The 70485-nt window shown below is 34.0% G+C and overlaps 7 protein-coding genes across 7 annotated transcripts; 5 read left to right on the top strand and 2 right to left on the bottom strand.

Moving 5' to 3' along the window:
* Nucleotides 1–3042: 3042 nt before the first annotated feature.
* On the top strand, nt 3043–9774 carry TRIADDRAFT_62008 (uncharacterized protein; the record flags this gene model as incomplete). The annotated part of the gene is made up of 5 exons (XM_002117951.1): nt 3043–7774; nt 7856–7918; nt 8599–8694; nt 8773–8877; nt 9512–9774. 5 exons carry the CDS (start codon nt 3043–3045, stop codon nt 9772–9774), a joined length of 5259 nt encoding a protein of 1752 aa, XP_002117987.1.
* Nucleotides 9775–13685: 3911 nt separating this feature from the next.
* TRIADDRAFT_62007 (uncharacterized protein) lies at nt 13686–18945 on the top strand (the record flags this gene model as incomplete). Its single annotated transcript, XM_002117950.1, has 6 exons — nt 13686–13696; nt 14331–16890; nt 17152–17223; nt 17481–17664; nt 18111–18502; nt 18913–18945. The coding sequence occupies 6 exons, from the start codon at nt 13686–13688 to the stop codon at nt 18943–18945; spliced, it is 3252 nt and encodes a 1083-aa protein (XP_002117986.1).
* A 3320-nt stretch (nt 18946–22265) lies between these two features.
* TRIADDRAFT_62006 (uncharacterized protein) lies at nt 22266–29116 on the top strand (the record flags this gene model as incomplete). The annotated part of the gene is made up of 4 exons (XM_002117949.1): nt 22266–22377; nt 24740–27264; nt 27604–27787; nt 27981–29116. The coding sequence occupies 4 exons, from the start codon at nt 22266–22268 to the stop codon at nt 29114–29116; spliced, it is 3957 nt and encodes a 1318-aa protein (XP_002117985.1).
* An 11104-nt stretch (nt 29117–40220) lies between these two features.
* TRIADDRAFT_33351 (uncharacterized protein) lies at nt 40221–41123 on the top strand (the record flags this gene model as incomplete). The annotated part of the gene is made up of 4 exons (XM_002117948.1): nt 40221–40307; nt 40472–40576; nt 40661–40842; nt 40946–41123. Coding segments are annotated over 4 exons (552 nt in total), but the record flags the coding sequence as incomplete, so codon positions are not given.
* A 4781-nt stretch (nt 41124–45904) lies between these two features.
* On the top strand, nt 45905–49703 carry TRIADDRAFT_62004 (uncharacterized protein; the record flags this gene model as incomplete). The annotated part of the gene is made up of 19 exons (XM_002117947.1): nt 45905–45929; nt 46031–46098; nt 46192–46281; nt 46373–46482; nt 46582–46708; nt 46828–46944; nt 47035–47147; nt 47239–47362; nt 47465–47627; nt 47701–47789; nt 47889–47936; nt 48024–48154; nt 48220–48391; nt 48516–48551; nt 48628–48708; nt 48943–49016; nt 49242–49263; nt 49425–49511; nt 49611–49703. 19 exons carry the CDS (start codon nt 45905–45907, stop codon nt 49701–49703), a joined length of 1770 nt encoding a protein of 589 aa, XP_002117983.1.
* Nucleotides 49704–52045: 2342 nt separating this feature from the next.
* On the bottom strand, nt 52046–56912 carry TRIADDRAFT_64400 (uncharacterized protein; the record flags this gene model as incomplete). The annotated part of the gene is made up of 8 exons (XM_002117928.1): nt 52046–52186; nt 52326–52478; nt 52562–52642; nt 52723–52833; nt 53063–53254; nt 53362–53417; nt 53608–53779; nt 56859–56912. The coding sequence occupies 8 exons, from the start codon at nt 56910–56912 to the stop codon at nt 52046–52048; spliced, it is 960 nt and encodes a 319-aa protein (XP_002117964.1).
* A 10406-nt stretch (nt 56913–67318) lies between these two features.
* On the bottom strand, nt 67319–68878 carry TRIADDRAFT_49530 (uncharacterized protein; the record flags this gene model as incomplete). Its single annotated transcript, XM_002117927.1, has 2 exons — nt 67319–67826; nt 68440–68878. 2 exons carry the CDS (start codon nt 68876–68878, stop codon nt 67381–67383), a joined length of 885 nt encoding a protein of 294 aa, XP_002117963.1. The 3' UTR covers nt 67319–67380.
* Between the last annotated feature and the right edge of the window lie 1607 nt (nt 68879–70485).

Genomic DNA, 70485 nt, shown 5'->3' with positions numbered 1-70485 from the left:
TCACTGAAAGTGTTTACTATACGGTAAATTAAGATTTTAAGCACAGCACGTGTACAAGTGCTGCTAGTATAATTATAAATGTACGTGTATTGTAAATGTAGACATTTCGCATGACACAGTGTGTGAATACATCTACTCTTTATTGACTTGCATTAAGATCTTTCGCACAGTATGGTGTACAAGCAAAGCTAATAGAATTTTGGGTGTTCACTATAGATAGATAAAGACTTGCACACAGCACAGTATGACAGTACAAAGACTTTAAGTATTTATTCGCGTATTTGCTAACGTCACAAATTTCGATCGTGCGAGATTATATAAGTTTCAGAGCTAGCATAGGTTAATAAATGCTGCATCGATGAATAATTAATCAGGACCCACAATACCGACAGCATTTAAGTTTATACCCCTACTGGTAATGAACTATTTCTAAAGAAGACTGTGTCGTTTTATTACGTCATATATTCTTAATAATAATTTAATAAGTTTGTCGATACGTTGTTTTAACGTCATTAAGATAGAATGGCCCATTATTTTGGTGTTCATTGCTATGAATATTATCATTAACAGGGCATTCCTATGCGTACTACGATTAGATGGATCCAATGTCTATAAAGATAGATGATAATTTAATTATGTTTATGAAAATTTGTTATTAATTAATTATTGAGTAATACATTCTGTTATAAGTCATGCCAATTACTAGTGTACAAGTAATATTTTGCTGATAGTATTTGCACCAGTTCTTTCAGATCTTAAAGTAGCTGGCTTGATGATAAAACGACATGACGATATTATTATAGAAGTAGTTGTAGCCATATGTAAGACAGATATAACCGCTATAAATCAAATCGAAGCAAAAATTGAAGAATGCAAATATTCACAAGAGAGATCTGAGGGAATTTGTGCCAATCACAGAAATTCTATAAATCATAATAGCTTAATTACCTGCCTGTCACCTAAACGATCAACAAATCGTCATACTGTATGCTGTAGTTAATATACCGTAAACGATACACATATTGCATAGCTATTTTGATTAAATCACTATTAATGACTACGATGCAAATTTGTAACCAAATACAATCAATCAAGAAAGTTAAATGCTTAGCTATTGTAGGATGATAAGATCATTACATTCTAATTTGGTTCAATATTGTTGGCTATGGTTCCAGCTGCATGATCTTACTTCATAGATCGCTATTCATGAACGAGATATACTGAACAGTAATCAAGGCTGGCTTATTTACAGACTTGGCTGCTGATGTAATAGTGACTATTTTGAAGGAATGATGTATCACGGACTTACGCAAGTTAGAGAAAAACAGCATAAAAATAAACATGTTTTGATAAATTACCACAAGTTTTAAGCTACTAAAGTGAAATGCTCCATCCTGTATAGTGGGATGCGTCTCATATAATCAAGGTTAGACTTTGATGCAATCTCGGTGTCGAAAAAACTTTTAGACACTATCACGCTGCTAATAAATATAATAAATAGACGAGTATCATCCGAAATAATGTCAAATAATTATTAAAAGCAATTTAAAGACATTCCGTAGATATGGTTGTTCTTGATGTCAAGTTATCCATACATATGCATTAAAATATCTTTTAATATTTGCAAGAGAAGTATTAAAGCCCAACGAACACAATTTATAATAAAATAGCAATTTATTGCTATTTTACTCTTTACTTAATTTATGCTTTTCGGCGCGTTTAATGGTGGGCTACTATATTTTCATACTACCCAGAAATGTTCTCGCGATAGAAGGTCCCTTGAACTTTTCGATTAGTCATCAGCGCTTTAGTTTCGGTTATAAATGTTTTTTATCGTGAAATCTTTCTATAGTAGAAATTCTGTAATTGTTCATCGATACTATCTAATCAAAGTCATAAACTGCCTCAAGCTAATTTGCCCTACTAGAAGCTGATGTCTGATGATCTTCTTTGCTATCATCAAGCCTTAAGATCTTTTCCGACGCATATCAAATCTCTAATTGCCTTCAACTACGCTTAAAGTAACGTACTTGGTAATTGATTGGATCAAGTTAGTATTATAGTTTATCGTCCCCAAAGTAAGCTAGAAAAGGGAAGGAAAAAGTTAAGTAAATACGAGATTGAATCGGCTATGTTTGCATTAACGATTCCATGGAAATGGATTCGTGCGATTCTATGATCTATAGTTTATCGTCTCCAAAGTAGACTGGGAAAGGGAAGGGGAAAGTTAAGTAAATACGAGATTTAATCGGCTATGACGGTATTAACGATTCTATGGAAATGGATTTGTGAGATTATATGATCTATCAATCTATGAAAATGATGGATGTTTTTTTAAATATGAAAAGTTGGTATAAAAATGGCGAACAGAGATTTATATCCTGTTTTCATCTTGTAAACTTGTGTGCTTTTATTTGTTGTACTTTATTACAGTGGCCCGACTCTACTCCGTTGTTTTCGCTCGTATAATCTTAGGCGAGTTTTCCACGATAATAATTACCGTACAATTAAGACTAGATAATAATTCTCCAGTAGCATTAATTACTCTTGGCAGTTCTTTGATAATGTGATGAACACATGATCTTTACGATTACCACTTCAAGAAAACTATTATTTTTCTACTTGGATAATACGTAGACTTATCAAACTTTATGCAGCAGTTAGCATTTAAATAGGTTATAGAGAAAGAAATCTTGACTTCTATTCTACAGCGTCATAAATTGTTTATTTATTTAAGTGCATGTTGTGTACTAGGAACTACTGAATAATTTAGGATTACAAAACTTAAAAAAATAGATAATCTTTCCATTATCATGCTTTACTATTGTAACTATATTGTCTCAGTATTAGTGTTGCCTAGATCATATTGCGATAAGTTAGATTGATGTTACCGGATGATATATCGACAATGAAACAACTTTAAACGAACTATCGAGTTGATCGTTCGTACAGTTAATAGAGTTGTAATCTCCATCGAATACTGTAGATTGTTGGTAATTTTTTCTCGAACTCCATGCCTTCAGTCTTGTTATGTATTGAAACATGGCGAATGAGTCAACTGAATTGACTGTCATCGACGATATCCAATCTATCTACAAAAAAGGTCTAACACTTCAGCAGGAAGGGAGTTATGAAAAAGCGCTATTCTATTACAAAGAAGCTGTTACTCAAATCCAATCGATATCCAAGAATGATGATAAGCATCAGCTTGAATACGATGTTATTCTCGACATTACTGATTGCTATTTAAAGCAGTACAAATCGAATGAAGCCGATGAATGGAATTCAAAAGCAGAGAAACTAGCCGAGCAATCACAAGACGAAGTGAAAATTTCAAAGTGCTTAGATAGGCAGGGGTGCAATAAACGATTGCAAGGCGATTTGAAAGGAGCTTTAGATGATTTTAAGAAATCGCTTGAAATGAAATTAAAATGCTTAGAAAGTGAAGATATCAATATTAGTCAGTCATACCTTAATATTGGCAATGTCTATGATGATCAAGGTATGTATAATGACGCCCTATCAATGTATAACAAATCACTCCAGATTCAACAAGTGCAACTTGGTGAAAATCATCCAAGCATTGCTACAACGTATAACAGTATTGGAAAAGTCTATTATCATCAAGGCAAGTATGATGACGCTCTATTAATATTAGATAAATCATCAAAGATTCAATTAGTACAACTTGGTGACAATCATCCCGATGTTGCTATAACTTATAGCAGCATTGGACAAGTCTATCATTATCAAGGCAAGTATGAAGATGCTCTCTTAATGTTGAATAAATCGCTGAGTATTCGACAAACACAATTTGGTGACAATCATCCAAGTATTGCAATAACATATAACAGCATTGCAGCTGTCTATCATCATCAAGGCAAGTATAATGATGCTCTATCAATGTGTAACAAATCACTCAAGATTAGACGAGCACAAGTTGGTAATAATCATCCTTACATTGCTGCAACATATAACTGCATTGGACAAATCTATAATCATCAAAGCAAGTATGATGATGCTATTTCAATGTTAAATAAATCGCTGAGCATCCAACTAGTACAACTTGGTGATAATCATCCAAGTATTGCTACAACATATAACAACATTGCAAGTGCCTATTATCATCAAGGTAAATATGGTAAGAGTCTATCAACATTGCATAAATCGCAGAAGATTATACAAGCTTATCTTGATGACGATCATCCTGATATTGCTGTAATCAATAACAATGTGGCGCTTATCTATAATCAGCAGGGCAAGTATAAGGATGCTCTATTAATATTAAACAAATCACTCAAGATTCAACTAGCACAACTTGGTAACAATCATCCTGATGTTGCTGCATCATATAACAACATTGCAAGTGTCTATTGGAATCAAGGCAAGTACGATGATGCTCTATCAACGTATAACAAATCACTCGCAACTCAACAGGTACAACTTGGTGACGATCATCCCGATGTTGCTGTAACAAGTAGTAACATTGGACAAGTCTATAGTAGTCAAGGCAAATATGATGAAGCTCATTCAATATTGACCAAATCACTCAAAATTCAACAAGCACAGCTTGATGACGACCATCCAAGTATTGCAATAACACGCAACAATATTGCAAGTGTCTATCAGCATGAAGGCAAGTATGATAATGCTCTATCGATATTAAACAAATCATTGAAGATTCAACGAGCAAAACTTGGTGATAATCATCCTGATGTTGCTAAAACCTATAGCAGCATTGGACAAATCTACGATTATCAAGGCAAATATGAAGATGCTCTGTCAGCATTGAATAAATCGCTGGATATTCGAATAGCCCAATTCGGTGACAATCATCCGAGTATTGCTACAACATATACCAGCATCGCAAGTGTCTATTATCATCAAGGTAAATATGATGATGCTCTATCGATGCATAACATATCACTTAAGATTCAGGAAACACAACTTGGTGACAACCATCCTGATATTGCTGCTACATATAATAATATTGCTCGTGTCTATGATCATCAAGGCAATTATAAAGATGCTCTATCAATATATAACAAATCGCTAAAGATTAGACTAGCACAACTTGGTGAAAATCATCCAAGTATTGCTACAACCTATAACACTATTGCACGTGTCTATGATCATCAAGGCAAGTATCATGACGCTCTATCAATGTTTAATAAATCACTGAAGATTCAACAAGTACAACTTAGTGACAATCATCCAAGTATTGCTAAAACATGCAACGCCATTGCGCTTGTCTATGATCGTCAAGGCAATTATGACGATGCTGTATCAATGTATAATAAATCATTAAAGATCCAACTACCACTACTTAGTGATAATCATCCTGATGTTGCTGCAACATACAGCAATATTGCAAGTGTCTATGATCATCAAGGCAAGTATGATGACGCTCAATCAATGTATAATAAATCACTTAAGATTCAGCCAGTACAACCTGATGAAAATCGCCCAAGTATTGCCACAACATATAACAACCTTGCAAGCTTCTATATCCATCAAGGAAAGTATGAGGATGCTCTATCCATGTATAATAAATCACTTAATATAAGGCTAGCACAACTTGGTGACAAGCATCCCGATGTTGCTATAACATATAGCAACATCGGACAAGTCTATAGTCATCAAGGCAAGTATGATGACGCTCTCTCAATATTGAATAAATCGCTCGATATTGAACTAACAAAACTAGGTGAAAATCACCCTAGTGTTGCTGCAACATATTACTACATTGGAGTTGTCTATGATCATCAAGGCAAGTATGATGATGCTCAATCCATGCATAATAAATCGCTCAAGATTAGACAAGCACAACTTGGTGAAAATCATCCCGATGTTGCTACAACATATGGCAGCATTGGACTAATCTATAATCATCAAGGCAAGTATAATGAGGCCCTGGCAATGTATAACAAATCGCTGAAGATTCAATTGGAACAACTTGGTGACAATCATCCAAGTATTGCTACAACATATATTAATATTGCAAATGTCTATCATCATCAAGGCAAGTATGATGATGCTTTGTCAATGTGCACTAAATCACAGAAGAACCGACCAGCAGCAATTGATGACAATTATCCTGATAATGCTATGATATATTTTAACATTGGGCAAATCTATTATAGTCAAGGTAAGTATGATGATGCTCTTCCTATGTATAATAAATCGCTAAATATTCAACGTACACTACTTGGTGACATTCATGCAAATATTGCTACAACGTATAACAACATTGCCAGTGTCTATTATCATCAAGGCAAGTATAATGATGCTCTATCAATATTGAATAAATCGCTTAAGATTCAAATAGTACAAATTGGTGACAATCATCCTGATGTTGCTTTAACATATAGCAGCATCGGAAAAGTTTATGATTATCAAGGCAAGTATGATGATGCTCTGTCAATATTGAACAAATCGCTGACTATTCAACTGGCACAACTTGGTGAAAATCATCCTAGTACTGCTACAATATATAACAACATAGCGCTTGTCAATGATCATCAAGGCAAGTATGATGAGGCCATATCAATGTATAATAAATCGCTCAAGATTCAACTAGCTCAACTTGGTGACAACCATCCAGGTATTGCTATAACACATAACAACATTGGGCAAGTCTATATCAATCAAGGCAAGTATAACGACGCTCTATCAACATTGAGCGGATCGTTAAAAATTGCACTAGCACAACTTGATGACAACCATCCAAATATTGCTACAATCTATAACAATATTGCAAGTGCCTATAATCATCTAGGCAACTATGAAGAAGCTCTAAGCATGTTGAGCAAATCGCTTAAGATTGAGCCAGCACAACCTGGTGACGATCATCCAAATAATGCAGCAACATATAGCAATATGGCTAGTATCTATCATCATCAAGGCAAGTATGACGACGCTCTTTCAATGTATAACAAATCACTCAAAATTCAACTAGCACAACTTGATGACGATCATCCAAGTATTGCAAAAATACGCAACAAGATTGCAAGTATTTATTATCATCAAGGTGAGTATGATGAGGCTCTATTAATATTGAACAAATCATTGAAGATTCAATTAGTAAAACTTAAGCACAATCATCCCGATGTTGCTATAACTTATAACACCATGGGACAAATCTACCATTATCAAGGCAAGCATGATGATGCTCTGTCCTCGTTAAATAAATCGCTGAATATTCGACTAGAACAATTTGGCAACAATCATCCAAGCATTGCAACAACATATAACAATATTGCAAGCGTTTATGATTATCAACGCAAATATGATGATGCTCTATCAATGTGTAACAAAGCACTCAAGATTCAACAAGCACACTTTGTTAACAATCATCCTGATATTGCTACAACCTATAGTAACATTGGGCATGTTTATCATGGGCAAGAGAAATACACGGATGCTCTATCGATGTATAAGAAGTCATTGACGGTTTTCTTAGCAACATTAGGTGAGAATCATCCTAATACTGCGCAATGCTATCGAAATCAAGCCGTAGTCAATCATCACCAGTCGAATTATCCTCAAGCAATTTCATTCTATCAAAAGTCTATCAAAATTCTACGCAATCGCTATGGAGAAAATTACCCTCAAATTGCAGAAGATGAAAAACAAATTACCCAATGCCGCGATCAATTACAAGAAAAAGAGAGGGAGACTAATCGATCAGAAATAGCTAACATCATCCATCGAACTTTGCAACAAGATATAGTCAATCAACCAGTCATTCACTCCCATTTCACATCGTCTTCAGGTGACTTGTATATTTTAACTCTATTCTAGCCCATTTTTGATCCATTTTGCCTCATTCTGATCGGTTTATTTTGGTCATTAGCAATAGAAAATGGACAAGAAAGTCAAAGTAGAAAACAAAATAATAGCAGCAAACAACGTTATGGTAAGTCTAAACACAGTATTGAATCAGGTCACTAAATACTGAAGGATAATCCTGTATGCTGACTTATTGACCCAAATTCGTGAATGCATCTAAATTAAAAAGAACAATTCAATTCATTTCAAGAATTTTATTCATAATGTTCATATAAGGTAAAGGATAGTAGCTTAAGCTAATGCTATATGGTGCAGCTTAAGGGCAAGTTGGTGATATAATTGAACAGCGACAGCTTTAGGTTACTATCTTTGTTTTACGATAAAAATGTTGAAAAAAATTTGTCAAAATAGGACATCATTTTAAATCCGTTCAACCGTACGATTATTAGATCGATAATATATCACTCAATACTACAAATCTGCGTCTTTGCAGAACATCATTGACAAAAAAATAAATTATTTCGAATGGCTTTTATTGTTTGCGTTGTAACGCCTCTTTTTCAAATAAAATGCAGCATTAGCATTAACGTAGCGCTATTTGATTAAAACTCTCCTACCAACAGGATGGCTACATGATTTTAAATTATTGTACTAATTTAGAAAAGAAAACTTACCGTAACAACTATACTATTATTTTTAACCTGTCAATTTACGTTTTAAAATGATTGAATCGACAAAGCCGAGCAAATTACGCTTTAAAAGAATATAGCGGAATAAATAATATAAAACTGCCATTATACTATCTAGTAGATCTTAGTCTAAATGACTATGAATCTGAATCTGAAGATAAATCGACTAACAAAGATATCAATAAAGGAAAAGGGGCAATTGAAAATTTTAATGGTTGGTAATAAGTAGAAAAATTGATTGAGTGATTTAAGTAAAACAAGATGATACAGTGTGTCTATAATTATTTTGCAGAAGCACCTGATAACATTCATTTTGACAAACGTAAAGGGCCGATTGAATCAAATTCGTTACATGATTGCACTTCTCGTAAAAAGAAAAGAATAGCAAATGCATGCGGTGAGTGGAAGATATAGGCAGTATAAGGGGTGTTGCTGCTATGCATCCAGTTTTTGTTAACTAAATACGAGGACCAAATATGCAATATTTAATGCAAATGCTGCTGAACTGCATATATACAAAAATATATATCATGAAGTAGCGCTCTATAAAAATGTCTTACTACCAATGTTATACCCCCTATATACAAGTACATACAGTATAATCATTGTTGGATTTTGTTAAACATCAGCAAAGATACACTCACGAATAATATCTAGTTCTTAATTCTCATTATACACTCACTACCTTTAATAAAAGGATATGATCTCGTAAATAGCATTGGAAAGCAGGAGTACTTTAATGTTTGCATGGTTTACAATATTACTTATGAAGTTAGCCAACCAACCCATATGTATTTTATTTTATTGTGCTTTTGTATCCGACCACTTCCTCATACTCAACGCATAGACAGCTCAATTTGGTTTTATGCTATATTTCGCAGTCTATAAATGTAGCAACGTCCTTGTATGGACAAGCCATCATTTAAAATCACGACGGGCCTCATGAAAGAGTAGGAGTGCACCTATATCAGGAATGCCTTGTTTCTTTATTTTCATTTCAATTTATTTGCAATATTAATGTTATATTATAGATGCCAAGGAACACTTTTTCGAAGTTGCAGATAAAATTGGTACTGATTGGACAAGATTAGCTACAATTTTAGATCCATCCATTGATGTTGATGTTATCAGAAGTCAAGAGCATCAAATTTTCGATCGAGCAAAGAAAGTTCTCGATAAGTGGTATCGAAAAACTTGTATAAATAAGACCAATACCTATGATCAACTGACGGCAGCTTTGCAACGGATAGATCGGAATGATATTATTTCGGTTATTAGCTCTACTTTAAGATAAAAAGGATTTTATTTTATGATATATTCTACATTATAATTATTATTTTTAAATAAGAAGTATTTAGAGATTGAAAAATTAATTGCGATCTGTTCATTCTATTCTAGCGAAACTGTAATCGTTGATATAAAGGGTATTTCGTATTGTATATTATTAAACAATTACTTGGAATCGATTTATCTGCGCTTATTTATATATGTTATATACTGTACATGAAATAAAAAAATCGAAGAAATTTGCATATTTAAGGCCACTACGCTGTAATTTTTCACTCTAACATGACTAAATGTTATTTATCAATATTTTCAGCGGTATAATATGATTTTATAAGCCGCTGATAAATATCCTTCACTCGTACTATGCACCAGTGTACACTTCCACAGTCCATATTGATCGCTTAATAGAGGCCTGCCTAATCGTTGATGCAGCCATGACTATCTTGAAGTAATGACAAATAATTAACCTTACAAAAGCAAGTTAGAAATGTGTAGTCTAGAAATGAATATACTTTGACAAATTACCACAAATTTTCAGTTGCTAAAGTAGAGTGCATCCAATTTATTTAATGAAATATCTATCCTGTATTATCATGAGTAGACTAGTATCCTCCAAAGGATATTGATCACTATAGGTGCATTTATAATTACTTTAATCACCTTTAAAAGAAGCAAAAAAAGGACTATAACACTATGAATACAATATTACTACAACATCAAATGTTAATTTATTTTGCCATCATTATCTTTATTTGTAATTTACGCTTATACAGTATGTCTACTTGCAGGGATATTGTATTTTTGCACGATAATTTTATAATCTTTTGATAGGATGTCCCTTGAATTTTCAATTGAACAGTCTGTGTTTCAGTCTCTTTCAGAAATATTGTCATCGTAGAGCCTGGGATCTAATCGTAATAATAAGATTGTACGTATATCACGCTGCCAATCAATAGGATAAACAACCGTAAGGACGAAGAGAAATGGTCAACAGTTACCAGATTTAAACAAATAGCGTCTCTTCAGTATCTATACAGCATGAACAAACTGCATACTTAGCACCGAGAGATTTGAGATTGATTATTAAATACTATACGAGTTCGCAAAGGAGAGCAATCACTGTTTTAATACAGTGCGTAAACATTTCTCTCTTGACCAAACACTTAAAATCGCTCCACTGGTGCTAGTAAAGTTAGTATCAGGTGTCGCTGATACATTACCATTATATTAGCAAACTCGGAGATGCCAGAAATTTCGCACCTGTAAATCATACCATTCAGTATGGATATAGTGGTATTTCATTTGGAATTGGCTTTTGATTCGTTCTTTTATTAACAGTTTAAATTTGTCAACGATGAATCGAACAGTGCGCTTCTCCCGCGGTGAGACAATCATAAAACTAACTAACGATTCCCAGATCCTATCCTTACCTACTCCAAGTAATCCTCGCCTACATGACCATTAATCATGCCATCCAGTATGGATATAGTAGCCATTTATTTGAAACGAGCTTTCTACTCAATCTTTGATATATAACTATAATTTCGATTTTTTAACAACGAATCGAACAGTACGCCTTCCTCGAGGTAAAACAATCGTAAAACTATTCAACGATTTCCTGATCCGGTCCTTACCTACTGGATCATTAATCATGTCATCCGGTTGGGCATAGCGGTAGATCATTTGGAACGGGCTTTCGACTCGTTCTTTTATTATTAGAAATAGCTGCAATTTGCTGACGATGAATCGAACAGTATACGTTTCTCTAGACCAAACCTAGTCTAAACCAATCGCAAAACTAACTAACGGTTCCTCGGTTCTCGGCCATTAATCATGTCATCTAGTACGGATATAGTATCAGTTTATTTGAAACGAGCTGTCGACTCGCTCTTTAATTAATAATTTAGATTTGTCAACGATGAGTCAAATAGTACGCTTTTCTCGAGGTAAGGCAATAATAAAGCTAACTAACGATTCCCTGGCCCTGTCCTTACCTACTGAATCATTAATCATATCATCGAGTACGGATATAGCAGTTGTTCATTTGAAACAGTCTTTCGACTCGTTCTTTTAATAACAGCTTCAATTTATCAACGGCGACTCGAGCAGTGAACCTTTCTCAAGGTGAAGCAATCGTAAAACTAACTAATATTTTCCTGGTCCTGTCCTATCCTACTTGTCCATGAAGATCAGTGACTTAACCACTACTTTAATTTATCACAATGCGACTCTCCATGATTCAGGTACAATTGTATGTTTAGCCACGACCAGTTTACTTAACGGTGCTTCTACAACTCAATCATCGTCGGCTTTATTAACAGTTTATGATATACAAGATTCTCCAATAAATTTTACATTCATCAAATTAATGCCATTTTTTCTATCTATTTTCATGGTTTCCTAGTCAAGTTCAAGTTTTACATACATGATTTATTTCCGCCGATGTAAGTTTCATACTGGACTTACGATAAATCCATCCCTTTAACGCGTACTTTTGTCAATGTTAGCGAAGCCACTATCCCTGGCTTGAAGAGTTATATTACTTACCGATTTCGGATTAATGCGATTACGGAAGGAGATGGCCCTTTCTCATCGACTATGTACTAAAGCATTTGCCCTTAAATTGAAGTTCTGATGCAGTTAAATATGATAATTCGTGTAAACTTTCTTATTTTCGGTTGAAGATAACGATTTGAAAGTAGAAGGCGTTCGAAATAAATTTCCTCTTATGATATGAAAATTGTCTTTTTTAAGGTATCGAAGAACTCATTAAGTATTTCCAATATATTATACAATAATAAAATTACTTATTACATTAATTGATCGAACAAATGACCAAGAACTATTTACCTTTAGTTGAAAACTGTCTATAGTACAATCCACCATTGTCAGTACATTAAGATACTTGCACATAATCATACAACCAAAGTACCCTTTGAACCATTCCCGTAGAATCTTATTACTTGATCTTAAGCTAAATTTGCGTACTATGCGACACTATTCAAATCATTCTGAATTCATACCATAGAAATCTAGTATAGAACAAAAGTATGATCAATTTCATTTAACTATGATTTGATTTTTCTTAATTCAAAATCCAACCTATCTTAAACATTTATAGGCACACTCTAACACCTCTATGAGCTCGAGCAATAAATACAATTGAGAAATAAATACTATTAAGGTGGGTAATGTCTTAATCTCCATAATTATAGCGAATTAGCCCTAATCGACGATGCAGTTATAACAGAATTACAGTAATTGGATAACAAATTTTAAGCTATCAAGAGGGCAAAAATCTCAAGATTGATAGATATCCTATGCGAAAAAGACAGACTTATCTGTACTTTTACTTAATATTGATTTAAGTGCGATTTTAATACGATTAGTTATTTTGGAAGATAGTTTCGCAGACATAACTCTAAGAAATTATTACATTGAATACTTCTGTACTGTAATAGCAAAGGTGAATAAAGAAATAGATGATAAAAACAAAGATCCCTGCAGTTTACTTTAATCGTAAATAAAGAACTAATTGTTACATTTACTGAAATTTCAAAATGGCTTCAACGGATTTATACCCCTAGGCTAGCAATGGCACTATTCAATTCTAAAAATCAAACGGCTGAAATTTACTGCAATATGAATTCAATTTTCGGTTTGTATTGGATAAAGGAGCAACTTTTACATATGCATATAGCATTGCTGTACCTGTACATACGCGGAAACTAGAAGTAATAACAACTTTATTGAATCGTAAAACAATAGTGATTATTTTAATTAAGAAAGTAGTAGATTGTAGAAAGAAGGTACCATTCACGTGGAAGAAAACAGCATTTTATAATTTACATAAATCTTAGGCATGTTGCACTGAAATTTTAAATTTATACGTATTTATTAATTGGGTCAACACGATCAATGCGAATTCGGTTAGTTAAGGCATTGAAGAAGGACGGTTGTTGAATGCATCTTCAAGATTGGTTTTATGCTACCTTAACAGGTGGTTACTAACAATTGCTTTCGCTGTAGTTCTGGTAGGCAACAATAATCGCCTTCAATTGTTAAATTGAGAACTGTCTTAGACTAAACTATAGGAAGTTTAAAGAGTAAATGATTTTGTATCTTTAAAATCAGCTCTTATAGGTATTAGCTCGAGTTCCATCAATCTAATCCTTAATTGCCATTAGTAACTGAAAACCGCCAATAACTGATCTTGATCCACTACTTTCTGTCAGCCTGGGATCGATACGGCCTACAAAAAATCGATCATCGATCATTTTTAGAACTGACAAGATATTCTTATGCTCGCGTTAATCTAATTACATAAAAGAATATCATCATCATCTAGCTTTTCTATATCTGCTTGTGTCTTCTAATAAATAATATTGGCACCATTTTTAAAACTACAGTTTTTACTTCGAAATGAATTAAGGAAAAATGTAAAGAATCCAAGTTTCTTCATTATCGCGTAATCTTCTAGGTTGATTGAGTGCCAATATTGCTGGAAAGCGTGGCATACCTTCTGCGGTTACCTTCTCTGTATACGCGTATTTTCCTTTACAGAAGAGAAAATCAAATGATGAAGCGATCTCTGCTTGCCTTCGTTCTGGCTACTAGTACCCTTGCTCTTGCATTGCACTCTCCTACTATAACTATACAACCAATTGATTTTATGAACGAGCACGCAATTTATTCCACCGGTAGTGGCAAAGTAGTTATCCCTTGTCAAACTACTGGAAGTGGCAATATTACCTACGCCTGGCGACATAACGGTAATCCTATTCAATTAGATGACCGTATTAAAATTCTTGATGGAAATTTAAGCGTGGCGAATATTACTGCAAGTGATGATGGTAAATACATCTGTTTGGCTAGCAACCTCTACGGCACAAGTATCAGTCGTGAAGTTACTCTTCAGGTTAGCGTTGTACATTCTCTTCGCAATATTTCTGAAAATATCATCCAATCTAGTTATGGCAGTGCTCGTTTAAGGTGCCAAATTTCCAATCAAACTACGCGTATGCCCAAACCGAGTCAAATTTATTGGACTGCAAGTGATGACAGTAGAGTACCAGAAACAACTTCTATCGCCATAAATGAATACGATGGCGATCTAATCTTTATTGCAGGTTGGCAAAACAACACTGGATCGTATAAATGTAATGTAATTTTCAAATTATTCGATCCAACTACGGGATCTTCAACAAAAATTAAACTTACTGGTGCTGCTCAACATGTTTATTTCAAAATCCCCACGTCTGCTACGCCTAGTTTTGCCCCTAAAATTGAAGAAGGACCGACTGATATTATAGCCATACTTGGCCAGGTTCGAGTTATATTAGAATGTATATCGACAGGTTATCCTATTCCAACAATTCTGTGGCAAAAGAAATTGGGTCCTTTACCTAATAACCGCTACTCGATTGAAAAATTCGGTCGACATCTTGTACTCAAATACATCCAAGAAGCCGATGCAGGAGAATATCAATGTATAGCATTTTCGGGCTTCAAACAAGTTAGTGCTAGCGCTAAACTTAGGGTTGCAATCGATTCTCGATGGAAAGCTTCCATTACAAATACAAATCAACCGATTGGATCGGATTTTATTTGGCCTTGCTCAGTGAGTGGATTCGACATTAAGTATAAATGGTACCGTAACGGTCAACGTATTAGTGGTAGTCCGCAATATAACCTTCATGCCAACGGATCCTTAACGATACGCCACCTTTCTCCTTCAGATGCTGCAGTTTACTCTTGCCAAGGCTACAATAACCATTCCAATATTGTTTCATCGGGCTATCTTAACGTCATAGTAGCAGCACCTACTTTTATTAAGAGTCCATACACGCAAGCAACCTTTTTTCGAGGACAAAATGCCACTCTTCGTTGTACAGTGACTGGTGGTCCTCGCCCGACTGTAGAGTACACTAAAAATGGAAGAACCATAGATAGACAATTACATAATAAGTATACGGCCCAACTAAATGGCAATTTAATCATCCATCATGTGCAAGATAGCGATGCTGGAGTATACAAGTGCATCGCCAGCAATCGTTATGGAACTGCTGAAGTATCGGGTAGTGCTGTGATCAAGATTGCAACAACATTTACAAAATCTCTCACCAAGACTTTTGTACGTCGGCCACAAGGATTTATTTTATCATGCCAAATTCAAAAGGATCCCAGCCTGAATGTAGTATTTTATTGGCAAAAAGAAGGTAAAAACATTACAACACAGAAAGCTGTATTAAATGTTCACGGTTTAACCACAACATTAACTTATTCCAGCAGTTCGCTGGGTGATTCGGGACGATTTTCATGTTTCGTTGCTACTCACGTGCCTTTCGCTGGCTATGAAACGCAATCATCATCAGCTATGTTAACGGTTCATGATATACCAGATAGTCCAAGCGATTTTAGATATAACCAGGTGAATGCATCATCGGCAGTGTTATCATGGCTGCCTGGTAATTCTAATAACAGTCCATTATTAAGATATGGCTTAACCTATCGAGTCAATTCGAATCGCTTGAGCAATGATCCATGGAGAGTAGCAATAAATGATGTACCACCTTGGGCTACATTTCATCGAGTAAATCTATCGCCATATAATTATTATCATTTTAAACTAATTGCTATCAATGGCGTAGGTTCTAGCAAAATTACACCTAGTCTCACATTTCATACTGATGTGGATATTCCTTATCATTCCCCAGGCGAATTTCGAGCTAGCAGTGGAACAGCAGATGGAGCTATTATCGAAATTCGCTATAAGCCATTATCACGAGACGAAATGAACGGTCCACATATTTATAACCTACTTGAATTTAAGCCACAAGCAATTTCATCATCATGGTCTTTTATTAATATTGGCAATAATGGCTCTTATCGTCTAACGGGTGTATTGGAGAATACTGTTTACAAGCTGCGATTGCGGCCATTTAATGATATTGGATTGGGGAAAGAATGGACGCACACTGTTACTGTTAAGACAGGTGTTGCAGCACCTACCTTAATACCTGAACACTTTCAGGTCTATGTTATTGGTAACGATAGCGTAAAGTTAGTTTGGTCAACGGATGCCTTAGGAAACTCGATGGGCACGAAAATTATAGGATATCGAGTAAGCGATATAATATTCTCTCTTATTCATAGAAATGGTAAATCTTGACTATCATTTGTAAATCATGATTTCGTTTCTAATTGCAAATTTTGTATCTAAGGCTATGATACATGCTTAGCACCTTGCAAAAATGTTGTCATCTTTAGTCACATTCAAGAATTATAGATATTTCACCTATAACATATACAAGTATAGATGCCGTAAATAGGATTGCTAATAAAATTGATATTAATATCTACCCAATTACTATAATTTCTATAGATCTGCACATTCGAGATCATTGAATACGTTCACATCACAGTCTTAAATAGCAATTCTGATGAACTAGCAATAGTAATTAAGTAATAACCGTAATATCATACTTGCTTTGTCCGTAGCAAAAATATTATTGCCTTTGCATATTCAAGGTTACCGCATTTAATGATTTATACTACCTGTACCCTTTGCGAAGATGTTATTAAGTGGTAGCGCATTCAAGACTATTTAATAGATGTATATCAAGGTCTTTAATGACGATATCGATTAAGTTTATAGTTGTCACTGACTAATTAGTTGATAGTCATTTTTATTCTACTACCGAATCCTTTTAGATCTCATATTGGACGTATGATCAATCCATTGCCAAGACCCAAACTTTAGGCGATGTCAACGTAGCAACTATGAATCATTTAAAGCATAACTTTAGCTATCATTTTCGAATAAATGCATTTAACTGTGGTGGTGATGGCTTGCTTTCGCAAACAGTTAGCCAATACATTAGTCGGTCAGTCCCAGGTAAAATAATATTAATACAGTTAAAAGAAGTTATAATTAATAATCCATCATCTGATGAAATAGGGCAATTTAATAGGTGGAATGGATATTCTCTAAAATAAAATTAATATAAGTAGCTTCATGATATCTGTTGTAAAAGGATACAATTAAAGTTCAGCAGTAGAATCAGAGATTAGGTTGCATTTCCTTATTCCATACAGAGATATAAAAAGAATTAAAATTATGATTTGAGAGAGTGAGATAAATAATAATCTATGATATCTGTTGGAACCGACTAACACTGCAAGTTAGAATGATATTCTCTAGAAATTGCGTGAATAACAAGAGCTATTAAATTGAATAGTATAATAAGTTACTCAATTATGCTAATTAAATATATTCTATCAAATAGATATCGTGACTAATTACTGCATTAAAAGCTACAACTTTATTCCTAAATATTGAAGAGCATCATCCTGTTTTTACAGATTCAATATCCAACTTTACATCTTCCCAGATGTTATCACATCAGCTAATTCTGCAGTGGCTGGCACCCGCTATTACTAATGGCATCATTCAATCTTATCAAATTAATTATAAATTAATTGGTAACCAAAGCAACTCAAGAAAAACTATCGCCAAGAATACTACAGGAAACGAGACCTCAGCCATTTTAAATAACATGAAATTAGGCATTTACCAATTTACTATTGCTGCACGCAATATCCATGGTTACGGTGTTCCAGTAACTATTCGGCATAAAGTTGCTAATATCTTAGCACCGATCAGGCTAGCAGCGACTGCTATTGAACGAACTTTTATTCATTTATCTTGGACTGTTGGAGACATTATCGGTCAAGTATTGTTGTTCAATATAAACTCTCCTCTTATTTGTTTAAAAATGTGAGCGGAATGTTAGGGCCAGAAGTGCGCTATTATACAGTAACTGGCTTAGCACCATCAACAACATATACATTTCGTATTTTCGCTTTAAGTGCAAGTCATTTAGATTTATACAGTAACGAAATTAATGTTATAACAAAGCCTTCAGAAAGCATGGGACCGATACTTCATCACCAAACTTGGTTCATAGCTTTATTAATTTCATTTGGCGGATTAATAGTTATATCAGTGATTTACTTTGCTTATATTCGTGTCGTTCAGATAAACCAAAATCGAAAAGAGCGCCACCTAATCTGATATATAGTAGGATATTCTTGCAATAAGGAATTGAGCACTACGAAAAACTTTTTCACATCAATGAAATAGGAAGAAACCCAATGCCTTGACGATAAATTTTAATCGCAGTCGATGATATGACTACAACTAGACAACTTAGGAATAACTCAAAGCCATTTAATCCACTTTTAGACCCAAAATTGACTTTTTTTATGTTACTGAAAATTTAACTGTACGAAAAAGTCCAGAATCCTTATTAAAGGATTGTGAATGTATAAAAATTCAATAGTCTTGTTTCAATAAATGATCAGATTACAGAAATGCGTAATTGTTTATTATTACCTTGCTTTGATCTATTGCAACTAACAAATGTGACTCTGAGATTATGTATTAGACCTATACATTTAATTTTGAAAGTGAACTGATTGACTGGATTTCTATATATAGAATAGAGAGATTAGCTGTGTACTATTGTTAATTCTAGAGAGCGAAGAGTTCTAAACTAGGATACAAAATTTGCTTTAGTAAATGCTTAGATTACTGAATAGACTGAAGCTATATGCAAAATATGATGAGTTTACGGGTTTTTGATTTAGAGATTAGACTAGTTGAATAAGTTAATCCTATAGTCTTTTATCAGTCCAGAAGCATAATTTATTTTATATTTTAATGCCCGGCTACCTGTAGAGTTCAACGATTAATCTAAGGCAAGTCTATCAGAATGCTCGTAGATCGAACTTATCTCGTATGCAATACATAAATGCTACGGAACGTATAGGATAAGTCCTACTATTGTATGATGAATTGTGTTTAGGCATAAATATTAGGCCAGCCATTTAATAGTTTCATGTTATAGTGCAGAAGAGTGTAGAATAGAAGTGATGATCAGCTGACAATAGAATTAATTTGTTGGTATACTATAATTAAATCTACAGTACATTTCCATCTTGTCGTATTACATGTTATTCAGAACTGAGTTTCTTGCAAAGTATGAATAATCGAGTAACTTTCAAGTTTTTCCTCGGTATTAATTTTCTCAACTCATACTACGTGATTAAATATGCCTACATATCTGGCACAGGAAAAGATGAAAGCTGACATCATTAAAACCTGCAACAACTAGATTTACCCATATAAGGTAATGGTACAAATTACTTTACGCGTAAGCTATCGAAGTGATGACTGGCCTTTCTACTTATATAGCACTAGCGATATATAGCAGTATGAAAGTAAGATGATCTAAAGCAAGCATAGAGGGATAAATGTAAGCGCCCTCCCATGCGATCATGGTCATCAGGGTCATTGGAAAGGATAAGAGTGTTCTATACATTTCAAAAGTAAAGGTAACTGAGCAATCTAAATAATATAATAGTATCATAACACAACATAGGGTACAACTAAAATAGAGAAATAAACTTTATTAAAATTAATAGACCTTCAATAAGAATGGATTCTTTGATACACCGAATATTAGATATGATTCATCAACCGTCGGTGATTTTTATTGGATAACATTGTTCAACACTTTATCATGAACAATACTCTTTATCAATCAGCAATAAATTAAAAAAATTACACATAAAATATTCATTAGTTGATTGAGCAATGCAACCATGGTCTACCAGGTACTATTGTACCAGAGACTACTAAAGAATTCATGACAACTTGACCCATTGCCCGTTTGTTAATAATAATAAGTAAACTCTTCAACAAAAGAAATATAACCAATCTAGAATTAAATTGAATTCTCTTGATCACGGACACTATATGCTTTGTCTCCATTTCTGAGAAAGAGTAAGTTTGATACAGTTCTAAATCAATATTATTTATCGCCACGTTTAGTCATAACATTAATGCACCATTCCTAGGTAGAATTATAATTGAAAAAAACTCTTTATCGTCGCAATGATATTGATGATGCAATTTTCTACACACAGTTGCTATAAGCAATGCAGAGAGTTTGAGCACTCTATCGTCCCCCTTAGCAGATATTGGTTATTGCGTCCTCGATGATTGGATCAATCTTAGGATCAATCTTTAAATCAAACGGAACATATAGAATTACGACTGTCGTCCATACTGTTCGCTAGTTAATCTAATCATCAAACTTTGTTTTATCTTACTCGGATCTAAGATCAGCATCGAATTGATGGCCACGATGATAGTGACTTCTCTTATTATTAACTCTCACTATCCATTTTTATCGTATTGATCAGGTAGATATAGGCGGAACCATCACTCCAACTGTCTTTTGAGTATCCGCCTTCAACTTATTGACTGAATGAGAACAGGCGGAGCCATCATCATTTTCTTGACGTATTATTAAATCATAATTACTCTCTCATCACGTATCAATTCCAGATTATCATCATAAAAAAGCAACTTGATTGCTGCAACTCTTTTATATTGCAATCAATGTTGAACGAGAGTAATGTTGACTCTTTAAAGGTCATGCATGTTAGTCTTGGCTTTAATCGTCATTGCTACTCGATCTTAGTGAGATAGGTGTTACTTCATCTAATGTTTTCATCACTATTTAAAGGCTGTATTTATGACTACTAGTATTGAAAACTGTTGTAGTTATTCAATTACAGCAGCGAATGATTCGATAATGCTGGTTAACTCAATCGCGGAAAGCTATCCTAAAGCTAGTCATGAGTGGCCTCAATCATCGTGATAGAACTCTAACAGTAAAACTTAGGGCTAGATAGTACAAATTAATTAATAATAAATTAGCGATGAAATCGCAGCAATCTTGTCATTCATTATTGTACAGTCTAATCCAAGGAGTCGTTACTATCTATCAATTGTTATAGTGACAATAAAAAGTTCTTATCGATGGAGGTCTAATTCTGGCAGCTTTTAGTCATTATCTGGTCAATTCTGAATGTAATGTGCAAATCGTTAAGCTATTATCATAGTAAATCAGATTATCTGTGGGAAATTACTTCCAAATCGGTCAGTAATCGCCTACAGAATGGATTAGATATAGTAGCATATTCTCTATGAAAGAGACGCTTTTCCGGCTATAAATCTCGACGATTCTTCTATTTAGCATCGCTGTATTGATTACTCGTATATCTGCTCATTGAGTTTGAAAACTGCCAATCAATCTGCAGATACGCTACGCTATCAAACATTTCGAGTTTAGCTATCGCGGATCCATTTTGATACCATCGATGGAGCTTAATTTATCAATTCATCCGAATGTATTCATTATCTAAATTCAATATCTAATGCTGTCATTTAGTGGCATTAATTACCCCATAAAGATATTTTATTGAAATGAATATCCCGGAATTTCGTCGGATGTTTTGACCATTAATTTCAATTTACTGTTAATTTGTTCTTCCTGATTAATCTAATTATAACAGCGATTTAGAGTAATCCATTAAGGACAATGAACCTTTATGTTCTAATCGGATTGCACAAGTAGGAAGCTAATGGATAGAATTGTGGGGACATGTAAGCGCCCATCATTCATTCATTGTCAAGCAAAAGTCTTGCTAGTTCTATTGGCAATGATCCCGATTGGTAATGAAGATCCATGGAATCGTACGACTAAAATTTTTTAGGAGAAGAACAATAATGTCAAGCGAAATTAATGTTGATAATACAGTATACATATAATTAGTCGGAAGATGAGAATTTAGAAAATGCCTGCACTAGTATCGCCCTGACTGTCATTTCTTGAGTTGTTGCTAATTTACCATAAATTAAAAAGGATTCTTGTTAATTATAAAACAAGTTAAAATACGATAGGTATCATAAGACGATAGCCATATTTCCTTATATCTCTATTAGCAAATAAAACTTTATTACTACAGTCTAATATTTGGATCAAAAAGTCTTACTTCCAATCTGATGAATGACTACCGTAGTAATCAAAATTGATCATGTAGCTGCATACAATAGTAAGGAGATAGATACAGCAATCGGGCCATTATAGCTATTATAAATATTAAAATAATGAAAAAAAATGTTATGAAAACAATAAGAAGCAGTAATATATCGCTGATGCAGATAATAATGATGGAGCTCAATTACATTATAGTAAAATTACGACTAACAATTTTTAAATTACATTTAATCCTTCCAAGTATTTATTTTATACGAAGGTAACTATCCAACTTGGAGAATGAATGAGCGTTTGTTACATATATCTTTTAAAATTCGTCTTTCATTAGTATTTTCTTTTCTATTCCTAATTTGATATAGAAAAATAGGTAAACACTTCCAGTATTCACTAGGGCAGAGTTAACTGCTTTGAGCATAGCCGAAAAATTTATGTTATAATAATACACCCAAGAAAGTATATTGTATTCTTAGCTGGGTGAACTTTATTTCTTTTGACTAACAAATGTGGCCATGGAGTTAAAAGAATACTTCAAATCATTAATCAACTCCAACTTTATTGAAATATTAGCAGGAGGACCAAGATGCATGACTAGCCAATCAATTGAAGATGATCCCTTTCTTTTATTTACCGTCATTAGCACCAACAATATCAACATTAAGTGATGGTAACAAAGAATCCACTTTTACGTATACAAGAGCTATTATGATTTTTTTTTGCTTTAGCAATGACTCAAAAAATGGGTGGAGAGAGATCGAACGCAATAAAAAGAATGACAGTTGAAAATGCCTTAATATAAGAGGGTTAGTAGTGAAAGCTAACGAGTAGTGCAGTGAGCTAGTTCTGTTAGTCAGTTTCTAATGAATTTAAGTACCTTCCTTTAATTACGAAGATCTTCTGATATTTTTCAAGGTTGCATGGTTAAGGAAGAGTTATCATAACATCATGTAACGGAATCGAATCATATAGCAAATAGCATATACTTCCGGGGTAATCTTGATATCTTGGCACTTTGTAGTGTAATAAATGATAAATAAAACTCTCTTTAGCATGGTTTAAAGACGAGTCATCGCTTCTCAGTACTACAGTACTTTGCATAACTGATAGAAGGTGTGAAAAATTTGACGTCAAATGGAGTAGCATTGACGGGTTAAGAATTAGGAGCTGTGCATCATTTGAGTCATTACTCTCGTCATTCTTTTGACCCAACTAATTACTCCATTTGTTTTTTTAAGTATTCTGTGTCACCTGCCGCATACCATACTTATGAATAATAGACTTTTAGATTTCATCAGAATAAACGAAATTGAAGTGAAGGCGGTCAATCAACAATTGAACAATTTTGTTGTTGTCAAATAAATAATTAATTATAATTCATTAATATCCATCAATCAAATTTCAATGGAGATGCGTTATTAGCAACCATACAAAACGATTAGTATGCAGTGAAGAGCCTATCCCTATTAATATACCCTGCAGTTATTTTCTTATCTAGAAAAAAAGCCTATTCTTCTCAACCTCTACACAAGTAACCTTTCTCATGGTCCATTTTCACTAATCCAAGAAAATATCATTTCAGCAAAAGCAACTTCAAAAAAAGAGTCTTAACGACATTCATCAGCTTTGGTGTTTCATCTTTGGATAGTCCAATCGTTATAACAAGCTATCCAAAAAAAGGAGAATTTTAATTGAAGCTAACGATTACCATCAAGAACGGGAAAAATAGACACAATTGATCAAAATTGCAATTGTCCTAAATTACAGATTACGGCCATTTTTTTCTTTTTGCGGACAAACAATTAATACTGTGGCTTTACCGCCCTGTCGAAATCGATCCATCTTGCTACATTGTCATCTTGAAAACTGTAACAATATGTCCGCACATTGACAACTTTCTCACTTAATATCTAAAGTTTAATAAGAGAAATTTCAACTGTGTATCTTATCCGATATTCTTTTTATAACTGGATCCTGACCCGACACCCCCTCATTTTTTTTCTCGCTGCTTGAAAAATTTTTATTCTATTTTTTCCGATCCAATCTCTAATTTTACCTAAATAGAAATGAATCGATCTTTCATCTTTCTCATGTTAACTAGCATTATCGCTACAGCCTTGGGACTAAAAGCTCCTGAAATTACTGTTCAACCGATCGATTATGTTGATGCACTCGCAATATCACGCACACATGATGAAGGAGTAATTGTACCTTGTGCCGCTACTGGTGATGGAACAATTACCTATGCATGGAGACATAATGATCAAAATCTCCAATTCGACAACCGTATTAAATTATCTGGTGGTAATTTAACATTTTCCGGAATTGTGTTAGCGGATGCGGGCCAGTATGTCTGCTTAGCTACCAATGCCTTTGGTACCAGTATCAGCCGTGAAGCCACTTTACAAATTCGATTTTTACCTTTTATGCCTGGTGTTTCTGAAAAATTTTATCGCAAAATTAACCAAAATGCTAGATTGCATTGTCAAATCCCATCTGAAACATCACCAAGACCCGATCTAATTTATTGGACTATGGCTGATAATTCTGTTATTGCTCAAAGTGAACGTGTTGCACTAAGTATATATGCAGGAGATTTAATATTTATATCAGGTTGGAAGAATAATACTGGGACTTATCGTTGCAATACCATATTTAATGTATTCGATCCTAAGAGTAGCTCGTCATCAGAAACTCGAAACACGGGTGGTGAACAATACTTGAATTTTACTATTAATGCTGTTCCAGCGGTTGCTCCTTCAATCATAGTCCCACCGAATGATACTATAGCTAATCTTAACCAAAAACGAGTTATATTAGAATGCATTGCAGTCGGTTATCCTATACCAACAATCATATGGCAAAAAAGTACAGGCACACTCCCTATTAATCGTTATTCATTTGAACAATATGGTCGCCATCTCGTCCTAAAAGACATTGCAGAAGTCGATGATGGTGTCTATCAGTGCACAGCCATTTCTGGTGGTAGTCAAGTAACAGCAAGTGCTCGACTTAAGGTTCATGTTGATCCTAAATGGATAACCGCTATAAGTGATACGGATCAACCTGTCGAATCAGATTTTAATTGGCCTTGCGTCGCTAGTGGATCTACCGTTGGTTATAGGTGGTATATGAATGGTCAACGCATTGTCCAAAGTACCAAATACATTCTCAATGCGAATGGCTCATTGACCATACGTAGTCTTGTTAGAGGAGATACCAAAGTCTATTCTTGTCTAGCTTATAATGAGCATTCCAATATAGTATCATCGGGCTGGCTGAATGTTACCGTAGCAGCGCCCAAATTTGTTGAAGTCCCATATACACAAACGACATTATTTCGAGGACAAAGTTCTACCATCCGTTGTACTGTTACCGGAGGTCCGAGGCCTGACATGACTTATACTAAAGACGGAGGATTTGTTGATAAATTATTGTACAACAAATATACCGTTAAACCGAATGGAAATTTAGTGATACACAATGTAGTAGATAGTGATGCTGGAGAATATAAGTGTACAGCTACCAATCGGTATGGAACAACCGACGCTACTGGTACAGCCGTTGTGCTTAGTGCGACCGTCTTTACTAAGCCATTAGCTGCGACTTTTATACGCCGACCTAAAAACTTTACTATTTCTTGTACCGTTCAGAAGGCTGATAGCTTGAATGTCGTACTTTATTGGCAAAGGGAAGGCAAAAATATCACTACTAGTAGAGCTACTGTAAGAACCAACGGTTTGACTTCAACATTAAGTTATTACAATAGTACGTTAAGTGATTCGGGCCAATTTGCCTGTGTAGCGGCAACTAACGTACCTTATGTTGGCTACGTAGCTAATCCATCGTTAGCAACATTAACAGTCAATGACGTACCCAATCCACCATTTAATTTTACTTATAGCGAATTGACACGATCGTCAGTTCTATTTTCATGGCTACCTGGTAATCCTAATAATAGCCCATTGCTAAGATTTGCAATTCATTATCGCGTCAATAATGTTAATTCATGGAGAATAGCAGAAGATTACATTCCGGTTTCGGCTACATTCCGTCGAATTGCTCTTTCACCGTTTAATACCTATCGCTTTAGGATAGTCGCTGTTAATGCTGTAGGAGCAAGTCAAGATAGCACGTATCAGATCTTTTCCACACTTGGAGACGTACCTTATAACGCACCGGGCGAATTTCGGGTTAGTGGTGTAACCGGCAATTCTGGGGCCTTGGATATCCGCTTTGTACCCTTATCGCGAGAAGAACAAAATGACGCAGGTATTAATTATAGGTTATCTTTTAGACAACAAGGACCCACACAATCTTGGTCGAATGTCAATACTGGTACTACTGGTACATATCGTCTAGCAGGTTTAGCTCAAAACACTCGCTATGAGCTACGATTGCAACCGTTTAATAACGCCGGATTTGGGCGAGCAGCAACCGAGATTATCACTGCTACCACAGGTAGCACAGCACCTACGGCGGCTCCTAAAGATGTTACGGCTTATCTTACCAGTATTACTTCAGTTAAGTTAAGATGGTCTAAAATTGCAGTAGCAAAATCGGCGAGAGCAACAGCGGTCGGATACCGAGTGAGTTTTGTTAATCTCTCAATATTTTGACTGTATAATATATGTTTTATATAAAAATCAAAGAAACGTTTGATGAACCGGGTGCAAAATATGTAGCTAATGGTTAATTCTTTGGAATGTAATTGATTTATCTTGAAATTGAAAAAAACTACCGTACTACTTCGTTTAATCGTCTACTTAACCTCAGTAAATGTTAATAAGGCTATAATAAGTTAATATTTATTTATAGGGTTATAGTGTAGTTAGTAATGTGTAGGTGACAATAATAGTTTTAACAATTTTCCCATTTGTTAAGTACATTGACTAAAATAATGTATTGGTTTCGCATTTGCCTTACAGATTTCTTTTTGGACATATGATAATTCTGTCGCTACTACCCGTACTTTCGGTGATGTTGCGGAAGCTTCAATAAATGATTTAAGACGTTATATGACCTATAACTTCAGGATAAATGCATTTACTGAAGGTGGAGACGGTCCTTTCTCACCGACAGTTTCTAAATACATCCATTTACCAGTACCAGGTAATACTTAAAATAAAATACAAAATTGTATCCAAGTTACTTTTTTATACAATCTATCATTCTACTTGATGGTGACATATTCAGTGGTATACCGGCTTATTCAGTCAAGAGTAGATTCTTTCCTATTTGAAACTTTTCGCTATCCTAGTTTAGAAATTAGTGACTGAAATGCGATTATTATCATTAATTTTAGATGAAGTTACCAATTTAGTTGCATCGGAACCGGTCAGAAGCCAAGTGGTAGTGCAATGGATCGCACCTAGTGCCTCTAATGGTGCTATTACACATTATAAAGTGAATTATACCGTCTTAACTGTCGAGGGTCTCCCTGGTTCATATACTGCTAACACAACTGCTGGAAGCGAGACTCTATTTACCTTTTACAATATGAAGACTGGTGTTTATCGATTCACGGTGACACCACAAAATGCTAACGGGTATGGAGTTCCAACAACAGTTCAGTTCCAGGTTAATGGGATTGGTCCAGAGCAACCACAAAATTTAAAAGCAACGGAAGTGACACAAACTACTGTTAGCTTTCAATGGGAAGCCACTGAGAATCCAACCGAAGGATTTGTCGTTCAACACAAGCTGTTAGCTTCGAATGATCCTCATCAAAATACTTCCTCTTTACTTAGTCCAACAGTTCGTGCCTTTACAGCAAGTGATTTGAAAGCATCGACAACTTATGCATTCCACATTGTTGCTGTAGGTGGAAATATAATCAGTGTGCCAAGTAATCAGGTTAACGTGACGACAAGGTCAGTGGTAGCAGAGCAAAAGCCGTTTTATGAAGAAATTTGGTTTATCGCTTTAGTTAGTTCAGTAGGTGGACTGCTAGTGATCTTAATTCTGGTATGCTTTGTTCGATCTGGTCGAAAGAGGAATACAATGAAGTCTACTGGCCGCTACGTAACTCCTCATGAGCAAGAAAAGAAGCCTGATGTTCCTCCACTGCCAGCTGATGAACCTGAGGAAGAAGTCAAGAGACCACCTTTGCCTGAAGAAAGTCATTATGCAGACGATCATTTTCGACATAGCGATGTCGACATGGACAGTCTGGATAGTATGGATCAATACGCAGACTTACCTCAGTTATCCAAATTTAATGAAGATGGTTCTTTCATTGGTGAATATGGTGAATTGAAAGCTGCAAGAAGTAACGTCGATGTTAACTCGTTTATGGGTGATTATAGCGATGTACGGTATGACGGAGCAGCTTCTTATCATGGTAACAACAGCTATGCTCCTACATTACGAAGTAGCCGTCCTGGAAGTCCGGCTAGTACTATTAACCCCAATAATTCTGCATTTTCCACCTTTGTTTAAAAAGCAACCCATGATTCAGTTGTATGGGTTAGGGGGAAGATTACCTATTGAATTACAATTAAGCAAACATATTATTCACCCATACGTAATTTGAAAAAAGAAAGTAACATTGGTGGCTTGAGTTTGTAGTCATTACTTACTGTTATTGTAATAATTTCTGATTACAGTCAAATTAATGAATATCCAAAAATGTTTCAGTAGCTTACCTTGATATTGAATAAGATTTATTAGTAATACATGTATGCGCTATTTTATCATGTCCCAATGATTCATTTCAGAACTTGACCAATCTTTAGCGCTGTAATCTTGGCAGTTAGGATTGATAGACGATTGCTTGAACAAACTTAGTTTCTTGAAATTGCTAAAAAGAAATTTACAAAATACGTCATTTCAGTCTTATAATATAATTTATCATTATTGCATTCTCTAGAACTATAAGCGGTGTTTCCTGCCGTATTGACATGTTTTGGATACAGTTTAAGCCAATCAATCACTATTATCTATGTTATCGTATAACTGTAGCAATTTTATATCTTTTAATTGTAGTCCTTGTAAAATTGGTAATAGCCATTTTTTATTTTGGGTGTTTTTTCTCATGTTGTCATTTTTTTTTTCTGACTGGATATGTCTTTTTCATCTTAGAATGTGCTATCCATTCAGCTATCTATTGATATATCAAAAATTGGAAAATAACGTTTTATTATCTGTGGCTATTGCCATGCATCAACAATATGTTTAGTAATTTTCTTAATTCCAAGTTAAACTTTGAGAAGATCATACCACTATATTTGTAGTCCATCTGTAGTCATTATTGTATTTGCGTATAATATCTGCCACAAATGTTGTAGTTGATGATACCATAATGCTAACCATGGTTCTTCATACATTTCGTGAAATTTTGTCTCTTTTCAATCTGGAAAGGATGGTGTGATCAAGAGTCGACTATCTCATCGACCGAACTGTTATATCAGTTATCATCCTAATACTCATAATAATGTCTTTACGTCTCATCTGTATTTGAAATTAGAGCATTTCCAACTCGGTCGATGCTATTTTTTATTGAACTGATTGAAAAAGTGGTAACATGGAGACTGTAGTTTAAATTTTTTTTAATTGACCTAATTGTATCAGTTACCAATCAAGGTGGATAAAGTGAACCTCATTTTTATCTTACCGTCCATTACTACTGTAATTATAACCGTATGTGCGTAGATTATGAATAAAAGGTGTACTTGCTTGGCCAAAATTGGTGTAGATTCTTCTCTCGATGTGTATCCTCTATTTCAAAATTCTGCCGCGGGTGCTGTGCTGCATTTTCATCTAAGATAGTGATACAACAGTATTGCACATCGTCTGTCTATATATCATTTTAAGCAGATGATCAAGAGAAGCAAGAGTCTTGACAGGAGTTGTACCACAAGTCTGTCTGTGTACCTTTTTAAGATATTGATTGATACATACTCGTATACTATATACTGTACGCGTAAATTAGAAGATTGTTAGTGGGGAAAGATCTATATGTGAACATCGAATGAGAAGTGAGAAGTCTTGGGAAGATTATGTCGTACAGGATTTCTTTTCAACGTTTTGATGTACGAGTCATTCCGTGACAATCTTTTGCGTCAATTACTGTCTCCCTGTTCTAGTATCGACAATGACCTCGACTACTAACCCTAACTCTAACCCAACAACATCCTAATTGGGAAAATTTTCGCATGATGTAAGAGTACAATTTACAATTTCTGATTTGCACGCAGAAATTGCGTTTTCCCTCTCATGGGAAATCTTTACGCAACAATAAGGACTACTGGAAGAAGATAAATTGAGAATATCTTCTTTTGCAGTAGTAGTGATTTGCTACAACAGTCCTATACTATTATTTATGTTAACGCGCGTATCGCCACGGACTAGAGTATTTTCTCTAAAATCTGTGGTATACGCGTACGTACAAGAAGTCATAATGCGGCTTCAAAAACAGTAGGATTGCTATGGTAGTTACTGTACAATACACCGTTTTGAAAAGCGAACCAGTCAGTATTTTCTGGCGCAGATGAAGTAGTTCTCTGCACAATAATCCTAGTCTCATAGGCACTTTATTGTTCACTGTACTGTAAGTGCAGTAGTGTATTCGATGAATCATGGTAAGAAATGAAACCGGTTAATGCAATATCACTGCAGTATGTAGCCCTAGTCATATTCATGAAGCAGAAATCGATAGTAGCCGAAGCTGCTGAGCCTTAGGCCAGCTTAATAAAGGTTCAATCATTCATGGACTATTTTACTCCGTTTCTAAGTGTTTCTCGATCTTGCAAACGAGAGTTAGCGACTAGGTATCGTAGCGAGATATTCTGTGTCTACGTTGTCTAGTACTTTGGAGGTGATTCGGCGACCTGTTCACTGAATGTTGCGTCCATTCCACCTGTTGACTGTCCCTTGTACGGTATAGTTTGCACTACTTGCGATTATAATTAAAATGAATCAGGACATTCTTTTCCAATTTTAATATTGAATTGTCGATGAAATGGAAAGACGGGGACTGTAGTATCCCTGTCAGCGAAGTAAGAGGACGGTTAAGCCATCGAAAATAGTGCAAGTCCCTCATCTAATTTGACGGAATTGAAGGTCGATGTCATGACTTAGCGGTACAGTCGTTACTACAGTAACATCCACGGAGCACTGTCAAATTAATGGAAAGACAGAGAACTATAGTATTGCTGTCAGCGAAGTAAGAGGACGGTTAAGTTATCGAAAATGGTGCAAGTCCCTCATCTAATTTGACGGAATTGAAGGTTGTTGTCATGACTTAACGGTACAGTCGTTACCTACAGTAACATCCATAGAACAAGGTAAAATTAATGGAAAGACGGAGAACTATAGTATTGCTGTCAGCGAAGTAAGAGGACGGTTAAGTTATCGAAAATGGTGCAAGTCCCTCATCTAATTTGATGGAATGGAAGGTTGTTGTTATGACTTAACGGTACAGTCGTTACTACAGTAACATCCATAGAACAAGGTAAAATTAATGGAAAGACGGAGAACTATAGTATTGCTGTCAGCGAAGTAAGAGGACGGTTAAGTTATCGAAAATTGTGTAAGTCCCTCATCTAATTTGACGGAATGGAAGGTCGATGTCATGACTTAACAGTACAATTGTTCGTCGTCAATGGAACAAGGTAGAATTAATGGAACAGGGTAAAATTGATGGAAAGACGGAGAACTATAGTATTGCTGTCAGCGAAGTAAGAGGACGGTTAAGTTATCGAAAATTGTGCAAGTCCGTCATCTAATTTGACGGAATGGAAGGTCGATGTCATGGCTTAACAGTACAATTGTTCGTCGTCAAAGGAACAGGGTAAAATTGATGGAAAGACGGACAACTGGTAGTATCTGTACTACTGTCGTACAGTACCTGACTGTACATTTGCATAGTGTAACTCTGGCGCTCGCCATTTTTGCATGCAGGACAGTACAGGACAGTACAGTACAGTACTGTACCGTAAATTACTTTATACTGTACAATGTGAACCAGTTCGAATCAGAGTACTTTAAGGTATCCTAAAATCACGAGTGTGAATCAAAATGTAATAAGAATTATACGAATATAAAGCTGAATATTCATCTATCTGTATGTATAGAATTTAAGGCAAATTTTGCAACTTTACTACAATTTATTTTGCCTAATAGCACTCTAAAGAGAACTGGCTCACACCGAGGGTGGACAGTTCGACTTCAGCAATGTACTGTACACTGTACACTGTAGCACTGGGAATCCAGGATCGTCCGTTGCATCCGTGGTCCTGTCAGTGACCGTCCATGGTCAACTGGTCCATGAGACCATTCATTGGTCCGGGCTGAGCTTTTCATCCAACTATGCCGCGACTTTGACTTGAGTCCAACAAAATCACAAAGGACCAACATCGATCACGGCGTCGCATTGTCTAAACAATGAGTCATACTGTACGTCACCCATAGCAGAATTGTTGTCATCCAGCCAAGAGCTTACTGGTAGGGCAAAGAGGACCATGAAAAACGCACGGTATGACGTCGCTACAGTACAATGCAGCAGAAGAAGGTCTTCTGTCTACAGTACTGTCTACTGTAGACACTGGCATCAAAAAGTGGACCTCAAACTTCACTCTGCGATCCATACTGTAACTGTACTAGGGACTGATGAGACGGACAACTGGCAACCCGCCCTATTGATTGTACTGCGCAATGACTCACCAAGCACAAAAGAAGGCCAACGCAAGCCAGTTGAACACTGTGATGAGTATCATCATAAGTTCAAAACATACTGGCAGTCAGTCATCAACGTTGTTGTACGGCATATCATCCACTTTAGTATTGGTTGGGCATCCATTGCGTGTAAACAGTTGATTTGTGCGACTTTGAATTTGTTCTTGATCATAATCATTCTCATTATTGGACACAAGTTCCTTGGAAAAGCATCTGATTGTCAATGTAGTTCACCGAGGCAACTTCATCCAAATCATTCAAGTCATGTCAGGTAAGAAAATGTGATACAAGAATGATCGATTTGAATTGTTGCATTCTCCAAAGGCGATGATGGTAGACAGCCATGTCCACTCAGTAAAACTCGTCCTTCAGCGTAGTTGAGCCTGCAATGGAGACTCTCATAGACACTTATCCCAAGTCCTATTTTGCCTCTCGGCTACTGTCATTTCATGGTCTTGATCAGGTGCTAAAGGCGATCATCGATCAATCCACTGCATTTCAATACTGGTCATCGTTTTGCAATCGATGTCGAAATGAGAGAGAATGCATTAGTGGAGATTGCCATCGATCCAATCGCTAGCCACCATTACTACACCCTTTGTCTGACGTAACTTGACCAACTTAGTCATGCCATGATAACACGATGAAGATTGAGTGTATGGCTATTACTGCCAAGTCTTACACTAAACACACGACTAGCGCCACTTTTGTCGCTAGTCTTGTCCTAGCTTGGCTTTGCCGTCGACGTAGCACTCCAGAGTACCTTTGCCTAGACGAAAGCCATCATGGACACTCTGCAATCGTCCCGACGCTCGATGGCTTCTTGATTACATTTGAGTAGGCAATAGGAGGATATTGTTGTTGGCTAGGAGAACTGGTTGTCTTGAGTTGAGTAGGTTATGCGAGTTGGGGGTTTTTTCAACATGTTAGCATGGATAAAATGGCACGTTGAATAGCTTATATAGCATATTAGCGATGGTATTGCTTGATCGATGGATGCAAGGGGTACGTCGAGATGGAGTCGATATACATCGATCCAACATGGAGGATAATTTGGACTTTTCATATTCATCTACGCCTTGCTTGTCTTTTATCATGGTGTAAACTAGAGTACGGCGAATGATAAAAAAAGAGGTTGAAAAGTGATTGTAGTTTAGCCTTGGAGAAGATGAGTCATTGAATGATGCCTTTCATCCATGATAGTCCAAATGAAGTGGATAAACAGTCGATACGAGTTGCCTTGATAGTTTAGTCTTGATAAATTGTTTATATACGCTAGAAAGATATACCCCCTAATCAGCCCATCGGATTGGATCGATATCCAATGACCATGACAATTTTACCGTTATAGTAATTTTAATCACTATTCTCCTTTCTTTTTCTTCTTGTTATCATGGATGGAAAGTAGCAAGGTTGTCAAGATGATAATTTAGGTTATATAAAACAAATGGTATAGTGTAATTCCAGTCTAAATGGCACAATATATCCATCATCATCAACATGGAGGATGAGACGGTCAACATCAAACCACTTGTACTACACACAGTAGCTTACTGTCTTGATGTTGAAAATTGTCAACATGGATGCCTGAAAGAGGCGACCATGACTGAATGAAAACAAAATGAAACTACCTTGTATTCTACTTCCATACGGGTACAGTAGGAGACGTACGTGTCTATTTTTTTTCTTTCATCTCGTCTTATCGAACAAGAAACTTACAAATGCAATTCAATCTCATGTATCAACTGATGACTTTACACTAATTACAATTGGGCTGTCTATGCTATCATCTCAACTGGCATGCCAGTAGACAAGAGTTTCAAGATGGATCGCATCGATCAATCAATAAACTCCAGTTTATTGTGGGATATTCCTGACTTTTAGTATCAACTGTGATATTTGCTAACTCACATTACTATAGACACAGAGATTATTACGATCGAATTCAAAGGATGCTAGTCGCTATTCAGGCAATTCCAAGTAGGCTAGCTACTTGGACTACAAAATGATTCGAACTGTAATAGTTGATTCTTATGTATTTTACTAGACTGGCATAAAATTTAGACTTTGATCAACAGCTAAATACTTTAGATGGACATCATTTTACATACGTTGTTTAACATCTCATTCTTTATCGATATCACCTATCGATTTGTTCCACTTTCTATTTCTACTGCTTATGCTTGATATCAAAGACAGTCAATCATCTCGATAACAAATACACTCTACTGTAATGGATGTTGAACTCTTCGCGTACTGAATAAACTCATTGACAGAGAAGATGTACACAATATCCAAGCCATCGACAGAAGCCATGCATCAATAAAATTGTTAATGTTATCGTTGTCATTTTGGGGATAGGACAGATAAATAGTAGCCGGCACCTTTTAGTGATCTAGTGTATCTTTGATAATTACAATTTTCTGGCCTGTACAACTGATAGCAGTCAATACTGTATGGACTTTAAGGTACTGTACAACGGACATGCGATGAACTACGCCATTTTTGCTTTGTCAAATAATCCGTAGCGTTATTGAACAATATTCCCCACTTGTAAAAATGAACACTACAAGAGTAAACCGCCTTATACGAGTAGTGCCGCTTTACCATCCGATAATACTGTCTTGGAATCAATAAGCTAAGAAAGCAAACTACTGTACTCGTACTAAGTCCAACTGTGAACTACCCAATACTCTTTAAGAGTAATTCTCCTAGTCCAGGATTCAGCACGCCAGTATAAGAAAACTTATTCTTTGCCTTTGAATATCAACTACTTGTATTGATTCTGTTAACGGCATTACAACTAAACATAGACTACATCATACTCTAGGAGTACTTACTCATCCATGATTTCGAACCGCAGTATAAGAAAATTCAATCCTAGCATATTCCCTGTCAATAATAATAATATCGACTATTTGTATTGATTCTATCTCAGCAGACAACAATCGTTACTATTGGATTGATTTCACTAGGTTAAATATGCGTAATTTACGTGATTTTTATTCAATTAAAATTATCATGGACTATATGAATCCATCGTAGTTTGATCAAACGATTCTATACAGTAATAATATAAGACAAAAATAATCCAAAGAAGTTTTCTCCTATGCTTTTGATATTCAATTTCTGTTCAAAATGAAAACAATTTACTTTAACCTATGCTTTACCATCGACAACTACGTCAACAGTCTCTCATGTACGCTAGTGTACAGTAGTGTTAATGCTTGTTACTCTCCAAATACTATACACTATATGGAGAACAGATCGAGGTAAGCACTAGAATGCACTACTACCTTTTCCAATTTGTTAACGACGATGTAACAGTAGTTTACGTAGTTTTTAACCTTGTTCTTTTCTGTTGCCCATACATCTACAGCGCCCTCTTTGACTTGTAACACAAAAATGAAACAATAACTTAACAATTTTGGAACTTGATCGTACTAAATTATTTAAAGTTTATTTGATCGTAGAATAAGTTTTGAAGGTTAACAATCCTGGGCACATCCATTAATCACACTGGATTACATTGATATAACCAGCAAACGCTTACACGGTAGTACTACATATACACAGGACGAGTTAATGCTTAAATTACCACTGGTTTTTCATGTTTATTCTCCGACCGTTACCAATTTTCACCCCATTTTCTTTCTTTTTATTTTACGCATTAGTCCATACTGTACTCCATATTTATAATAATTTGCTGCTTAATGGGATACTACTTACTGTAGTATCCGCATATGCGTAAAACATACTGCATACTGAACGGTGGTGGGGAGAAATTGTAGACTTTGGATGTTACCGTAATTAGCCTAGGACATCAACTACTAAAATTTTACCGTCCATGTTCTAGGCTAATGACAAGGAAAATTTAGTAATTCATGCCTAGAAATATATCTATATTTTAATTACCAATACAAGGAACGGTGTGGGAACTGTAATGAGTGCCAGGATAATTTAGATGCGATAGGGCTGGAATCGGGCTGGGCTGACAACTTGGTCAAAATCCTTTTCACTCTACCGCATTGTCTCGAATTTGCCAAGTAAAAATGTCAAATTGAGACAAATTGTGATATGATTAAAAGATTCGCCGTTTGCCCATCATAGATTAGTAAATTTCGTCATCTGACCGCATCAAGCATTCTAGTTGGTAAAATTTCTTTATAATTTACACTTGCTTCTGATAATTTTCTTGGTTTGAAGTTGCCTAACAAGTTGTATAGAAACTGAAAGCTCAATTTACAGTACATCCATATAATAACCAACAACATAACGGCGAAAGAGATTCGATCGTGGTTCTCCGAATGGATCATTTCTTCAATACTACCATAAATTCTTTAGTCCGAAAGATGTACTGCATGTATAATTCTTATTTTAGCTTCAAATGCTACCATATCTAATTGAAAATGACTCTTAATATCTTGGAACTTGTTCTACCTATGCTTGATATTTTATGACTTACATCGTCGATCACAATAATTTTACTTTCTAAAATTGAAAATACACGGTCAAGAAGTAACCACAATTATGCCTACGAGAGTATCCGATATACTCGTAGATATTGCAAAGGGGTTCATGACACGGCCCGAAACATCACTGCACTGTAGTGGATCCCAACTGTACAGTACTGTAGTTAATATTTCTCGTTTCACTATCCGCTAACAAATAGAGCATACTAATAGTTGCAGCTAAAGAAAATTCTAAATCATGATATATCTCAAAGCCCTTACTGCTGAACTATGAATATGCGTGTAGTATCAAATATAAAAATTTAACTTAAATTACGCCGATAATGCTGTACATATCGACTATTTCTCTACACAATAATACTGTAAAACGTACAGTAGATAGCCTAGCAATAGAACGAATATATTACTAATTCTTATCCATTGATATGTATAGGTCGTAAACGAATATCGAAAAAGGCAAAACAGGTACATAACGATAACAAAAACATGATCATTTCTTTTGTTGTTATACCGTAATTTTCCATCACTAATTATATCAGTTTCTTATTCTTGCATATTGAATGTTGTGCTACACAGTAGCTGTCTTTGCTTGATTTATACAATAGTAGGGTAATACGAGTATATGTAGTTCTACTTTAATCATCAAGTGCTTATCGCAATTACAAAATCAATCCATGTTATTTCATCCTTATATAAATGAATACTGATTGTCCGTTGTTATCTAAATAGTCAACTAGGCAAATTAAAACTGTTGAAGATGATGAGGAATCTGATGGTAAAAGAAAGTTGGATAGCACAGTAAGTTAGAGCTATATAAAAACATCTGCTAGACGTTTCTATTATAATTACTATTAGATTAAGCTGCTATGATAATTTTGCTTGTATAATTAGAAATTTAATGCACTACAATATAGAGTACTTATAACGTAGTATCCTTGATAGCAGTATTTGTTTGCTTTTGCAAAACAAGCCAAAATTATTTATCCATCTATCTGGCGATAGCAAACATTAAAATTTTTATTTGACATATCTCTAGTAACGAAATGGTCTTTTACTAATTTAAGCTTAAGGTTACTGCTCGTCATAACAAATTTAGTAACTTGTCTTTTACGCCTATCTATTTGCTACATTAGAAGAATTACGACAAGATGAATGAAAAATGCGAACACTATTGGACAGAGGAAAACTCTCCTAGGTAAGCCATATCTTATCAATAGATAATAATACCTTTCATTTTATCTATGCATTCTAGGTTATCAACTTTACAGAAGTAGGTTGAATTATGAAATGTTTTCAACGCTTTATATTGTGATTTCGTTGTATATTTTTGGGTGTATTTCTGTTTTTAATGGTGTATAGTTTTAAATTATAATTTCAAAATATTCATATTCGTTATATCACTAAGTAACACTTTTTTTAAATTCTGTACTGAATATGTTAAGACTTATGAGCAAATTTGATTGATGTTTTTTAATTTTTGCATACACAGTGAACGCATCAACAAAAAATTCGCGCCCAAGAAATATGATGTTAATGATCAGCAACAATTAGTAGAAAGGATTGAGTCAATTGATGATCATGGAATTTTGCTACCAACATTACCCCTGAATGGTCATCACTATCCGATCGAGTCTTCTCAAAAATTAAATGACGACGTTAATAGCACTTTATCAGTTGGAGATGAGATGGATTCAAAATCGGCAACTATTGCCGGTAAATGATTGTTATTGTTGCAAATTTACGACCTTTCATATGATTTTGAACTATTTAAGTGGACAAAATTCTTTAGTATATTGTCCTAACCATTATATGCGTTTACGGATTAAATCTTTAATTAATAAATTAGCAACAAGTGGAGTTCCTTCACCGATCGACTCTGTATCTACGACAACAACTGATCGATTACAACCCGTAGCTGAAAGTAATCATAATTCTCCAAAGCAATATGATGATTTCAATTCCAAGGTATGTTGCTGTGTATTGTTAATATTAGGATGAATGAAACATTATTTGAAAACTGTCTGCTGTTGATCATGATTGCCTTTAACCTATACAGTATTGTGGATATTTTAACGCTATATTACGTCTTTACATAACTATTATTTTTATTCTAATCCATGAAATAACGCTTAGTATTCAATTATTGGTACAATTTCAAATTTTATATCTTTTGATGAACCTTCTTTTTAGAATAAACGGCGTAAACGATTCAATACTAAGAAATCGAAATATGTTAAAAAGCAAAAGAAAATTTTAGAGGATAATACTGCTTTACATCCAATTGTAAAGGTACCATCTTTGCGATTTACCAACCACTATTCAACGAAATGATGATTCTACCATTTCGATATTTAATTTTTTTAAAATAGCCTGAAAAAAAGTCTGCGGAACCTGTAATCGTTGAGAACGAGCGATCAAGTGATAAAAGTCTACATCGTGTCGCAGTACTAATCTCCATTCGTGACAAGTTTACTCTTCACCAGGTTTGACGATTAAAATAAAAAAATTTTTAATTGTTTATTTTAGATGTACCTAATATTAGCATGACGCATTAATCGTTAATAGAGGAATCAAGTTTATTCGAAAAAATACGTTTTAGAAAATCTTAATTAACAACCAGTTTCTTTTTGGTAACTAATTATTTTAGGATATGTGCCTCTGTTGCGGTAGTATTGGTAAGGGAATAGATAATTCCTTAATTGCATGTTTTCAATGTGGACAATCCTACCACCACTACTGCGTTTCCGCTAAGGTGAGACTAAATTTCCTTGAGCTTTTACTTTAAATTACAATCTAAACTTGATAATTTATCGACAACATAAAATTTTGTAACTAGCTGACACGATCTGTGATCGTGAATGGTTGGCGATGCCTAGACTGTGCCGTATGTGAAGGATGTGGTAAGGCAGGCGATGAAGATCGTCTCCTACTATGTGATGAGTGTGATATTAGCTATCATACATATTGTTTGAACCCACAATTGGACAAGGTTCCGGAAGGAGAATGGAAATGCCATCGGTAGGATATGTTGTAATTATATTTATCTTAGATTGTAAACTATTAGGAATTTAATTAAAATGTCATATATCGATAACATTATACTTTTATATCGCTTTTTCAGTTGTGTTTCATGCCATGATTGCGGTAGCAACTTTCCTGGGATTAACTGTCAGTGGACATCCAACTATACTCAATGTGGTCCATGTGCCAGTACATCCGTTTGCCCAAAATGCAACAAAAAATATGTTAATGATGATATAATTGTTCAATGTAACAACTGTGATAGGTATGACTGCTAGCTAGTATTAATTAATTATCAATTAGCGTACCAGATTAGTAGTTAAAAAAGCAGAGTATTTAATTACGTTGTTTAATGCAGATTTTGTCTGAATATCTTTCCACTACTTACCTACATTTTATTTCACGTACTAGGTGGTTACATGGTAGTTGTGAAGGTATCCATAACGAAAATGATGCTAAAATGTACTCTGATATTGATTTTATATGCTCCCTTTGTGACCCTAACGTATTCTTGTGCAACAAATTAGTAAATTATTATATTTATGAAGGAAATAAAGTTAAAAACCGTAAAGCAGGCTATGAAGCCAGCGATTTCGACCAATTTAATCCAATACGTGCTGGATCGGTGTTATCTGAAGATATACCTTTTATTCATTTAAAAAGCAGTAATGGAAATAACAGTCCAAGTAGCGGTCGATTAAAAAAATCTACAAAGAGTAGATTCATCGTATCGAAAATTGTGTTGACGAAGAACGGGATTACATACATGAAAAAATTAGAAAAGAAGCGAAAAGTGGCATGGGGTGAGGAAAACACTAGCGATACTCCTACCATAAAGACATTTAAGGCGAAAGTAGATAAGAAAAAACTTATCCGTGAGAAAAAACTGGCTGCTAAATTGAAGCATACAAATAAAGCGAAGAAGTCTAATATCCTTGATTCGAATTCCTACTTAATCAATACTAAAAAATCGAAAAGGGGTTATGATAATGGATTACTAAAAAAGCGAAAGAAGAAAAAAGTAATAAAGAAAAGTATGAATGACAATGATCAGACATTATCGCCTATTTTAGACGACAATTTTTCAATACGATACAATGATCAAATTAATGGAGAACAAGGTCATAATTTACCATATCATCACTACCTTCAACCGCAAGATCACCAACATCAGAATGTAGCCTACCTTCCAAATTCTTTTTTAGAGGATAGTAATGATCCAAATTATCCATTGCTTCGACCGCATCATCTTCCTTCTATTGGTAGCAGTGGCTTTAGTAGTAAAGAATCGACCAGAGGTAGTGACGAATTTCCTCATGAAATTATTGATAGTATTCTCAATAACTGTGGTAATATTGGCGAAGACATATTAAATGGCAGCATAGAAGTAGATGATGTATTTAATATTTTGGAAGATTGCTCCGATACTAAGGAATCCATCCAAGCAAAGAATATCAATGAAACCAACGGAGTCATTGCTGCAACAACGTCTCATATTCAAAATTTTTATGACATTAATTATCCCCATAACCTGCATCATACCGAATTACAAACCGATGCCACTCATTCTGTATCTGGCTTACACAACCAGATGGCAAAAACCAGTCAAATAATGAAGTGCCAACGCGAAGAAGCATTAGGAAATAAATCTACGATGGCTTCTATCCTGTACGCAAATCTGATTTATCCAAATTTAAAGAGTGAATACCCAGAAATAACAGCTAGGATTAAGGTGATGGAAAGGTTATGGCGTAAGTTAGAGCCATCAGAGAGAGCTAAATATACATCAAAAGCTAAAGAAAATCGGAAATTAATGAACACTACTTCGAAATCAACAAACGATAGAACAGCCGTCAAAATTGAAGAAGTAGAAGATGAGGGAATACTAATCCCTCAAGCACCGCCGATTTCTCATCCTGTAATTAGTGATCGATTACCAAACTCTCTTATCCCTAAGAGAGATAGTCCTGTAAACGTCACTGCGTCATGGAGTCGTTTAAGTAATATCTGGGCTATTACTGCCAATGCAAAGAATGAAGTATCTGGTACGACCACAAGCGTTAACAGTAATCAGAAAAGTCTTCAGAGTGGTCAGTACAAATTGAATGGAGGGCATCCAGAGCTCAATGGTTATCTTACGCCAGTTCCTAAACCGATCGTATGTCATAAAGCACCCGTTGTTACAAATACATATCAGCAACAAACGATAACTATTCCTAGGACTATGAATTCCAATACAGCAGACAATTCCAACTTTACAGTAAGCTCTGCATCACAACGCGATCAATCTGTGCCTGTATTTAACCAGTATCAACAGCAAATTAGACCTCGCAATCAATCTCCTGTCGGTATTTATAAAGAAACTGTAAATCAACAAAATGGTTATAACCAGTCAATGCATATTCAGCAAGGTATGAATCCTTATCGTACTCCACAACCTAGTGGTATCCGGCCAATGCAACAGCCATGGCCACAAAATCAGGCAAATACCGGCAATCAATTGATACCAGTAAATCAGCCTAATACCAATGGATTTTATATTCGCCCTGCTATGAATGCCAACAACTATCAGTCCAAACTTAGGCCTGGTATAGTTACTTATCGATATCCAGCTCAGGCCATTCCAAATAATGAAATTCCTGTGCGTCCAGCTTGGCCAAGCAATAATTCTCAAGGTGTTGTTCCATATCATAATGTTCCATCTACTACAACTAATAATTCGACGCCTAATCGTGACAACATGGTACAAGTAAAGCAAGGTTTTTTCGCGACACCGCTAAGTCATAATCAGCCGCCAGGTCCCATTCGATTTCCTACGCAATTACCAAAGCAAAACATGGTAATGCCAGTGCCAAATAATATGCATGCTATAGGAACGGATGATACTACGCCTAGGAATTTGCCATCAACTCCGAATAGGACAGAAGCTGCGATGCAACCACGATTTACATTTCCACCGCGTGTCTTACCATCGCCCACAAATCAACGGACTTTAAATAGTAACAATCAATGGAATCAACAGATTAGTCCCGCTTACAATCAATCTCCAACGATACGAGCTTGGGTACCAGTTCCAAATCAGCGCACTATGGAACTACCGCAACAATTTGTACCCATGGCTCACGTCAATCCATCAAATAATGTTATCATTCAGAATTCTCCTCGAATGATGATTGGAAATCAAATCCTCCCTCCGCAGAATATGAACGTCATGTATCCTATTAACAACAATAGAGGCAATAATACTGGTATGCAAGCCACTAGCCCATTTAGTCCAACTTATCCAACAGTATATGTGAATTCTTCCACCGCTGGAGACCATAACAACGATGGCGGTATGACTTCCAATAAAATGAAATCTAAGCGCAATAGAAGTCGTAAACAAGGAAAGGAGAGTGCAGATAGCCTAGCCTCGATCGATCCAACGAGTGTTACAGATCCGATTACTAGAGCTAAGATTGAAGCATTAAATAAATTTTCAGAACAAGCAAAATCAACGGACTTACGACAAAAAGTTTTAGTGGGAGCTAAAGAACATTTACAAAGTTATCAAAAGGAAAATATAAAGGATCCTATTGTGGAGGAAATCGCTTATAGTAAAACTAAGAAAAATAATTCTCTAGTGGATGATTTAACAGCGCCATTTAACGAAGCAGATCTAGAATTACCTGACAATATTATGGCTCCTCTTCCTGACGATGTTACAGATGGAGATGAAAATATAGAAACTGAACATGACAATCAAGCCATGAACGATAGTAAAAAACAACATGACGGCAATAGCTCACCAAAAAAGGACAATGCCATCCAAGAAAACGATTGTAATGAAACTAACGACTGCCAACAAGTAGAGCATGACGACTGTATTATGGATACTGCAGTTGAAGGTCTACAGCTTCCTGAAGTTTCAGAACCAATAATGATTAATCTATCAGAATCTCAAGGTTGTTCACTTATTTTAAGTGAGGAAAAAGACTTTTCGACAATAAGTCACATGAGCGATAGTGCACACCAAGACAATGAATTAGATTCATTTGTCAATAAATATGAAGCATCTAACTCTATATTAGCTGAACCAAATGAATCGCAAGATTGTGTATTGGCTATTCATGAATTGAAAGACACAAGAACTAAAACTGAAGATAGGACTAATGTGTCGACGGATGGAGATGAATGTAAAGGATATCAGAACAGCAATGATGATGTCCTCAACATAATGAAAAGGGAAGAAACGGAGATAAAAATAGAAGATGCCTCTATTCAGTCTCCCGTAGATAGCACAATGCAAGACTGCTCTAAAACCACTGCAGATTTTGTTCAGCATGATTCATCTCCAGAAGATATTGTAGACAAAGTACTGATAAACGATGATCCTTTGATATCCGATCTACCAACATCAAATCGCTCATCTAGCACGCCGCCTGAACTTCGTTCTCGTATTCCATCGAGTCTTTCGTCTAATATCTCATCTGAACTTCCGATACTTCTCCCTATTGACGCAATTCAAGGCGAAAAATTAGCACACGGTAGGAGCCCACGTACTTCCAATCCTCTTCAAACTCAATATGATACAGAAGAATCCATCGTAACAGATATATCTGGAAGTGGAGAAAATAAATTAGCGTTTCAACCCGTTCTTCCAAAATTAAAATCCAATGATGGACTTACTGGCGCAAATGAAATAAAAACAAATATTGAAGATGATTTTATAAGTTCGCCACAAATTTCAGATGTGGAGTTCCCATTAGAAGAAAGTGACCAAGCGACCAACACTGACGAGATTCTTTCTCGAGCAGGTAATGATGCTGCAATAGAACCTGCTAGCACCTTAAAAGAAGGTGTGTAAAATAATTGTTATTAAATTTAATGAAATTTTTCCGAAGCTCAATAAAATAATCTTATTAGCATTACATCAGTTTTCAATTATACAGATTTGCCAACTAACTTAAGGTCCTACGACATTGTAACAGCAAATAATAGAAATAGCTTAAAATTTACTATCGCCTACAATTTGATATTTATAGAGTTAAAGGACGAGATCCGGGATAGTAACCAAGCCATGGAAATTCATGATAATAGTTTCGGTAATTACAGTAGGGCACACTTTAAAAATTTTTTTATTTATAGAAGAGTTTATGTGGAGATAGCGAAGGTGTAGCTAATTTTAATACTGACCTTTTAACAGATAAGCAATATGAAGAGGGAGGGACTAAATCTAGCACACTTGGCACACTATCAAAATTGAATGCAAGTGTTAGTTTGAACTTAATTTTATTTAACATATCTTGTTTAACAGTAACTCCCTTACCTTACACTATTAATATGACTACATCTGTAAATTTTTAGAGGAGACGTAAATCGTTACGTTGGAAACATTGGAAGCAATCGTTTGAAAAGAAACCACAAGCGGATCGTAATGAGTCATTGTCTTATAAGGTATTCATCATTAATTAATATGTAATCTTTGCGATATTTTACATAGTATTATTACCTAGCATAAAAATGCCAATTTTCACTTCAATTTCAGTTATACCTACAACTAAAGTCAACAATATCTCCTCCCGAACATATCTGTGATAAAAGATGCTGTGAATTTTGTTCCGAATTTGGTGACGGGGCTCCAGAATATAGAGGAAGGTAACAGTTACTGGTTTGTTAGGTGTTTGATTGTAATTGACATTGTTAAAATGTATACAACAACTTAAAATTTTAACTTTTTCGTCTCGATTCTGAAAGATTATTAAACCTCGATATCGATAAATGGGTACATATCAATTGCGCTTTATGGTCTTGCGATGTTTACGAAACCTGCGATGGAGCATTACACATGGTTCAAGATGCCTATGCTAAAGGCAAAAAAACGGTATAAAAATTAGCTTCATTATGCCACTGCAGTATTTTTGTTTACCAAAATTTGTACACTCAAATGCGGATGCCGATTTGTCTAAACATCTAATTATAATATCAAAATTTAAATTGCAGAACTGCTTCTTTTGTAAGAAACTGGGGGCTACGATCAAATGTCATCAGCGTAATTGTAATCGATATTATCACTTTTATTGCGCTGTAGAAAGCAAATGCCGATTTTTTGCTGACAAAGTGAGATTGTTTTTGTTATTACGAGGGCTAAAATGTATTACATAATTCGACTTATATACGGGAATGTTTTTTATTGTATGTTCGGTTTAGACTGTTTACTGTTCGAAGCATTTAGAATCTGCCTCTTGCGAGATCGTTTTGGAATCGTTTAAAATTAGTAGATTAGTATTTATCAAGCGTGACGAACTGATGCAAATATCTAGGTAGGTGATTTCACTTTCAAATTTCGTACTCTGGAAATACTAGCGAAAAGGAACGAAGGTATAATTTATTATGAATTAAATTTTCTTCCAGAGTCTTGAAAGATCAGGTTGACAAAGGATATATCTTAAGAGTCGGTAGCTTAATATTTCAGTCTTTGGGCCAGTTAATGCCTCGCCATCTTAGTGGTTTCCATAGTTCAACTGCAGTTTACCCGGTCAGTTAATAATAAATAGATTGTACATTAATGTTATAATGCCCACAGTAATTTCATAATTGGTTTATAAAACTAATTCCAATTGTTACAATACAAATCTAGCCTGGATACCAAGTTAAACGAATATTTTGGAGCCCAAATGGTGATAACACTAGATGTTTTTACACCTGCAAGATAACTGAAAGTTTTGGTGCCCCGAAATTTAGCATCAATGTTGAACATAAAGATGAATCGCATCTAATTGTCGAGAAAGATTGTCCTAAAGGTTAACTGTGCTAGTGCAATTTTATACCTTATTGTCACTCAATTTAAAATACTATGTTACTGCTTCTATGTAGATGTGTGGCAGGAATCACTAAAATCAATTAGGCAATTACGGGAAAACAACAAGCGAATAAAGTTGTTTGATGATTATATCACAGGAGAAGTTAGTTTATAATAGATCCTTACTATTAAAGATAACATTATACAGTGAAAATACCAATTGCTTTAATTTGATAGTAATGATTTATAATTTACCCAATAGGACTTATTTGGTTTACTCGATCCCTGGATTCTTCGGCTGCTTGAATCGGTGAGTTATAGATATATATCACGAATATAGTATCTGCTAAAGTGTTACATTTATTTAAATTTTTGCGTTTATTGCTAACTCTTTCAGCTACCTGGGATTGACGGGATGAAAAATTATAAAATTCGTTATGGTCGTTGTCCTTATTTGGAATTACCACTTGCAATTAATCCTTCTGGGTGTGCTCGAACTGAATTAGTAGTAAGAAGTCGTTTTAAAAGGTATGACTTTAATAAATAGTGCTCAATGATGTAACATTTTGACAGATTTATTCTACTTGATGTAGGCGCCATACGCTTTGTACTTCCACGGCAATATCAGCAAGAGCACCTGCTGGTGGCGTTTTTGATACACATCAATCTTATACTAAACTCTTTGTTCACTCCAAAACTGCCCAATATAGAAAGTTGAAAAGTGAATGGAGGAGTAACATATACCTAGGCAGATCTTTGATACAGGTTCGTTATGTCTCCTTTACGAACTATGTTAGACATATATATAGATATATTATGCATAAACGTGGCGACAATTTCAATATGGTCAGTTAAAGTCTCATAAAATCTAATTTAAATTATTAATCAGGGTCTTGGACTCTTTGCAAGGAAAAACATTGAGAAGGTTTTGCTTATGAATTTATAATTGTTAAGATAGTTATAGAGATGCGAAATAACTAGGTTTTTTTAATTATTAACAGAATACAATGGTTATCGAATATATTGGTGCTATGATTAGAAATGAAGTTGCAAATAAGCGAGAAAGAATCTACCAAAAAGCGGTAAATTATTATTTTATTGCTCTGCTCTGTTGGATCTTGAGATTTTTAAAATGTATCTGTAACTTTCGATTGTTCGATTGGCAAAAAATTCCATGCAATGAAAGCATTATTTTGATTAGCTTCGATGCCTTTCAACAATATCTCCTCAGTTATCATAGACGCATGAATTGCTTTTAATATGTCAATAGTGTGGAATATAGAAATTAATGCTTGACTTTTTACCATTGCCAATAGAATCATGGCATTTACATGTTTCGTATTGATCCAGACTTTGTTGTTGACGCTACGGAAGATGGAGGATTAGCAAGGTTGAAAGAATGGAAAAGATTATGTATTTCAGTTAATAGTATTTGCTGATCATGGTCACAGTAGTTATATATAACTTTAGTCAAGATATTTCTTTGCTTTCAATTAATATTCAAAATTTTAACAAATAAAAAATTATTGGAAATGTTGAATATTATTCTCACCATAATAATAACTTTTTAACTAATTTAAACTCATCATTTTGTCTGTTTTCTTGATATGGATAGGTATATTAATCATTCATGTCAGGTAAGCACCAACGCAATTATCATTACTAACTGACTTCACTGTAGTTCGTATTAATACTGTATGCGATATTGATTAGAAGGTTTTCTTTGCTTAAACAATGCATAGTGCTAAATAAATATCTAAAAATTGATTAACTCTAACTCTTTGAAATAATTTTATAGCCAAATTGTGTGGCAGAAGTAGTCACCTTTGATAGTGAACCTCGAATTATTATAATATCTAATCGCAGAATCGATAAAGGGGAAGAGGTAATGATTTTGATACGACAGCTAATCAATTATATTTAATTACGGAAATTTAAATTTATATAGGATCTTAACAGTAATATTTCATGTTCTCTGTTATAGCTAACTTATGATTACAAGTTTGAATACGAAGATGATCTAAACAAGATTCCTTGCATGTGTGGGGCACCAAATTGTCGTGGTTGGATGAATTAAATTTCTTATGAAGTTGTATTAAAAGATAATATTTTATGAAAAGTACTTGTACTTTGAGATAAAAACAATTAATGTAAATGATTCCACAATATGACTCGATTATTGTATTATTATAATGTAAAATTATCGATGAGCTATTTGAAATCTTTTTCATATCTGTTAATGTATCCGATTCTAACCGCATTAAATGGAAAATAGGTTCATTCCTAAAAGTCCTAACTAATTACAGATCGCAATTTTCGCAATGTTGTTCCCTCATATTGCATTAGAACGTCAAATTTTCAGTTACGGTTTTATTTCGCTTTTATAGCTGTATTAGTACAGCTATAATTTTATGCTTTCTCTTTCTAAAATATTCATTTCTTCGTATTAACATTTTCATAAAATGTTTTGTTATACTGAGAAATGACCATATTGCTGTTGACTTGTGACTTGATAAGAAAGCTTATAGGAATTGTATTATACAGAGAAAATATTTCTGCTGTAATTTAATAGTGAAATTGGATAAAGTACATAAGTAAACTTGGCTAATATGTAAAATACTATGTTGTGTTTATTGTAATAGTACTGATGATAACTACTATACTATTTTGTACTGATGCTCAATTCTACTTTAGACTTGTCATTCTTACAATTATAAGTTCATAGTGTTCAGTTTTTCTTGACATGATATCGAATTTAAAGGATTCTTCCTTTACTTAATGATACTAATTGTTGTTGGTTGGCTATAAGTACATGTACATTGTACATGTACTTCTTTTATACGTTGTTTCAACTCTATATTATCACTTGCGATTGGACATGTTTATAATTAGTTCACTTGTAACATAATACAATTGCTACACTGTATGTATCATATGTATTTGTATATTCACCAATATACTACGCTTTAAGGTTCATCAGCCCAGTGTATGTATATGTGATGGTGATAATAACAATTAATATAAACAGGGTTAAGAAATTTTATTATATTTACCCAAGCGTTGACTCGATTATTTCCAGTGTAGATAGAATTTGATAGTACATTTTATTTAAATCGAAAACAAATTTGTTACGATGCGTATTTTGAGTTATTACTTTTATCGATGTTTACTGCAATAAATACCTTTATCACCGTACGGTAAATTAACGGGTATTTCATATTTAAGGAATGCTTGATATTCATGTTCTGATCTCATTTATTTGAGCAGCGGATATGGATACATACGTACGTCAATATATATCTATATGTGTAATAAAACACTATTACTCTAATTGTCTTATCATCATTTCGGTTCAATCGGATTTATCTATTAACTGAAGATTTATACTCTTGACGAAAATAATGTCTTATTTGTTGTAGTAATCATATCAGTACAGTAGCTGGGCTTTCTAACTTGTACCTAGAACTACTCATATAGAAGAATGACACGAGAAGATTAATGATTTAAAAATCATAGATGAGGATAATAATTGAACTATAGCTAGCGGGTAGTCGAAAATAGGGATAAAAACATTTGGATGGTACCAATTGATAAAGATGAGAATTGTAGTAATAAATTATCGAGTGTAGGCGTGAATAAACAGACATTACAATTTTAAGACAATTTATTATTGAAATAATGAATACGCTTATCTATGTTTAGTCTTAGCTTCACTAACACAATTCAGTCTATATTCTCATAGCTGCGTTTGCCTGTGTCATAATTAGGGAGTCAAAGCTTTCCACTTATAGGCTAAGGTCAACAAATGCTTTTCTAATTTAGCCTCTATTTTCATAGCTGACATATTATTCGGTAGCTAAGACATTACACTGATAGTCTAAGACTGACAAATGCTAGTCCAATTTAGTTGATACTCTAATAGCTGCATCATTACTTGATAGCTAAGTCAGTACACTTACAGTCTAAGATTGATAAATGCTAACACAATTTATCTATATTCTCATAGCTGCATCATTCTTAGGTCGCTAAGATATTACACTTACAGTTTAAGAAAATCGAATGCTAATCTTACGTAATAAAATTAAGTGCTGAGTTACTATTCGTTAATATGAATCATCTTTAGCCTGTTTTAAAGTTTTTTGGATATTATTTTTAAATGAATATATTTAAATTAAATCTTTGTTTATTTTTATTAATATGAGCGATACAGCATAAGTTGAAATAGAATTACTGCAAGTAGCTTTACATTCTATCACTAGTGTAGCATAGAGATAATTATAACCTAGACATATTTTATTGTTCTCTCTATTTAAAATATTTGATTGGCCTTAGCGTAATTTTGGGGGTTTATTCATTGAAGTGCATTTTTAATTTGAGCAATTCTGCATAAATCAGTTTGATCGCATTTAAAAATCCTATCTAACCCTGATTAATCACAGTCATGGGGCCATCGCGTTGATAATTACTAACAGTTGTGTTGTAGGGACAATTTACAGGTATTTGGGTAGCGTTAGCTCCCAAACGATGTCGTTGTGTATCGCTATAGGCAAATAAGCGACCCTAGAGAACGTGCAGTAATTAACAAGATTATTGCTTTTATTTAATTATGTAAGAGTAACAGCAGAGTTCGTCGCTAGAATTGGTATCATTTTGAGGAGACTAAATGAATTATTCCAAAGTATCTCTAGATTACGCTTACTTGCAGAACTTTATCCGGCGATGGCAATATACCAGGTACTAAATTAGCTGGTGAAAAACCAAGTTGTTCAACCTCTGCGAAATAATTGGTAGGGTTACGATTTAGTACCAGTTTGCCAACAGGAATCAAAGGATATTCTGCATGGGGCCATATCTAAATCATGGAAACGGAGGCTTATTGCAATTTTCCTGATTATTTAGAGATATGCTAGATGGTACGGTACTAAAGGGAAATACCTTTGTCACATCGAAGGGATTGAACTGGAAAGCTTCGGCTTGCTCGAAAGTCATGACTTGGATAAACATATTCCAACTTGGCTGTAAGGTTGTACGATCTAAAATTAGTAATCGTTGGCCGTGAGGAAGAAATTGATATCTCAGCTTTTGCGGCAACTTACGAAATTGCCTGCGGCTATAGCGTTATATAAGTCTCTTATGGCATAATCTGGATCAGTTCCCGTTAATGCTGCGGCTTGTTGTGCTGATAGATTCTTGACACCTTGATTGGTCTACAACAAAATTGGATAAGCACAGTAATAATAGAATATTGTCAATGAAGGACTAAAACGTTAAATTAAAGAGTAGGTAAAGTACAAGCCGAAATAACTATCTATTTCTGCATCGATAAGACTTGAAAATGATCCAGTACGATAATTATATATTTACATTAAAATTAAGGCAACAGTCAACAAGGTATTACAGAAATTACTGAATTTAAATTAGTATGAACGCTCTTACCAAGATTGCATCTCGAACAAGAAAGACTGGTGAGTTGATTCCGACCAAATCCCAATTTCCTTCGACAGTATAGAATCTGACTGCAAATCCATGAGCATCTCGTACCGTGTCTGCACTGCCCTTTTCACCAGCTGCGAAACAGAAATTAAGTTTTAGGTCGATAGGAGAGTAGCTTATTTTTGTTGTAAACGTCTAAATTAATAATATTATGTCAAGCAAGAGTTTTGAAATTCTGTTGACTTGCCCACGGTAGAAAAGCGCACAGCAACTGGTGTACGGTCTCCAAGCTTTGCAAATACTTTTGCTTTACAGTATTTGGTGATATCATTGGTTACCTCAAAGTAGCCAAATGCACCTATAAAAGCAAATGAAAATTGCGTGCTAAGCTGATACTGTATAATATGACTTTATTACTAACGAGGCAAACTTAAACGCTTAGCGTACAAACTCGAGATCCTAATGCAAGCTTTTGGATACGCTTTAGCAGGTATACACAGTGCATAGTCCTTATTTTAAATATTGCAAATGTTAGATGAAATAGTAACCTGCTCCTTTAGCATGAGCAACTCGTTCTGGAATACGTTCTCGATTAAAATGTGCTTGATTATCTAGGTAGGTGATATTTTGGAACAGCGCTGGTCCTCGTGGGCCAACTGTTTGCAGATTTGTAAGGCTTTCAACAGGATCACCTCCGCTATTTGTTAAAATATCAGAGTTCTGATAAAGCAAATAAAATAAAAAGTACTCGTTCAGTAATAATTTCAATATTTAAATTGAATCACTAAAATCTGCTATTGGCCATCATTGGCAATTTAATATCTGTAATAATATAATATAACTAAAATTGTTTACGTGATCATTTAGGTAGCAAGGATGCCCAAGCCAGGAAATTGCTTTGCAGAGATTATTTGTTTGCGCATTTCCCTATAATTCCATTTTGTTAATTTACATTCAATCTTGATGGATATTCTACTCTTGACAGAGTAGTGTGTTCAACAATCTTTATCCGTTATTCAGAATCGACACCATTACTTATAGTTATTAAATTATACATTACTATAGCAAATCATCTTTTTTGTATAGATTCTCACAGCTTAAAACGATTTCTCAACGATGGAATGTTTGGTATTTTTATAGAGGTTATCGATAGTAAGGCTTGGTGTTTACGCGTAAGGATACCAATTTACAGTAAGGTTATTGCCAGTAAAAATTTTAATTTCAATTTACAGGACTGTCCTATGCCTTTTTACCAGCTTAAACTTACTTATATAATTAGGATAAGATTCATAGCCAGCATATAGACGACTTTAATCGTGTAAGATAACTATACTATCGATATGAAATTTATTTTTTTTATTTTAATTGTCATAAGATTGTAATAAGTATTGGAACAGTCCTACTAAACTAATCTAGTTTTAGATTTTCTAGATTTACTAATCTTTGATGGTCAAATTTAAAATACAAAATCTTGTTTACAATTATCCGATGCGAAGTTAATTATAAATTAATTTTTAATAAATAGCAATTTTAACCATATATGTAGCGTTCTTTGATCATTTATATTGATATATTAATGACGCAGTATTTAGTGTATTTCAAATTAAAAATACTATTTAACATGATGAAATAAGGAATGATTCGCCTATTCCAAGATGTAATGAAGTAAATTATAGTACAAGTTAAGCCATAGCATCTTTTAAACATAATAGAAAGACTTTACCCAACTATCTTCTGCTGTAAATTCCTCAGTATTAAAAGGGAAAACATACGATATATTACAATTTATTATAGTTCAATTTGAGAATACTATTTAGCGTAATAGAATGTAAGGAATGATTCACCTATTCCAAAATGCAATAGAGTAAAGTATAGTATAAGTTTATCAATTATGTCGTTTAAATAGAATACGTAAAAAACTTTCCTTAGCTAGCAGCATAAGAATAGCTCAATATGTAAAATCAAAGAGATATGATATATTACAATTTACTTTAGTTTAATTTGAGAATACTTTTTGGCATGCTAGAATAGAAGGAATGATTAATCTATTCCAAAAGGCAATCCAAAATGCAATCCATAATGCAATGGATTAAATTATAGTACAAGTTTGTCCATTACTTTGATTAAGCGGAATACAATAGTAGAACTTTTCTTAGCTATCAGCATAAAAATAGCTCAACATTTGAAAATCGAAGAGACCTATGATGTAATGCTATTACCGTGGATGGCATCCACCATGCGCATGCTTAACGATGTTGTTATTTTAAAAAGGATAAAATGGAGGAAATAATGGTACTCGCTGCTGCCTGTCTGCTTTAGAAATCTTGAATTAAGTTGTCAATTTTATGCATATTTGAAGTACAAGCTTATTGTTCCGTGCTAAATAAGCTGTAATGATGTCACTAAATTATCAATAGGTCAAAGATGATCTCAATACAAGTGTCCATCAGTATCATTTCTTACTGAATGGGTAAATATGCAGCAGGTGATTAGCATCGATTAGGAATCAAGCCCAAAGTCAAAAAGGTAATTAAAAACTCCGCAGAAGATGATCAACGCGTAAATAAAGATCAATCGGTTAGGATCGCAACAGCAATCTGTAAAATAATTGGATAGGTTTCATAATGAAATTGGGTAAAAAAATATCAATGCGATCAACTCCATTGTGACAGCAAGCGCAGTCATAAAACATCTAAAGTAAATAAACATGAATATGCATGTCATAAAACTCAGGCGATCCTTAAAAAACTATACCAAAAAAAGGCCAATGGAATTATTTAATATTGACATCTGTGACAGAATGATATAGCATAGTAAGGTAATCATGCTGAGAGAAAATGTTTTCATTTTTCATACTGTATTTGGTATAGAGGGGATAACTAATAGTCCATATCCCTATTCGTGCGCAAAGATACAATTAATGACGAGTTGACTACCGATTAATGACGACTAATTAATGACGAGTTGACTACCGAAAAGGCAACGGACAAGCCTATAGTAGGATAGCGCTCTAAGTAAAGAAATGACATCATTGATTAGAAAAACTCGCTCTCTTCATGGTACAGCTTCATTAAGAACTATAATTACGTTATAATGAAGAGACTAAAATTGAAATCTGCTGATACTAAAAGTATATTAGCAATCACTCCAAATATAAAATAGCGTCATTTTTTCCCTGAGAAGGAACCCATTTAGTGATGGAATTAAATTCAACCCCATTATTTCCTTATTAGTAAAGATCTTGAGAAATGAAGAAGTTGATCTATTTCAATCCTGAGTCTAGATGAAAATATTATTCTACGAGAAATAACCTCATTTTTTGAGAACGACACTTACCTCCTTAGCTTGTTAATCTGTAGTCTATGGATTTACTACCGTACTGAGTGAAAAATAGTAGAGAACGAGGATACAACGATTGCAAAACATAACATTTGGTTTCGAATATACGCTATAAAAATATGATTCTCTATCGGAGAACAATTCGCTTCTCTCGTTTTAGAACTAAATTCTCAGCAGATTCTTCTAGAATGATATGCTATGCAAGCCATACTAGGATATCGAATTAAAGATAAAAAGGATATCCTTTATCGGAGAATAAAATTCTTCCATCATTATACGGATCAATTTACACGATCATTTATCCTATCAATATTGTAACGGATCCATGGTGAATCTCTTATTGAGATGTAAATGAATTATTGCAAAACCTTGAAGGATCTTTTTAAAAAGTGGAGAAACGGTCCTAACCGAAAGTTTTAAATGCACTAGACTAGGCAAACAATAAAAGAGAAAAAGGTACCTGCGATGCGGCGTGATCTTGCAATTGCTGTGATGCTTTATCAGAATTAGACATGTTGATCAGTTAGCTAAGGATGAAGGTTCTACCCTGCAATCCTTTAGGAAGTAAGAATGATTGTGACGCTTTCCACGATCGGAAATAACTGTTCAAAAATAGTCACCAAAGATGCTATAACCTACATAGTTTATTCTTGCCTTAATCCAATCAGCGACTACCAAATTAAATCAGTAAACAATTTGTAATCAAATGTTCACATTCTTATGGTAATGAATTGAAAATTATTGGATGCGAACTTTGTCAATAGGAAGTATATACCACCTTCTATTCTATAGATTGGTCGCTACTAGATCAGTTCATGGAAATTCTTCATTAATTAGCTTTGAACCCGTAATTGTAAATAGAAAGTTAAGATAATATTATCAGAGACGGTAGTTAATCATTACCAGTGTTTAGATTGTTAGTCTTTACATGGAAACCTTTCATTACTTTGCTGTTAACTTGTAATAATACGTAGAAAGTTTAGATAACTCTTAATGCGGTACTTAGTCATTATCTGTAATTAGATTGTTAGTTTTACGTGCAAACCGTTAATTACTTTGCTATTAACCTAAAATAGTAACAGAAGGTTTAGATAACTTTACCGAAGATGGTACTTTGTCATTACCTGTATTTTAATTGTTAGTCATTTTAAAATTGGATACAGAAAGAAGCTAAGATTGAAATTGCGAAATCGAAATGCCACTAGGACGTCTATTCATTTTAATTTCAATAAGAATAGTACAGAATTGTTTCAGATATAAACTACAACTCGCTAGCAAAGAAGATGACTCCATTAGATTGATATTATAAATAGTACTAGCTTAATAATGACAAGAGCGATATTTCTTGTATGAAGATCTGAAATTTGCAATTTGATCGACTATGATTTGCCAAGGCAGTGATAATGCTGCTCTAGTAAGATAGAAAAGAGCAACCAAGGGTTCAGTTACAATTGTAGCATTCCAAATTAGCTCAACACGTCAAATGAATAACTTAAAATTTCTAAGCCACTCCAATGGCTTATGGAATGAAAATGTGATAATAGTTAATGTCGATTGTTTTAAATTATTATTAACAGGAAGTTACGATCACTAAATGATTGCGTCTCCTGTTCCGTAATTAAATAAAATTTTCGGAATAACCTCACCCATGTTAACATTTATACTATCATCCAAAACTGAACAAGTTTACCTTGTCTTTTAATCGTGGTCTAACATTCACTTTAAAGTTCATCAGCCCTGAGATTCTGAAAAAAGTGAAATCGAGGCGTAGCAAACGTTCGAAAAATATAATGTTACTACGCTTCTCCAGACTGAACATTATAAATAGTATATTGTAGTTATCAAGAATAAGTATAGCTATTCTATCTGTAAAGAGCGTGATCTTTATTTTCGAGCTATAACTGCTAATAATAGCAAGCTTGCAATCACCATTATTAACAAAGACAACTAATACTACCGTATACTCGTACATCATGGCAGTATGATATTAAAAGTTTTACTTAGCATCTAATGTCTACTACTGTCAGTATTCCGATCAAAGCGATATCGCAGTTACTTTAGTCATTGATGATTAAGATAGCGGCATTTGTTAGTGCTTTGATCTTTCATCGGTATTCAGCTAAGCTTGAGCGGGTTTGGATTTGCACGTTATAATATGCATAACTTGCATACCAATTATGCTTTAGGTAAAACCTTAATTAAGTAAAAATTTATACGTAACATTTCATGAGTTGATTACTTCAGGTAATATGTACACATCGAAAGCAGCTATAGGTTAAAGAGCTCAATAACTGACATTACTCTGATTTGGTATGGCTACACCTACTTGATTGCCTCACATTTGCACAATAATACAGTATATAAATACAATATTTTCAGCTATGATCCTTGGTAGTAGCGCACAGGTAGCATATATTCTCTATACATTCAGCTATATGAGAACACTTATATCTAATCAAAATTAATAAATTTTCGTAAAATATTATTATGGGGGTCAGATTTATAATAATTCGATCATATTACCTTAAGTATTCAACGTCTATAAGTGGGGAATTCTATTTATATTTTAAGATTTCATTGCGCCAAATTATTATATTCTGACTTTAATTATTGCATCTTTGATATTTGTTGGACATTTTTTGTAAGTAATTTACAACCGGAGTGCTTCAATTAAGGCTAATATTTATATTATATATCAACAAGAAAGATTTATAAATAACTAAAAATATAAATTTTATGCGATAGAAAATAAATCAGAAACGAATTAATCAAAAATCAAAGACTTGATATATTAATCTCAATCTGCAAGTTATTTTTCAAGTAATATTTCATATCTTGAATATACACAAACCAAGTGAGACCTGAAACTATCTTTGACTGATTACTAGTATCTCTCATTCAGCTCTTTCATCTTCTTATATTCTTCCTTAGATTTGTTCAGCGATAGTGTTGATACTAATCTCAAATAAATCTGAAACAACTTCAAAAGTATCAGCACTTTCACCGGCGTTATCGTTCTACAGTGTTAGCAGTCGATATATTTTATCGTAAGAACTATGAAATTTACTGCTTAATTTAATTTCATCAACCTGCTCGTATGATAAACTTAATAAGATTCCCAAAATGTAGTTATTTGCACATGAGGAGTTTGCTAGAGATATATATTGAAGCATGTTGCAAATAATCCTACATTAAAATAAAATTAATTGCATTGGAAACAATTCGTTATCTTACTCTTCAAGGTTTAATTTTATCCAAGGTGAATCACCACCGATAATTGAATAATATTTTCTACGATCATATTTCAGGATAACTGTACGTTAAATTCACGTGTCAAGTTCTAAAGAAAATTATTATTAATGTTATCTACTCAAATCAAGCAAGAGCAAGTTGGTGGCTAGTCTTAGAATTAATTTTGTAAGCCATAGAAGCATTAAACTGCTGGTACTTTCTAATGATATTTGTAATGATCATATCCTTTCTCTAAAGATGGTGAATATATAGCACAGAATTGAGAGCTGTACTTATTCATTCGAATACCCTTGCTGAAATAATACAAATCCAATGGTTATTATACTGGGTTAATATAGTATAACTATTTTTTAATTATGGTAAGACACTTATATAACTATAATATCTATATTTTTGTACGCAATTCAGCTGCATCTACTGTAAATATTATATGATCGGTTCTAGTATGTAGTTAACAAAAAAGTGAAGATATAACAATAATACTTTATATTTCAGATTTTCTACTCACCAGATGAGTTTACTTTACTTTTCTTTTTAGAAGAAAAGCAATCACGTACTGATTTTGATTGAATCGATTCTTTACGTTTTCCAAAGTGAATAATGTCAGGTGTACGAGTATCTGTGTAATAATTATGGACTACCTGGTCATCTTGTCAACCAGTGCTATTATTACTGAAAGTGTCTATATTTTTAATTTTAAGGCAACTGCCGTATAGATTGCAATTACGTAGACTCTATTCATATATTTGTTGAAATTGTATAATATCTAATAAATAGCAAACCTTTAGAAACACTGCATAACGTGTTTTATTTACTTAATAATTCATAGGAACTGATCATAATTTGAATTTACACTTTTTTAGCCGCATCTACCGTAGTTAATGTATAGCATATATTTCCTACTCACCGCACGTACTGGTTGATCTTTCTTTTTTGTAAAACATCCGATCACTTGTCGATTTCGATTTAAATAATTTTCTACATTGGCAACAACGAATGATATCTGGACTATTGGCTAAAATTTTATCGGGTTATACAAGATATATATATATCTGTTAATCTCCTATCAACTCATCGGCTTAATGCTGGAGCCTGCTACCGAGCTTTAGAAATGATATCTTACACCTCTAAATTTTATTTTTAACGCTTTCATCTTTCTGTATTAGCATTAGTCAATAATAAAAAAATTCTTTAAAGTATTATCTTTCATAAGACCAAGTACCAAAAATCTTATGTAGATCTAAACGGATAATGTAGTAATCAAGTTTTACAGTAACAAAATCTTTATTGATACTTATCACGGCTCAATGGAGACTATAGATCTTTTTATATTTACGATTAGTAATATATATTACACGCTTTGTACAAAAAAGTTCGGCTACGTTAAGTTTTGTAGCTAGTTTTAATATGAAATAAGGAAAAGTTTTATACGCTCCATCCTTGAAATAGAACTATGCAAATACACGGAAATATCTTATCACTTGATAATTTTTAAATCATGATATAGTTCAGAGAGTATCTAGCACTATCGGACTACCAATAGTCTCACAAAGAGCTGCTTTATAGAAAACGTTTCAACGCCTTTCTAAAATCACTTTTTTGTTATAAACTGTGCTTCTTGAAGAAGTACGCCCGTAAATTGATTACTAATAGCTTAATTTATCATAGTATTAATTTCATACTATAGCGTTTAAACACATAAAGTGCAAAGGTTGCATCAGCCGGATATCCTTCGATTAGCCAAGCAACATGTTACAATCTAGGTAAAGAACTAATATAGTAGAAGATTTATTGCATTTTAATTCCAATTAGGGATCGTTATTGCTACCATTGGCTTTATAGTTTGATTGTATGCTAGGGGGATTATTGATATTCCTACTATTAATGTTATAATTTACTAATAATCGTTGCATGTGTATGAATAAAACAATACTTAAAATTATAACAGTTATACAAGAATTTCGCCCATTTTATTTTAACCGAAATCAAAGTAATTTATCAGCACCGCTTTGTTAACCATTTATGCAAAGCCTTTGGCTACGATTATGCTAAGCTATCACCTCCTGTAAAAAGCTTAGTACTGGTACATTAAAGAGTATTGTGATTTCTAGCATATTTTCAAATGGAAACATTTTTAAGTTATTCATAATTCTGGCTACTATTTATAGTTTTCCGAGCAAGATATTAACAAAGCTTGTTATAATTCGCTATTTATAGCACTTTCAGTCCTCACTAGTTTGAAGAGTTTGATAGTATAATATGTTGCGTTGAATTCTAGAATCTTACCCTCTGCTTGTCTTCTAGCTTCAAGCTATAAATATAACCGGTTTCTACCTCAGAATCTGATACTGGCCCTAGTTACAATGCTAGTATTGTGCACGTTACTGTACGATAATTTATACGCTGTTCTAAAGCAACTACCGCAATCTACACTATAGTATCTTATTTCTACTAAGATATTTGTGTAATTCTCTGATATAGTAACTCATTCAACTTGGAGGGGCACATCGAACCTTCCATCGTGTACTCTATCAACAATAAATTCTTCAGTAATTTCATTTTTCCTATATTCCATTATATTCCAACAGATTGACCAGGCCAAGCTACGTATAGCTAGGCAATTAAACTTAATTTGCATCGGTATTAAGATTACAGTTAGGCATACGATATTATGCGGTACTCATTCTGCATAAACTCTAGTTACTATGCAATCAACAAAAGCAAATGTAACGTTACGCAAACTTTCATTACTATGAGTGCATATGGCATATATTACACTTGTGCAATCTGTTATCTAACACGAATAAACCATGACCGCTACTACTCATGAAGAAAACCGTTTCTTTATAGTTGAAAAGAACGATAAAGAATGTGCCTGCGTTTAATATCAACGATATGATTAACATTTCTTTCCCACATCAATTTCGATTTAGAATTTCTATTGGAATCTGAGCAAGAATCTTTCAAATCCAGTATGATCAAACAAGCGCTAAAGGTTTAATGGTAGACCGGATAACTAGCAATAACTGATACTGTGATAGGTTAAGATAGCTTTCATTATCAATTATAGCGGAGGAAAATAATCTTTAATCTACCATATCAATATTTTGACTACAGAGTTAAACCGTGACTACATATTTTAGTATGAATATTCTATTTCGTACCATAATAGAGTCTACATTCTATAACACTAAAAATACCTCCGTGACCACTTACTGGCATATTAAAAAAATTAAAAGTAGGATGGATTTATCCACCAAGGATTCAATGGCTTTGTTTCCATCATGCAGACATGCAGGCGTCATGTTTCTCCATTAAGCAGAAATTAAACAAAAGGAAAATACTACCTACTGAGGTAATTAATGATGTCGGACAGCTTTCAAATTTGACGATTATAGCACAAGCAGGAAGCCAATCAAGTGGATGACGAACCTCTAAATGTAGATTTCTTCCGCATGTAAATTATTTGTAGCCATACTACTGCTTTATCTTTCGTATAATCGTATGCAATCGAACTGACTTGAACCTTTTTCATTTCTCTTTCCAATGGAATAAAACCCAATTAGATGAGATCCAATTTAATTTTTCCAATCTAACTTATATTCACCGAAGACGTTTTAGGTAGACAGATTGATAAACGTTTTTTCTATGTATAATTACTACACAATAAAATAATAATAGTTGTAGTAAATGAATAATATGGCAAAATTTTAATGATCCTCTTGTTTTATAGAGACATTTAAATTCGTTATAGCCCATATAACTTGATCACTCATCATCGGTTTTAGCGGTAGAATTCTACAGAGCTATCCTCTTTCGAATATCAACGATTGTGCTATAGATTGAGCAGCAGGATTGCAATTGAGTCATTTTCACCATTTCTGACATCGGTGAAATTTGTTGCCGTCATTAGCTTGCCTTAATTTTGTTTCTTTATCTAGTTATGACTCATTGCAACTATGTCAAATTCAGAATTAGGAAGCGCGAATTTCAATATAATTCGATTCATAGTGAATGTTTTCATGATGAATGTCTTGTCGACAGCAGGAGTCTCATTTTCTGAGAAGCTCAGAATTAATTGTCCTCCTATTTAGCCTTTGTTTCTTGCTGATCGACTGCGGCGCTATGCAAAACTACAGCCGATTGACAACGATAGAAGGAAGGATATCTTCACAGCTTGGCTATTTCATTATGCTTGGGTGTTTCAATCTCCTTTATAATACTAAATGAGTCATACGATCAGCGAAGGACAGAGTTCGAAATAGTAATTACTATCAACCTTTAATTTATTATTGATTAACTTGCCGCTAATAAACTGTCATTGCTTAGCGGGCATTTGTTACTCGACGAATAGATTATAGTAATATAGCAGAAACGCCTTCATCAACGGCAGCAGAGAAGAATGGGCCACCGGTACTGTACGAAAGTCCGAGTGATTTTACCTGTTATAACGAGAAAATAGTAAAAAAAGTGAAAAATGTTTTTAAGCGTATTTAGGCGCTATTTTTTTGCCGCTATTGAAAGGGATCAAGATTTGACTGGATACATAATGTGTCGTAATCATTCGACAGATATCCGAAAAGCTGCTAATTAGTTTTATTACAGTAAGATCAAACAACAAAACTGCTGTAAGGCAGTTTAATAGAAATACTTCCATGAGTATGAAATATTGTAGTATATACGTCAAAACTGAGTAGAAATACTTCATCAATAGCTAGATACAATAATTAAATGCCAATGTACTACTCTCTTCCACCCGCATTTGATGCAATTAACCGATAGTAATCTTACTTTGCTTCTACCGTAGTTTCTTAATACTTATGCATCGAATAAGGCAAAAGCACAAAGTTAACTCGGCAAATACTTTACGTCTGTCTTAGATCTCTTTCTAGCTAGCTTGTGATACTAGTACAATTATTATTATATAAAGTATAACATCTATTCGCCTTATGTTCTGAAGGCCATAGCCACTTCAAAAAGCTGAAGAATCCGTCAAATTGTGCACTAGGGGAAAGTGTGCTACAAATGATTATGTAATAAACTTTTCTTCATATTATCACAGCGGCAAAGAAGAAATTCAGGATAGGGATGGTGCAAAGATAGGATGTAATTCTATAGACGAAAAGAATAACTTTCTCTATTTCCATATGAGGCTGTCAGCTTAAAGGAAGTGTAACTGAATTTTAATCAACACTACTAAGCGATAATATCAAAACACTAATTATCCCATTAGATATACGTCTCTTAAACTCTTCACTGTTATGTATTACACCTTTGTAATTATCTCAAGTAAAGTTACGGAAGCATCTATAGTTAATAATCTTTAATGATGGGACGAAGTGCTTATGACAACAACAATGAATAGTATCATTAATTAATTTGCCCAATAATCACCTAAGATCATTGCTATTACAAAGATTAATCTTCCATACTACGCTCCAATTTCGATCATTAGCGTAATAGCTATCATCTTCGCAGTAATCGTACCTCATTATTATATAATCATATATGCATCACACAATAGTCGACCTAATAGTAGGGCCATTACTGTATTCATTTTATCATAATGTTAAAATAAATTTGGGTTCGTTAACGTTAATCATTGCTTTCTGCAGCTTATGTATAAATCACCAGCAGCTTTCGAGTCTACAAGATACTGCAAATTTGCATATTTAAAATTAAATAATTGCATATTAAGGTTAGATAGGCTATTATACTTACACACTGCCTCAATCATAACAAGCAGAATGCATGATTACTTTGTAATTTCCATGCATAAATTTCCTTACAACTAACGCATTTAAAATTTATAGAGTATAGAAAGAGTGATTAAATCGCCTCTTAGTCGCATCATAGTAAACCTATGCAAGAAGTTAAAAAACATCGAGGTAGGGTAAAGCTTTTGAGAATATTAGCAGTCCTTTGGCCCATAAAAATAATCACATTCCTATTCAAGAATAACTAACGAACCTGATTTAAGTCTAGCGTTCGGTAATCAACAGCACTTTTAGTTGTGTGGAAACCTGAGACTGTAAAAATATTAATCAATCAAATAAATTATCATGATGATAAAATTATAATTGGCCGTGTTAGAATGACATATCGATAAAAATACAGATATGAGTATTATCTAATTAAATAGCGATAACCGACTCTATCAAGCCAATTTAATTAGTGCTGAAGGATAGAAAAAATTTCCTTATTAAATTTATGAAATTCCTTGACGAGCATTAAATCTCGAAATTTTTCTATTATAATGACAAGTCGCTAAACTTTATCTAAATAAATTAAATAATCCAATCGAAACATATAGTACGGATAAGGGTCTTAATAATCATCTCGGCAGATTATAGGAAGCTAATAATTGCGAGATTATAATTTCATCATTGGATAAAATCAATACATTAAGTTAGCACGCTAAGAATCTTCATAAGACTGTGTAATTATTACTACGTTTTGATATAGAAAACGTGCTTGTAAAACCAAGAACTATCGAAATATCAGCTTATGTTGGCTGATAATATCACTCCCTAAGTAGATTTCATGCATGGTAAAAGCAAAGCTTGCTTATAGTTGGTAATGGCAGACAAATTAGAATGCCTAAATGACATGCTTTTATTTTCATTGTAAATTTAAGCATAAAGTGCAGAATAAACAAATTTAATCGATGCAAGCTGCAGTAATCAATTAAGATTTACCCATTAGCTTTTACAGGTTGTAATTATGCAGCGTCAAAAATTCTGATCACCTTACTTACAATTTAGATATATCGTTGTAGTATTCAATATTAAACAACCGTTTAGGATAATATATATGTATATATATATATGTATGTATATCAGAGCAAATCAACACTAGTACATTCCAGCAAACCTTACAATACGTTTCCAACAATCGTGTAAATAAACATAATTCAAAATTAAAAAGTTCGATTATTTGCAGATAACCCGCGTTAAAATGTGGAATTAGTGTTGTCAAACAAAGCATTTTCTCTTCTATTCTGCAATACCATGCGCATTTGCAGTGAACGAGAACGATAATAATTGTTGATGTTAACTCTCCTTAGATTTACAAGATGTAATTCAATGATGATAGTTAAGAATTGGACATAAAAAGTTCAATGTTAAGAAAAATTAATGAGTGCCTTATGTTGGCGCTTTCACGAATTGATGAAGTAACCAAACAATTTGCGGTAATATCATCGTCCTTGCGAATAGGATAAAATAGAAAAGGGGAAAGCATGGCCGATCTGAGTGTAAGTACACATCATTAATAAATCAGGTTTAATTCATATAGATCTATCTCTCTCTCTATAGATGTATGTTTGTATAATAATAATAATAATAATTAGTTAATTAGCGATTTAATTACGATTAATAAAAGTGTTTGAAAATGATGGATTGAATGACAACATAAGTAATGAAGAGTTTCGATCACTAGGTTGGAGTTAGTTAATTACGATACACGGTGTATCTTCATCATTGATAACAGTATTTATCATTGATGTTATCAGTAATCTTATATTTATTTCAATTAATAGGACAACTTTGCAGGGAGAATAACTAGGATACGACTTCAATAACAAGACCAATATTCAACGTTTCTTTTCAGTTATTAATCCCATAGTAAATACTTTAATATCATGGCTGGATCAGTTTTTTTAATTTTATAAATTTGTCATAGCTAAACGACCTGTCAATGCCTTGCTACATTTAGCGTGGATTTATAATTTAATTGGGAAAGAGTTGATGTTGAGAAGCTTGGAGTGATTCCACAGCTTGCGATGGAATACTATGGATGACGGAAGGATTATGCATATACCAGGGTTGGGCTGCAGCTTGTGCGTGAGCAATAGACGGAAAACTACTATTATGATGTGATTGAATATTCCACGATTGATTTTGCATTAATTGATTGGACAAAGAATGAGATGACGGATAACCGCGGCCTCCAGTTGATTTTTTCAGCTTAGATCGCCTATTTTGAAACCATATTTTGACTTGAGTTTGTGTTAGGCCAAGTGAAGCAGCTAAATCTGCTCGTTCTGGTAATCCCAAATAATGCGATAGACGAAATCGGTTATTTAATTCGTTTAATTGTGCACTGGTAAAGATGGTGCGGGGTTTACGATTCTTTTTTCCTTTATTATTTCTTGGTTTATGATTGCCTGTTTTCTCTGAAATTGAAAAAGGAATAAAATTTGTTAATCTTCAGAAATACTGATTCAATGGTTGTAGCGCTGCTTTCCATACCAATTTGTAATTTTACCTCTGGTTGAGCTAAAGCACTTACTGTAAAACTGCGTATAGTAGAATAAAATTATTACTTTATACCATTGCTTCCTACGCTAAATTATAATCTGTTTTTTTATAGTAATGCGGTTAAAACTGAAATCATTTATATTAGATAAACATCAATCTTTATTTTGTATTATTTCTTTGCAATCTAAATTATAATTTGTATCTGAAGTGATGTGATTAAAAATATTTAAATTGTATCTATTAAAAGTAAGATCTATTTGGAACTACTAGGCTTTCTCTTTAGCCTAAATTACGGCTATAATTCAAGCTTGATCTTTATAAAATCGACATGTTTTATTTGTTTTTTATATATAGCATGAGAATATTACTAGACGCATATTGAACAAAATATTTTTCAAAATCGAAAATTCAATAGTGTAAAAATCCGCTAAAAATATCGTCTAAGCGCGATGCTCCAATTATAATCTTCTTAAAATTGGCATATTCAAAATATATATTCTTAGCTTCATTAAATATACAGATACGTACCTTGCGAATGATGATGTCCATTACTGCTGTTGCTGCTTGTACTATTGGTCCCATTCGCGTGGCTGCTAGTATTATTACTAGCAAGACTACTACTGCTACTGTTATTACCACCGCTGTTATTTCCAACAGTAACACTATTTGCTAATTGATTTGATATGGATGAATAAGGACCGCTTGAATTGCTAACATATGGAGTAACTGCTAGCGGCGTATTAGCCATTACCGATTTAGCAGCATTGGAATAAGAAGAAAGGTAAGAATGATTTGATTGCATTGGCGTTTGTTGATTAAAATCAAATCGATGATTTGGTGTATAGTGAGAAGAAAAGAGAGACTCCATTTTTGAATTTTGATTAGTAACCGGGTGGAAACATGGCATTGGTGGATAAAGTGATGGTTGTTTAACTTCAACGAAAGCAGATTTGGAAGCTGGATCCATGTGTTATAAATTTTCAGTTACTTAAGATTGACGCCAAAGGATCAAAAGTAAATATTTGGTTATTCACGTCAAGAGCTGTGGCTACTTGCTTAATCTGTAATTCTGTTGTTGACAAATGAAAAATATAAATGGATTAGTTGTAAACAAATCCTAAAAACAACATCAATAGATCTAGACTTTTACATTAATTGACTATAAATTAACCAGTGAAATAGAGGATAAAGCTTGTTGATAATACCAATAAAGCTATCTCAAAGAGAGTGTAGTTTCGAAGAATAAAACATAGAATGATAATTTGTATTCAATATTTTAATAAAACATTTTTGGCGCAACTAGGTAACGAACTTTTCGTATGAGAATATCATTATTTACGGTTAAAACTGCTCTAAATAACTAATTTAAGTGAAAGTAATCTTCACGCTAACAAAGTCACTTGATGATGAATTATCATCGAGAAAGCAGGGAATCAATATTCCATCCCATCGATACATAAAAATAAATTTCCAATCACTCTCATCAATCTAAGCAATATGTCACCATAAATTCTTCGATCTTTCTTCTTAATTATTTAAAAAAGTATGGAAGTAAATTTCTTAACCTTAATCCCTAGCCCCAGTAGGTAAGAGCAGCGCAATAGCAAAAACTCTTAACAGTAATTGTAACAGAAATTTACTCCATGAAGGAAACTAATAATTTAATCGATCAATACTAATAACTAAATAAATGTAACCTTTATGATAAAATATATTAATACGCTATTAAATTTAGCTGGATCACAGACGCAAATAATTATTGAAATTGTATCATTTTCCGTAATGGTTATTTTATAAGAATATCAAGTAGATTGTCAAGATAGAATAATGATAATATAGACGTAAAATGATTCAGAATCTAGCCTATTTACATGTCGAAAAAATGAAGGGAAATTGATACCAGTGGCTAAGAGTTGAGGATAGTAAGATAAAAGAGAAATAAATTTAAACAGGAAGAAGAAGGACAGGCTGAATGATAGGCTGGCAGACTGATAATGTTGCTGATGTAATTCTTTATTAATTGAAATGGAATGGATAACTAACAAGCAGATTAATTAGGGCAAAGGCTAATGGGGGAGGGCATTTAGAAATATCTTTTGTATCGTCCGGACATAACCAAGACAATAAAATGTAAGCCTATATAACATCTTAAAATCAAAGTAGACGACTATAGGGAGACAAACTAAAGAAAATTAAATTAGCAGCATAAGACATAGATGAATCAGATCATTGCATCTATCCTAAGATTGCCTAACTACATCTAAATCTAAGGTTAAAACGGCCTTCTGAGCAAGATCGACGCTAACTAGCTAGGATCATTTCAATGGGGTATAATTAACTGCGATCCTGTAATACGATCAACGATTTGATAGACTGTTAATTAATAATGTTACACAATTTTGGCGACAAACTATCCATACAATATGATTGAATAATTGTGTGGTTAGTATGAAATAGATTGTTATTTTACAGACGTTAACTGAGGCGCATTTCAAACGAGAAACAATATGAAGTCGGTTTACTATTTTACATGTTAGATCCCCTGCCTAGTATAAGTCTTCTTTGATCTGTCGA

Source organism: Trichoplax adhaerens, genomic scaffold (assembly GCF_000150275.1).
Source record: "Trichoplax adhaerens TRIADscaffold_33 genomic scaffold, whole genome shotgun sequence".
Classification (NCBI taxonomy): domain Eukaryota; kingdom Metazoa; phylum Placozoa; class Uniplacotomia; order Trichoplacea; family Trichoplacidae; genus Trichoplax; species Trichoplax adhaerens.
The sequence above is the reverse complement of the archived record's forward strand: the minus strand, read 5'-3'. Positions and strand labels throughout refer to the sequence as shown.